This window comes from Dermacentor silvarum, unplaced genomic scaffold (assembly GCF_013339745.2).
Source record: "Dermacentor silvarum isolate Dsil-2018 unplaced genomic scaffold, BIME_Dsil_1.4 Seq654, whole genome shotgun sequence".
NCBI classification, from domain to species: Eukaryota; Metazoa; Arthropoda; class Arachnida; order Ixodida; family Ixodidae; genus Dermacentor; species Dermacentor silvarum.
In genome coordinates this window covers 1-60,001 of record NW_023606582.1, presented here as the reverse complement: position 1 = coordinate 60,001, position 60,001 = coordinate 1, and the positions used below count along the sequence as shown (strand labels likewise).

Below are 60,001 nucleotides of genomic sequence, written 5' to 3'. Positions count from 1 at the left end.
CTTTGCGGAGAAATGCATTGGCGTTCCAGTTAGGTTCTTAACAAAACGTCGCTTTTTGCATTGAAGCACAATATTAACTCACCAAATTAACCCCGCACCTCCACCACTTAAAATGGGGGTGTTGGTCTTCAAGCAGGCCTGGATGTGGCGTTATAGAAGGCTATCCGAAAGGCAGGTCTGGTTACCCCGGCGAGCGCGAGCTAGAGCGTCAACAACAACCACACTCATATCGTCGTCTTCTTTTCCCAGACATCGAAGCGCGGCCAATCGCCTTCAGTACAATATATATATATATATATATATGGAAACGTTACTCGACCAACCATTACAGTGTGTTGCGGCAGAGATTGCAAAAGAATGTGCACTTTCATCAAAATATCCTCTTACGGCTTACAATTTCATTAATCGCCTCGCTAGGCACATAGGGGCGAAAGTGTCTTTCTTTACGAAAGCACAACTGAACACTTTACGCCTAACATTCTTGCAAAGCTTTATATTTTACTACGAATAGGTGTTATGAGGTTCATTACGATCGTACGTCATGCTTCAGTTCAGGCTTGGCTCAACTTCGGGTTAAAACAAAGGTGAAAATTTGCAACTGAGCAGGTAGACGGCTTTAAGCCGCGCACGTTCTAATCACTACGTCACAGCCAACCTGCGCCGAGCGAAGAAAAGATACTTGAGATGCCAAATTATCTTCTCATGCCGTAACATGTCCAGAATGAGCAACACACATAGTGTCGTAAAACTGGTTGATCAATCCGTGGGGTTTGATGCCCCAAAGCAGCAATATATGGTTGTGAGAGATGTCATGAGGGGGCTTTAAAAAGACACTACAATAATAATAATAATGACATGCTGAAACAATATCGATGGTCACGTACGACAACCTAAATTTAAGTGCTCTGCGTAAACCGTGTAACTTAATGATAGGTTTACCCGCCATGGTTGCTTAGTGGCTAAGGTTTTGGGCTGCTAAGCACGAGGTCGCGGGATCAAATCCCGGCCACGGCGACCGCTTTTCGATGGGGGTGAAATGCAAAAACGCTGGTGTACTTAGATTTATGTGCACGTTAAAGAACCCCAGGTGGTCCAAATTATTCCGGAGTCCCCCACTACGGCGTGCCTCATAATCAGATCGTGGTTTTGGCACGTAAAACCCCATAATCTATCTATCTATCGAATGTTAGGTTTTAAACATCTGGGGCGGAATTCACTCAGCTGCACTATTCGTACGCAATTTCTTAGCCAAAACGTTCTTAAGCAAAGGGTGCAACCGAAGTGGCAGCGCACTTAACACACGGCGTCGTATGAGAGGGAGGTGGAAGCAAAGCTTGGATTAAACGACAAGAAAAGAAAGAAACGCGGTCCAGTGATTGTATAATCGCACATCATGCATCTGTATTCGAGACTATGCTAATTTCTCACGGCACATTACTGCATACCACTTTTACAGCGTAAGCTGTTATGGGCTAATTCCAATAGCCGTTTCGGTTCGCGATGATGATGCCGCCGGTTTTTGGCCGTAACCGCTATCACCAGAAATGCGAAAAAAAGTGCTCGCTCTCCGCCGGGATCGAACCCAGGCCCTTTGCGTGGGAGTCCGATACTTTACCACTCAGCCTGCGTGGCTCGCTTGCGTGGCTCAATGGTAAAATATTCCCTTCACGCGCGCAGGCGCAGACGACCCGAGCCTCCACCAGTATGGTGGCGCCATCTGGTTAAAAGTGCCTGCAACCGCCGCGCGCGCAGGCGCAGACAATGAGATGCGATTGAGACGAGGCGCGCAATCAATGCTATCCCGATGTTAGATGTGCGCCACGTATTCTGGGTACCTCTCCGGTACACGTTTTGACGTCTCCTCGCAAGGTACGAACCGCTGCTGAAGAAGCGAATCGTAGAGCTATGTGCGCGGCTACAACCAGGCGTCATCGGGCTCAGCAGACTGCTGTGCAGAGAGCATTACAAGCCGCAGCTCGCCGTCGACGCCGGGTGGACAGTTCAGATCGTTCTCGTAAAAATCAAGGCGAAGACACTTTGGCGCGAAGACCCTTGTTGGTCGTGGTGCCAAAATTAGAGCTACTCTTGCGCCGCTCAACCAGCTTACGCTGTGACTGTGCTGCGTGTACCGCGCAGGCCTGTGACTTTTTGATGGCTTCCTTTTACCGGGCGTCTGCTACGGCGCCGACAAGCGCAACGACGCTTGCCCGTTCACCACACCGCCATCGAAAAAAATTACAGGGAAAGTGTCACGCATTCTTCTCCAATTTCTGCTAGAGACAGGACTGGTGACATATTTGGCGCAGATAGAGACGCTCAGGCAGAGCAATTGCCGGCCAGGTCTGCCAGAATAACACCGCCTGTAGTAACATCACCACCACTACCCCATTACAAAGTGACTAAATGTCTTTATTTCGATACTAATTAGGGAAGTGAAAAACATGACAGCTGCATAATAAATGCGTGGCGCGACAATGGTGCCGTCTGTGCGCGTGACCCATAAAAGACGCAACGATATCAAAGTAAGGTGCGTGGGTAGTACAGTTGCGAAGATATAAGCGATTATAGTATTACATGTTTTAGTTACAGGTGGTTTTAGCAAGCGACCCCCTATGCTGACCGACCTGAAAGACGTTTCGCGTCAAAAGATACGCTTTGCGTATTGGCGGACTTCTGCAATTACAACATGTCCCTTCAAGTCTTTCAATAAACGGTAGTTAATTAGGGAGAGGTTGCCCATTAGTAATTGTGTTGCCGATTATTTCGGCGCAAATTCTTATGTCCACTATTTCTTAGAAGCTCGTTCAGCAACCATTATAATTTTGTGTCAATGATTACTCAACGAGCTTCATAGCTATATCATTTTATGTTGAATTTCCCGTTCTCTTTATCTAGAACCGACGCTACAAGTAAAATTCATTTCATGGCTAAAGCTATGACACACAAATATTGCTTTTATAAGAAATGTTTTCATAATAGAGACCTGCATGTGTGCAATATTCTCCTACATCGCCCAAATTTAAAAGAAGGTAAAGAAGCATCGCAAAACTTAGACCTATGTAAAGCGAAGGCGAGCACTAAGAGGCTGAGAGATACAATTTCTTTAGACATATACATTAGTTCTATGAAGCCACCATAATCATTGCAGTAAGCTACAGGAAACCTCGCAGTGCTCTTATGTTATATATACATTTTTTTGTGTGTGTGACTGAATGCAATTATTGATCACTACATTCTGCAAGGCAACAATGAAAACCTGCGAGAGGAAAATACTGCCCATAAGATCCACCCACGCTGGGGCTATTCGTCGCAATACCAGGCGGCAATGGAATGGACAATGCTGGCATGTCGCAGTCGATGTCGAGAAGTCCGTCTTAGGCCTGTAAGACAATCTGAAATTCAAGCTCACTAACCTTAGCGAAGTTGTCAATTTTCCAACGAAAACACTCTTTTACCTTTCTTTCCTTCCTTCCTTCTTTCTTTCTTTCTTTCTTACTTCTACTTCCTTTCGCTGTCACAAAGTCAGATTTTTTCATTCCACTAAATTCCGTAATGTTTCGGTGCCACCTACATTGAACTGCGCTCAAGTCGCAGCAAATGAATGCAAATATTGTTGTTTTTCTGGAGCCCTGTTTTGCAGCGATTCCCTTCATTTTTTTTTCTTTTTTTTCACGTTCCTTCATCACTTTAAACGCCGCCGTGCCACCGTTATCGTAGGGCCGATACCTCAGAGATAAGGGCAGATACAGAACACATCCTGTACTCATGTAACACTGCCATTACCTCATCCTTATTTCCCTTACCCTCCCCCTCGTTCCTGGAGTGCTTGGCTTCACTCGGACTTCACTCGGATCAAAAGCGGGCCTTAGCGGAGCAAGCGCTCTTCTTTACTGGGCCTTAGTGCTGGCCTAAAGTAGTTTCTTTTTCCTCGTCCTCCCGTGACTGATAGTGAACTGGTCGTTCCTCTGGTTGAGCTTTCTGCCCTTCCTCTTTTTGCTCTATCTCCCATCTTATGCCAGCACTGCTCTGCAGTCGGACAGACCAGTTATCACGTGGTACTTATAACTCGTATTTCCTTCACAGCGTGAAAACAAAAAAGTGGAGGGGAGGGCACTGCCCTAAAGACACTGTGTAGTATTATAGTATAGCACGACGTATAGTATAGCTGGCATCGCTGCTCACCTTGTTTGCACCACGTGGTCCGCTTATGGAGACAGCCAACTTCATTTCCATGGAGTTTTGAGTGAACAGCCGTGCACTGCGTTCGAGAGCGCATTCATGTACGTTAATGACTTTGCACTGAAGAGATGGTGGCGGAGCTGCGTGATTTGTTCCCAGGAGGAGGAGGAGGAGGAAGAGGAAAGAAAGGAAGAAGGCAAAGTTGTTAACCAGAAATATGTCTTGTTGGCTACCCTACGCTGTGGGACGGGAAAGGCGGAATAGAAAGATGAGAAAGACTTGTGCGCAAGGCTATACTTTGAGAATATCGCGGATATCTGGCCAGTGGCAGCCTCATAGTGTCGAGATCACGTGCTTGCTCCAGTACAGCTCTTCGTTGCGTCACTTGTTACTGTACTCTCCTCGGCCCCCTAGTACCCAATTGGGTACGTTGCATTTATTCCTTTTCAGGATTAGCTCAGCTGCAATTAAGTAAAATATCAAACTTCGATTTAAAGTCTGAAGCCTGTGGAACTGTATGACAGGGGGTGAAGCACATTATTGCTGTAAGCGGCATCAATAAGACAACGTTCCACGCAATGTTAGATCTTCATCTGTGTCTTTTGGCCAATATAAACGGTTTTCATGATAGAAATTATAAGCATACGGTTACTTTCTCCATTTACATGAAGATGCTGCCTCCAGCATCTAACCGGGGTATTCAAATGAGAAATTGTGTTTGCACGTTCATAATATACCAATCGCTGATAAGAACCCGCTTGAAAAATTATCGTGCCCCTAAGTGGGCTTCGGGGCTGAGGAGGGTACGACAGCATCATTTTTAACAATACAATGTTGTTTGCATGAACTGTTCACGGGGGCAACACAGTGCCAAGGGGAAAGTTCCCAAACCGGAGAGAATTTCTTTTTTCGATTTTCTACGTCAATCGCATTTCTTTCTTTCTTGTGTCGCCACAATCATTAAAATACAACTCACCCAGCTTAATATCGCGAAAGGGACTTGCAGGACAAGCCTGTGCAGGCCATAACTGTTTGGGCCCAGCGCCGTAGTCGTATGCCACATCGTTAGTTTATTCTTTAAGGGTGTGTCTAGATTAAACCTTCCTGCATTTTCTTTTTACTTTCTTTTGATTACCTTCCTTTTCATACTGAACACAGCTACATAAGCGGCCCCCACCCGCTGTATTTGCACATCTTAGATGATTACAGAAAAGCTGCAAGGGACGGTCGCTAGAAAAACGTGCGTCCCAGTGTCGCTTTCAGCCGATCTCGCACACGTGCGGCTCGTGCGGAGAGATGCTCTCTTTCACACCGCCAGCTTTCTTTTATTCCCTCCCCCGTTCATTTTAAGTACAACCTGGTAGTCTCAATAAACCTAATTACAGGTATCTCTCTCTCTCCTTCATAGTCACTTACTCGATTAGGTTTGGTATAAGTTCATGTGCCCGTATACCACCACGAAATCAGCTGGGTGACTAGCGAGTGGCATACGGCTCAGCTTTGTAACTGAATGCGGAAATGTCGCACATTATGCGCTGCGCGCCGCGCGTTCGCGCTCGATGCGGCGAGGCGTGCTTATTGAATAGCGTCCCGGCAACAAAGCGCGCAGTCTACCGCAAAATCGTTGTAGCGCGAGAGAGTGGCGGCTTGCTGCACCAGTGGAGCCCTTGGCTCGGCGGCCGGCTGCAGTGCCTAGCGACGCATGCGCCCGCGCTGCGTGCGCGCCTGCTGTGCACGGGCCCGAACAAGCGCGCTGCTGCTGCTGCGTAGACGCGAAGCGACCCGGCTGCAGTTACGCGCATTTCATTTTGCAACCTTTTCGGCAGCTGGACGTTTCACTCTACCGCGCAGTTGCGTGTTCAATTGCACCGCGACTGTCTGAAGTTGGCAGCCGTGTTGGTGACACTTAGGCTACACGCTTGCATCCCCGAGCGACAATCGGCTCTGTATCTTTTCTTTTGCATGACAGCGGGCGAGAGAGGCAAGCAGTGGTGCGTACGAGAACTCTGCTGCTCACAGCCCCCATTCGATCAGGCCTTTTATTCGCTGTGCCACTATTGTTACGCATGTACGCCGCTCTGCTCAGCCGAACGTATAGTTTTCACCCCCGTCCTTTCTTTCGCCGCGGTGGTTGAGTGGATATATGGCCTTCTCCTGCTGGGCACGAGGACACGGGTTCGGTTGCTGACCGCGGCTGCCGCGTTTCGATGGGGGCGCATTGCAAACAAGCTCGTCTACTTTGATTTAGACGCTCGTTAAAGCATTCCATGTGGGAGAAGTTTATCAGGGGCCGTCCAATATTATGCCATTATTATCCATAAAGCCCGCTCGTTGATTTGGGCATTAAACCCCACAATCCGATTCGTGCATTCGTTCTCATGTGGTGCACGCCATTCGACTGCCAGTTATATTGCAATTAGTGAGGGCAGTTAAGTGGTGTCTGTTTAAGGCCGACTCCAACGAAATCTTACTTTGGCTAAATCGGTTATGAAGGAGTAGCATACACTATTAAAGTAATCGTGGCAAGGCTGCATGACTGGTAGTTTTCATTTCCCTATTAACAGCCTTGCAGCTTAGTGAACCGCGCGTGAATCTGGTGCTTAGCGGTTAAGCGGAGGTGACGTAAATCCCCGCACGTCGCCTCCGGGATTTTCTGCGCTTCGCTGTCGCCGCCTTATTTCGGAGGTCATGCCGAGGAAGTCATGCCCAGTACTCGTTCTCAATCTTAGAGGTATTGTGTCATTTCCGAGGAGCAGAAATTGTGGATATTCCTCTTCGCCCTCCCCCCCCCCCTTTTTTTTTTCAGATTTTTGTGGCGGACCCGTTCGTATTTCAAGCGTAAAATTTTGCATGGAGTCTGTTCTATATCTACATTATCTCAAACTAGGCTTTTTATGCGGTCCAAAATTTTTTTTCAATTTTTCTTAGGCACTCGAGCTTGTTCCTACCTGCGACATGCCTGCTTCGTTACATAAAATCCTCCTTATAATTCACGCATCTCGAAATTGCTTTCTTTAATTAGCAAGAGCATATTTTGTAAGTATAACTGACCCTTAGCAAGCGGTAGCCATAGCTCACAGCACACTTCACCGACACAGCGTCATTTCCACCAACGCATAGACCCTTTAGTAAAGTCAGTCTTGGTCAGTCTGGTTACCCTTACGCGTGACCTGTCGGCCATATTCTTGGCAGTGCGGAAGTGAAAGCGGTGAAAGCGGCGTGCCACCGCTAGTATCATCACCGTTGTCTGCGAGTGATAATGAATGCTTCGGTGTTCTGCTTTCCTTTACATTCAGGAATGTGAAGCGAAAATGTGCTGTGGTCCAAAAACTTAGCTTTCGTCCCGGGCTGCTTTTTGGAAAGACGCCTCTACGCGTACTTTGCGTGCGTGAGTGAGTGAGTGTGGGCCGTTTTGCGACGCAGCTGAACGAAGTCAAGTTGTTATGCGAGTCGTATACTGACCCAGCGTCTGTTCGCTTCGCATGCCCGTCGAACAGGTGTGGTGTCCTAAATGTTTTTTGCTTTCTAATTGCGTAAATTGTAGTTGCTATCCAGCTTTAGGTGTGCGGCGAAGCAGCGCGCGCGTTAGTACTGCTTTTGCATGGTCGTTCGTGTCGTCGAACGTGTTCACTGTCCCCTTGCATGCGCGCGCGCGTGTTTTGCAGCAGTGCGGCGCTCCCCGACTTGTCACAGGATGCGCGATTGGCGATTCTTACCACCCCTCCATAAATTGAAGGATAACTGGCGTTTTGTTGCACCCTAAGAAGGACCAGTTAAAGCATCATACGTAGAAAGAAAGAGTGTTCTTAATGAAATATGCATACTACGGTGAATTAGGTTGTTCATGCTAACGTACCACATAAAGCTTTGCCAAGAACCGTAAGCTCATCATATTCGAAGGCTTACTGTGCATGTGGAGTGTTCCGATAAGCAGCCTGAAATGTATGGTAATCGCATCGGTGCTTTTCTTTTTTCACCGCAGGTGACGTAATCGTCAAATGTTTGTGCTTTCAAAGTAAGAGAAAGACCTCAAAGCTTTATGAAGTTCATCTGAGGTTTAAATAACGTGAGTGAGTGGCATTCTCAATGTGCCAGTCTGCTGCTGGTACAAGTGGTGGTTGCAGCCATACTATATTATAGCTGCAATAAAGCTGATTCTACTTTCAAAGAGCAACATTTACAAGGAATCACCACCTGAAATATCATGTGCGGAGCTTCCACAGCGGTGCCGGCGACAAGTCAAACGTGGAGACGTTGCAAACGGCAGCTAGTTTGGCTGACGAGTACTGTTCCCGCAGAATGGAAAGTTCGGAAGAACTGCGAAAGAAACTGCCGGGAGCATTCAAGAAGTTTCAGAAAGGAGCGAAAGAAGCGAACCACGCGAAACCAGACAATGTTCACTCCCAAGTGCAAGCGGTCAACTCGAGTGAACCAAAAAGTTCCAAGTTTGAAGAAAAACGGCCGTTAGTCTGTCACAAATGCCAACAACCAGGCCATATCGCAGTAGGGTGCCGACAAGCAAGTGTGTCCGTCAATTTGCTAACTGAAGAGAGCGATTTACTCTTGCCTTACACCTATGACATGACGGTGAACGGCATCAGTTGCAAAGTTCTACGTGACACAGGAGCAACATTTGATATCGTCCACCCGTCGTTTGTCAAGCCCGAGGACTTTACCGGATCGTGTGTCTGGGTGCGTCAGGCACTAGAACCCGACACTAAGTGCTTGCCGGTAGCCAAAGTTGAAATGACGGGCGCCTTCGGCAAATTTCAAACTGAAGCTGCTGTTTCAGACAAGCTCCCTCAAAAGATTCCTTCCATTTTTTCCAACAGATCAATGAGGGACTTGCAAAACGCTGGAATGGAACTTCATGCTAACCCTGTAATGGTCGTCACGAGGTCCCACACAAGAGCGCAAACTACTAACGCTACTCGTGCCACCGAAGTTCCAAAGCAAAGTGATCCGTCACATGTTGCCGCAACGAGCGAAACCGTACCAGTCGCACAAGCCGTTGATAACAGCCGGCCGGTCGCGTCCGGAGACGGAACGATAAGCCCAGTCAGTGAAAATTTTCAACTTCTTGCGAAGGTAGACAAAAGCGTTATCAAAACGGATCAAGCGAACGACGAGTCGCTGCAAACGTGTTGGGAAAGATCAAGACGGCAGCAAAATGGACCAGTATCGTTCACTGTTCAAGACTGCCTCTTGTACCGAAACTTCAAAAACAAGAAAGGCCGCTCTTTCGAACAGCTTGTAGTTCCCCAGAAGTATCGTGCTGCACTTATTGATTTGGTTCACAGCAATAGCTGGGCTGGCCATTTAGGAATAAACAAAACTAAGAGCAGACTGTTGACCGACTACTACTGGCCTATGTGCTTCAAGGACTCTGAGCTATATGTACGTTCCTGTAACGTTTGCCAAAGGACCGGACGGCCAAACGAAAAGCTCAAGGCACCTTTGGTCCGAGTGCCTTTGATTGGGGAACCTTTTCGCAGATTGGTAGTCGACATTGTTGGTCCATTACCAGTAACAGCGACGGGCAACAAATACTTGATAACACTCATTAGCCCTGCTACAAAGTTCCCGGAAGCAGTGGTGTTACCGGAATTAAGCTCCACAGCAGTTGCAAACGCGCTACTCGGCGTCTTTGCCAGAATCGGATTTCCCAGTGAAATCCAATGCGACCAAGGTTCTGTGTTTACAAGCGCGCTTACCACGACATTCTTGCAGAAATGTGGCATATCCATTCACCACAGCTCTGTCTACCTCCCGCAAAGCAATTCAGTCGAAAAGCTTCATTCAGTAATGAAGCGGATTCTACGCGCGCTCTGCTTCGGGAAGGGCACCGACTGGGATGCGGCTGTTCCCGCAATGCTCTTTGCTCTGCGCTCCGTCACTCATGAAGCAACTGGATTCACCCCGGCGGAACTTGTTTACGGCCGAGCGCTTCGCTCCCCGCTGACCTTGCTAAAAGAAAAGTGGGAAGACAAATTTGTAGACAAATTCGTTGTCGAGTACGTGCTGACCTTGTTGAAGCGCCTACGTGAATCGCCAGAATTGGCACAGATCAACATGGCGGAAGCACAGCAACGCGCAAAAGTGTACTACGACAGATCTGCACGCACTCGAACCTTCAAGGAAGGCGACAAAGTGCTCATTTTGAAGTCGTCGAAGGCAAATAAATTGGAAGTAGCATGGGACGGGCCGGTCACGGTTCAGCAAAAGCTTTCCGACACCAATTACTTGGTAACGACGCCCGGTAAACGCAACGACGTGACAATCTACCACTGCAATTTGATGAAGCCGTTTATCGAACGCACGGAGACGTTGAGCATCGTCCTAAACGAACCGGAGGAAATAAACATTCCAGTCCCTCAAGTGCCGACCCCTTGCTCTTCCCCGTCGACAGAAGAAATACTCGAATCTGTCGCTAAACAAGCTTCTTTAACAATCAAGCAAAGAAATGAGTTAAAAGAGCTTGTACACAACTTCAGCGATTTGTTTAGTCCTTATCCTAGTAGGACAAACCTTGTGGAACACGACATTGAGCTGACATCTGACCAACCCTTCCGTACAAGGATGCACAGATTTTCGCCACGTCATGAGAAGCGGTTAAACGATTCTGTTCAGAACATGTTGACACTGGGTCTAATTGTGCCAGGGGAAAGCGAATACGTATCACCGATGTTTATCGTAGAAAGTCCTGGCAAGGAACCCCGACCCTGCATTGACTATCGTAAGCTAAATGAGATAACAAAAACGAAGACGTTTCCCATTCCTAATGTTGAGGCCTTGATCGAGAAAGTTTCCGCGGCACAGTACATTTCTACGTTAGATATGGTACGCGGCTTCTGGCAAGTGCCACTCGCGGAGAACGCCAGTAAGCTCGCCACTTTCATGGCTCCGACAGGCACATATCGCCCGCTGGTGCTCACTTTTGGCCTTAAGAACGCACCGTTCGTATTTTCAAAACTAATGAATCAAGTGCTCACAGGCACCGAGTCTTTCGCTGTGCCCTACCTCGATGACATCGCTGTTTTCTCGAGCACTTGGCAACATCATTTGGAACATCTGCAGCAGGTATTCCTTCGAATTCGTGAAGCAGGCCTGACTCTCAAACTGAGCAAGTGTTGTCTTGCAAGCACTGAAGTCCACTACTTGGGACATGTTGTTGGCCAAGGGAAGCGACGTCCTTCCGAACTAAAAGTTGAGGCAATCACTACCTTTCCTTTGCCAAAAACAAAGACTAACTTGCGTTCCTTTTTGGGTTTAGCGGACTACTACAGAAGCTACATTCCAAACTTCGCACATATCGCTAGTCCTCTTACAGACGCTTTGCGCAAGACCGAGCCTACTATCGTGCATTGGAATACGGCGCGTAAGGACGCATTTGCTGCTATTAAACAGATTCTTGTCAGCGAACCGGTTCTCGCGGCACCAGATTACTCTCTTCCTTTCTTAGTTCAGTGTGACGCCAGTGACCGCGGAATGGGCGTTGTTTTAAGCCAGGTGAACGACAAAGGCGAAGAGCACCCCGTTGTCTATGCAAGTCGAAAGCTAACGTCACGCGAGCAAGCCTACAGCACAACAGAAAAAGAATGCGCTTGCTTGGTGTGGTCTCTCGAAAAGCTCTCGTGTTATCTGAAAGGCTCTTCCTTTGTTTTTGAAACCGATCACTCCCCCTTAGTGTGGTTGAATCAAATGTCAAACAAAAATGGTCGTTTGATGAGGTGGAGTCTAGCACTTCAACAGTTTGATTTCCTAGTGCGGCACAAGAAAGGCAAACGCCATGCAAATGCTGACTGCCTTAGCCGCATTCCCTAGTGATGTTGTTGTTTTGCTCGTGTGCCTGCAAGTCGTCGCAAGCCTTTTCATTCTAGTGTTCGGTTTTCATGTGTTCTGCTCCCAGTGAATTCAACTGCCGGGCTTTCCTAAGCTTGGGCGCGAGGTTGCTTCTGACGTTGTTACTGCATTTCTTCCGCTCGTTCACTAAGCCACTTCAGATCCTGTCATGCCAGCTGACTGGATGAACCCTGCGCCTGACGTCTGCGGCCCGCTCCCTGTTGCAGCTTTTCGACACTCGGCGAGCAGTGCTTGTTACGAACGTCGCCTCCTCCTGGGCATCCCAGCCCCTCTCCACGGGCTCGTTGTTCGAGCCTGAAGACGCACAATGCCTTCATCTTTTCTCCGATGTCTACCTGAACTTGCCCGCCTGTGCCACCATGCACCTCGGCGTCTTCACCCATTCCAAGCGCAAGGACCATGTGATCGTGCAAAACGCGCCAGTGCTGTGCTTGGACAATCTTGTTTCTAACGTTGCATGGCTACCTGTTCGCCCCTACAGTTCTTCAAGAAGCGTCATCCTCTTGAACGCCTTCCGAAATGGGTAGCTTTGGCCGAGCTGTAACATTCGCGCTGCTGGTCGCACCCTACGTTGGGGCCTGCAGATAAGATTGCCCCGCTTGCAGCGATATATTTTTATTTTTGTCACACCCTGATTGGCTACGTAGCGCACAAAAAGCGCGTCACTGAAAGAATAAACGGGATTGTCTTCCTGGCACTGCGTGGGTCGTCTGTTCCTTGGGCCGGTCGTCCTGCCGCCCTCGGCGTCGAGCCGCCGAATACGTAACACCACGTAGCAGCCCGCTTGCCCCTTAGTCCGTCATTTGTGGACTGGAGGAGCGTGCGTCAGGGTGGGCTTGTTGAGCCTATAAACCGAAAGTTGTATTATGCAAGACGAAGCCACGGCACATTCAGTGATCTGACTGCCAGAATAAGAACTATGGGGTCCAAACTGTCAGAACCCTGTCCATCTGCATTTAGCAGACATCTATAAAGGTGCCAAATTGTTAAAGGGACGTGATGGTTGGGACCAACACCGGAACGAAATCATCTTCAGTATTTGCGGCCACTTGTACCACATGGGTATCAAGCATTTATGTAACCTGAAATTTTGTGTGTAAACACAATCACGTCCGCTGTGGCAGCCCTCATCCAGGAATTATCCTACTTACCAAGCATCCGTTCTTGAGGCACGTGTCCAGTAGTATGAAAGCTAGCATCAACTCTTTCAACCTATTGAATTTTTATCGTGAAGGAAGGCGGTCTACACTAAAATTCAAACGAGTTGTGAGATACTGTGGAGCCTATTGTGGGGTATTGTAGCTTTCTTAGACGCTTGATGTTATTTGATAAGCACTCAAATCTGGACTACTTGGTGATTCACATCTCCCATCAAATGCAGTTGTCTTACCCTGGCTAGAACCTCGGCCCTCGTGCTCAGCCATAGGACGCTTTAGTTGCTGTGGTGCTATACAGGAGTGCATGATTTTGAACTGTAGAATTCATAGCTGCAATCCTATACTGCATTAGAAATAATGCAATTTCAAGATGTGGTTGTCGTGTGCACAGGAGGAAATAAATGAACATGTCTCCTCACCACGCCCGTCCCTATTCTTATTTCAGAAGCTTGAAATATTTTGCGACGAAGCTGTGTCACTCGAACAAAACACAAGAAACCAGGCCAAAAGTGATACGTGGAGGCAAGCTCGGTGGATTCGTGCGGCGGCTTCATCATTTGGGGTAGTTGTTCAACGACCTACATGGACAGAGAAAGGTCTGCACAACTTCGTCTCGGAGAAAGACTTGTCACGTGTACGAGCACTCCAGTGAGCGGGGATATTGCTTGTAATGGACATTTCATTTTTTATCTAGAAGACGTAGCATGACTTCCATCTTGTATGTGACTTGTACATGTTTTGCAGAATTAGTATATTTAATGTCTGCTTGAGGGGAAACATTTTCTCCCACTTTTGCTTACGTTCTTTAAAAAAATTCATATATGGAATTTGCAATGAAAGGCAGCTGTGTACCGCTATATCTCAACTATGAGAAAAAAGAGCTCGCGACGTGGAAGCATTCCAAGGTTTCCTGCTGGTTGACCCCTCAAGTCCCTGGTTGGGCGTATCACCATACCGCTTCATTTTTGAGCCAGCAGAAGTACAAGCACACGGGTTAGTTGAAGTGAAGTTCCCATACAGCTTAAGTGCCCATACACACTTGAAGTGCCCATACAGCTTAAGGCGAAAATCTCCCGATGAAATGGAATACTCGCACTGCACAAAGAAAGACTGACGGTGTTTTCAGGCTGGACCATAATCATGCTTGTTGATGTGAAAGCATCAAATGGCCATTGAGCGAGAAAGCCGGGGTCTGTAGCAGCGAAACGGCACCTAAATTCCCATTGGCTGCGACGCCACATCACGAGCGCGCCTCGACGGAGCTATACGGGTTCTCTACAGCGAGGCGAGGCGAGGTGCGGGGGCCGCGGTCTCGCTCTCGGAAGCCGGCGCGCAGTCAGTATCTGTCTCTCTCTCACCCCCGCTGAGCTTAGGTTGCTGCGCGCGCCTGCCGGCCTTGGTGGCCGCTGCTGCTTCCTCGGTCTCTCGTCGCGTAGGACGTCGGTAGTATGCGGAGTCCTTGATTTCTCAGCAATATTGTCCAAATGATTCCTGTCTACAGCCAACATGCTAACGTACAAACTGTAAAAAAAAAGGAGTCACCCACGCCAATTTACCAACCTCGATAACATAACCCGCAGCAAAACTTCAAAACATTACTCGCAGCGCAAAACTCGAAGCACTGTGTAAGACCTAAGCTGGACAGTTTCCTATTTTCCGTTCTGTTGCCACACTTGGCTCCCATACAAATGCAAAGCAATGAAGGTAGAGTGAGGCTTTACAATGTGATATAGAATAATTGCAATAATAGAAGTGATGAACAAGGTTCTGCTTTTTAAATTACCCATTAGGTACGAGTTATAGTTAGGCCATCTATAAAGCTGAAAATATGAAGAAAAAAAAACATAATTCAGAGTTTTATTTTTTCAGACTTTAAAACTATTAGTCACAGAGCTTTCAAATTTCGCAAAATAAAAAAGAAATCGACAATTCTAGGGTACACATTAGAACTAGAACTATGTAGATACCACCAAAACCTAAAGAGAAATTTTTTTATACTGCGATCGACGTGCTTCTTATTTATTTACGAAATTCACATTAGCTTGTGGTTATTCATTCTAGATCCCAAGTTGACCCGCCGTGGTTGCTCAGTGGCTATGGTGTTGGGCTGCTGAGCACGAGGTCGCGGGATCGAATCCCAGCCACGGCGGCCGCATTTCGATGGAGGCGAAATGCGAAAACACCCGTGTACTTAGATTTAGGTACACGTTAAAGAACCCCAGGTGGTCAAAATTTCCGGAGTCCCCCGCTACGGCGTGCCTCATAATCAGAACTGGTTTTGGCACGTAAAACCCCATAAATAAAATAGATCCAAAGTTGTAGGAGATGATCATTAGAATGTTCACAAAATTTAATTCAATTACACCCGACAGTTTCTTAGAAAAAGGTACAAAAGCATCTGAAGATCACGTTCCGAAAAATGCAAATGAAGTGCCATTGAACTGCTTGATTTCTCAAAATATATCAGTATTATAGACATTTTCATGGTCAACGTTGCTGTAGCCTTTTTGATTGCTTCTGTTCTCTTTATTTGCTGTTTTTCTTCACCGGAAATGTTTGAAGTCGCGTTCTTTACCCGCAGTGCATCCATCGATAGAGTGCGCATGGAAACACACAGAAGCCCGGAAGCCTAGGTGCTTTAGCTTGCTTGCACTGTAGCGGTTGCCATAAACCTTGCGTATTCGTGTTCTACCCGTCAGCGATACCGAAAAAGGCACGAAATAGGCCCTTACGCGATATACTCCCCAAAGAGCGCGCGCCAAAATAAACGACAAATAAAAAGTGCACAAGAACTACAGATACATCCCTAATGACTATTATGCACTACATAAAAGAAAAGTCGCAAAAGTGAAACCTCTGTCGAACCCAAGTTGTTTTTATGCGATGAAAGCTTCATACGAAATCGAGGCTCGATGACGGGACATTGCACTTCATTGGTGGTAATGAGGTGCAATGAGGTGCATTACATTGAGGTGCATGTTGCACCTTATTGCACCTCATTGAACCTGAATAACTTAGTGTAACCTTATACTTGTATTATTGCTACTATTATTATTGCGTTACCCTTCTAATAATATTGTGCCTATTACTACTGCGATAGCAATTATATGGACACTCCGACGCTGCTCCACAAGTGTTCCGTTCTGATCTCGTCTAAAACCTCCAAGCCACACCCAGAGGCACCGGCAAGAGTCACCAACTCCGCTGCGCCTTTTCGGTGCGAACTAGAGCACTGCACGGGCCGATTTTTGCGGCCCGGGCCCGGCCCGGGCCCGTTTTTACATTGGGTGGCCCACCCGAGCCCGATCAAAACTTTTATGGCGAGACCCGGGCCCGGCCCGGGCCCGGAAATAATCTACGTTACCCGCCCGGCCCGGCCCGCTACCCTTTACCTTAAGCCCGAGCCCGGCCCGAGCCCGACTCGAAACTGGCCCGAACCCGGCCCGAGACTGAAAAATACATGTTTTTCAGAGTTGAGAAGCCCGAGAATAACTCGCAGAAAGCCCGAGCCCGGCCCGGGCCCGCGTCAAAAAACCTGAGCCCGGCCCGGGCCCGGGTCAAAAAGCACACGCCGTGCCCGAGCCCGGCCCGAGCCCGTGAAAAAACTGCTCTACCCGGCCCGGCCCGGCCCACGGGCCGGGCCGGGCCCGGGTTTTCGGGTAAGCCCGAGCCCGTGCAGTGCTCTAGTGCGAACGCGGGCAAAACGCCGATGGCGTCGACAACAGTTCTGCGCGTTGCTGGTGCTGCTGCATGTCCAAGTTTATACAGCTGATAAAATTACTATCCTTACTCCGTATAACTCTCTACTAATTTGCTATCGCAATTGATGCTTCGCCTTTCGGGTGAAACTGCGACATTTTTTATTGTATTATTACAGTTATATAATTAATCATGTTGCGGCAAATTATTATTATCGTTGTGCTTTTCTGATGTCTTGCACGGCGATGTTGAACGAAAAATGCTTTGTGCCATAATTATATTTATGTACATTTGTGTTCTGTGGCCCCACTCTGTAATGCCGACAGGCCCTGAGGGTAAAAACAAATTAAAATGAAAATGAAATGAAATTCCCACTGTCCAGTTGACGCAATAACTAAAATAAGTGAATTTAGTATTTAAAAAGCCCTGAGTACTCAAATGTTACATATGTAGAGCCCATGCAAGGGTTTTTGATAGTCTTGCTGGAGTTCTCGGTTGTGGATAGTTCAGCAAATAAATTGCTAAGTAATTACCCTACTAAATAATGCTTACTCAGTTATCATTTCACAGTTTTTTTTTTCGTACCAATATGCTCTCCATGGTATTCACGCTTTGTGTGGTTAAACGTAAACAAGTAGCAAATCGTTTTAGGACCAGATCCACCCGCATTTAAAGGGTGACATCAGTAGTACAGGCCACTACTGGGTGGGCGCCTTCTATAAATTGCCTATGTTCTATGGTCTTTCTCACGCCATGCAAAGCAAGTACCACTGTGACGTGCATGATGGTGAGTGAAACATGTTCGAAATGTGGTGAATAAAAACATTTGCTGGACAGCATCTAAGAATTTTTAATGAAATGACTCACTGCTTGGTGCATACAATTTATCTGAGGTACACGCACTTCACCGAACTTGCACAGGAGCATTCAATGCTATCATAAATCTAGGTCATCAGGTGGTTTGATAAGGGGAGACTGAAAATTTGTGAGCAGTGCGCACACAACCCGCATTTCATTGATTCTGGGTCCCATGGAGGTCCCATGGATGGTTTGTCAAATATGTGGAAGTTCTTGATGCGTTGTATACGACGCTTAACCTGTATACGCAGTGAGGGAATTTCTTCAGTTTCTGCTACTTCACAGTCAGTGAACTGCGCTCTTGGTAAAAAAGGAGTAGTAATCAGCTCAACATTAAACTCATTAAGCATTTCTTTTATTCGGAAGACCTTGTCAGCCAGGACAACATCCCCTTCATCAAACGAAATTTTCAAGAAACCACTTTTGAGAACACACTAATTCTCACAAATGGAGTCTGGAAACGGTGAGACACATTGGTGACTAAACCATCAGGTGAGATAGCAATTAGCCCCTTAAGTGTATTTGCACACTTGTATGATGAAAATGTGGCAGACTGCAATGCCAGTGAGCTTGCTGACTGGCATTTGATCTCTGTTACATCAATTGTCACAAGTGTTGCTGAATAATTTCTTTGGAATGCAAGGGGCATTTCCTCCTCTACATGTGCATTTGGCATCCACATGGGAATCCGGGTTAGTTTAACAAAAGAAAAGTTTATCCAAGTAATGCAAGTTCTTGAGGCAGTTGCCATTGACATGCACAACCTGTCCGCAAGGTCTTTTTCAAAGAGACCCAGCTGCAACCATACGAGGAAAAGAAAGAACTTATTATCCACGGTGAGGCTCCTTGGCCTGCCTATCCTGCTGGAATCATGCTCTTGTTGCACGAGGCCCTAATCTTTTCTCGTTGCGGGCCAGAGTTCAAAGCTTTCAAAACACTTTGAAACACGACATATGATGGGAGGCAAGTGTAAAACCGCATGCCATCGGTTGCTGTGTTCGAAGCGCTCAATTGAAAAATGCCTGACAAATTTTTTCTCCAGTTTCTTTGTGTTCTCATTTGACAGCTTTAGCTCTTGACTAAGATCGAGTATTGCAAAATGCAGCTTGTATGCTTTTTCTGTCTAACTGAAGCGCCATTTTAGTGCATTTCAGTTTTCCTTTTGTCGCCTTCAGTTATTCAGTTGTTTTTGAAAGCAATTGGTGACGACTTTTCATTGCTTCCTCATGAGCCCTAGCTTCTCCCTAGGCAATCTAAGCCACAAGAGCTTGGCTGCAAGTCTGAAGAAATGTCTACCATGTAAGCAGCACTAGAGGTGCTTCAGCGTAAAACGTTAACCCCAGCATCAGCATCCCCCAGTGTTCTATCATGCCACACCACAGGTATGTTGACAGTTGTCTGTTCAGGCGTGCCTATGTTAGTCTGCACTTGCGGAGAAGAGTTCTGGTCATGACGCGCTTTTGGTGGTTTTCTTTGCGGTCTTGGGTGTATCGATGTTGGTAAGTCAAATCTACTTGCCGCACCATTTCATTTTAGGTGCCTCATACCGGAGGCATAGGTCGAAAAAAATCGTCATCGGTAAAAGGCCTAGAGCCCTTTCGTGTGTTTGTTTATGCTGAATTGTTTGCCTTGATTTCTTAGTAAGGCTGCTTGCCATTTCCTCTTGGGAATCCCATGAAAGAAGCCTGCGAATATGAATACGCTAAAGGGACCAAGTGTGCAAAAATCTCAAAAATAATTTACGTTTTCAAACCCCTGCACTCTGCCAAAAACGTATGCTGACAAACCTGCTTATCATAGGCAAAAGAAATGCAGATGTCTGTGAAAAAAATCGTTGCTATGCTATATAAGTTTGTGCAGTTAGAATACGACCCTTATCATACCGATTTCCAAGAACAGAGTTCGTAGTTCTGCTTTGTTATGCTGTTGTAAGCATGTAGTTGTGGTCAATACTTACGAGACAGGCTTATACACAAGACTGGTTACTTCACAAGAAAAATTGTAACTTTGAATGCAGCATACAACTTCTCACTCAGGTGCGTTTCTGGAATCGCAACATGCAGAATACCCGCGTTTTTATTCTAATTTATAAAAACGATTTCGGGCTGACCACTGCTTAGTTTTCCCTCAAGTTTAGCAGCAAGGGCACATTGCTTAATCTACATCGTTTAATAAGACACTTGTCATCATAGGCGTATCTACCGGGGGGCAGAGGGGGCACTTGCCTCCCCCCCCCCCCCCCTTGTATCATACTTTCGAATGCGGGCACTGTCAGCTCCACAATGGAAAAGCCAACAAAACGACAGCTGATACTACGTTGTCTTTCAGACTAGCGCCCAGGTAAGTATCGTTTTTTTATAGGTATTCCCTGCTTAGGCAGCGAGGAATGTCTTTCAGGCTTCACCGTCATGCACTGTAGTAGATGACGCTCGGCCGGCCGCACTAAGCAGGGTGCGGTTTATCGGAGTGCGAGCCGCCTGCGGGACGCGCCTTGCACGCCTGCATTACAGAGGAAGCTATCGCCGGGTGGTCCAAAACAAGTTGTGCTTTCTGCCACTTGCATCACCCCGTGTTTGTTGCAACCGTTTAACCTAACGATTTTGTTCAATTGATTTATTTATTTATTATAAATACTTTCAAGGCCCGAAGGCACTACAGAAAGGAGTGGTATGATTACAAACGTATGCAGTGAAATAACAGATAATGAGTTACAAGGCATTTTCCAGGGCGATCTTGAAACGTTCTGCATCTGCAGTGGCAGCAATGGAGGAGGGAAGGTGGTTCCATTCAGTGCTTGTTCTTGGGACGAAAGAATCATAATATAAGTTAGTGCGACACAATGGCAAGCTTACTTTGAAAAGGTGATCGGTTCTAGCTGAAATGTAGCAAGGCGGTGAAAATAGAGCGATTTTCAACACTTGATTGTAGTGATAAATTTTATGAAAAAGATTCAGGCGGCAGCACTTGCGACGGAGGGAAAGGTCCGGTAAATTTAATGTTCTGTTCATGGACGTGACGCTAGAATGACGGGAGTAGTTTGACAGGATAAAACGCGCGGCGTGATTTTGAACTGCTTCAAGGGTAATTATGAGGGATGTTTGACTAGGGTCCCATATGGAGCATGCGTACGCTACTTTTGAGCGGACGAGAATTTTGTAAAGCATTAACTTAACGGGAGATACGACAGTGGAAAAACTAGGACGCAAGTAACCAAGCATGCGGCTCGCATTGCTGGTCACATATTCAATATGAATATCCCAGGACAGATTAGACGTGATATGAACGCCGAGATATTTATAACAGTCAGTGGGGGGTAAAGAAACATTGTTAAGGAAGTAGGTAGGCATACTTTGAGTAGAAGAACGCCTAGATATACGCATGCTTTTACATTTAGTTGGGTTGAGTGTCATGAGCTAATTAGTGCACCAAACGAAGACGCTGTCCAGGTCACATTGAAGTTTAAGCGAATCTGTATTGTTAGTGATCTTTCGGTAGATTACACAGTCATCTGCGAATAGCCGGATAGTTGAAGTTGATACGCAGGAAGAAAGGTCGTTGATGTAAATTAAAAAGAGCAAAGGACCGAGAACGGACCCTTGCGGGACGCCAGATGTACTCCAGTAGGGACAGAAGAGACGTTATTAGTTATCACGTACTGGGTGCGGTTAGACAGGAATTGTTTTATCCATGTTAAGACATTGGGATCTATATTAAGCTGACTAAGTTTAAAGATGAGCAGGGCATGCCAAACCGAATCAAAAGCCTTCGCGAAATCAATGAATATACAATCTGTTTCAAATCCCAGGTCTGCATTAATGAACAAGTCGTTAGTAAAAGATAGCAGTTGCGTTTCGCACGAAAATGTTTTTCGGAACCCGTGTTGGGATTAGTGAAAAAACTATTGGACTCAAGGAAATCTATAAGGTGTGAGTATATTATGTGCTCTAATATTTTGACAGGAATGCACGTTCACGAGATGGGACGGTAATTATCAGGAGAATGTACCTTACCTGACTTATGCACGGCAACCACCTTCCCTACCTTCCAGTCCCAGGGCAGCGCCTGCATTTGTAATGACTGTTGAAAAGGTTTCGATAGAATCAGTGTTGTCCCTCCGAGTCATGCTTGGCTTACCTCGTGAGGCGCAATCTGTTCCACTACTCACAGAAGCGCACCAGTTGCCCCTGAACTTGCAAGCAGACCAGAGAGCGCTACACCATATCGAGCGTTTGCACCGAGCATCAGACGGCCAAGCACTGATTAATCGGCTGATTCAGCGCCCGTTCTATCGGATGGTGAAAATGGCGACATTGTTTGTGGACATTACTCGCAGTTCGGGAGACACTACTTCATTCACAACTCCGAAGAAGCGCAACAAATGCTCCTTTCCCATTTATCTGTCAATTCCCGAAATACACATAAAGTCTAGCGAGCCTGTTTCGGCACTATTTCAATTGGCCCAGTCCCACCTATTTGAAAAGTTTGGAGGTTATATTAAAGTATTCACGGACGCATCTGTACACAGTGACGTCCAAGGCGCTTCTGCAGCTTTCTTCTGCCCTTCGACTGTCATCAGACGGATGTTTAAAATACTACATCCAACTTCATCAACAACTGCAGAACTGGCCGCGATTGATGTTGCTCTAAGTACGTACATGAAGAGTTAAAAGCATTGAAGGTCGTCATCCTTACAGACTCCCGTGCTGCCCTCAGCAGACGGAGACAAGATGCCAATACCGCAATTTTATGCAGTATTCAAGAAACTTCTGGCAAAATTACTTCCTGTGGGGTGTCCCTCATTGCCCAGTGGATACCCTCGCACGTGGGCATCTCTGGAAATGAAGAGGCTGATCGCCATATAAGTTAAGGGTTGGGTATGTGTTGGTGCGCGAACGCCTATATCGACAAGGACGTCAAGACAGTCCGTCGTGTACATTTTGTGGCTCCTGTGAGACACTTGAACATCTCGTTCTAGAGTGTCCCGCATTCGTTGAGCAGCGCGCATTGCTAATTAAAGAATATGGACTTATTGGACTGCAATGTGCGACCCTTGACAATTGCCTCTTTCCAAGAGGGTGCGCTTCCCGACGTGACCAGGCCCATCGAGCCCTGCTAACTTTTCTTAAAGACACTGGCTTGGCCTCCCGTTTATAGACATTATTTGTATTTTGTTTTGTTCTGTCTGTGTCTCCGTCATTTCTTCATTTCCTCTTTTCTTTCATGTTTTCATTTTCTCTATTCCCTCCTCCTGAAAGAGTAGGCAGGCATTGTGCCCCTCTCGGTGGCAGTTGTCAGCTTGCTCCCTCCCTATTTCCTTCGTGTCCTTGGGTTATATGTACAGGAACCAAATAATAATATAATAGAATCAGTGATGAATTTTGGTACACTTCAGCATTTTCGATGAGATGAAATCAGGACCTGCAGATGACGAAACCTTTAAGTTATCAATCAATCTCTCAACACCAACCGCATTGATCGCGATAGGGTCCATTGGTAGAAAAGAAAAGCTTGGGAATAGTGGAAATACAGTAGGGACAGCTTTCTGAAAATGTGTAGCAAATTTAGAGTTTAGCACTTCGCAGCACTTATTTGAAGCTACCGGCGTGCCGGACTGAACTAACTGAAGAAGCGTATGTTTCGTGCCATTAATTATGCTCCAAAACTTGCGAGGATTAGAAGACAATAACGACGGAAGTGTTGTTTCGAAAAATGTCTTTTTGGTATTTAATGCTACAGTACAGTACTCTCGATTTACGTTGATGTAAGGTGTCCAACGATCAGTTTTGCGCGACAGTTTTGCACGCCTGAATACCCGCTTCTTTTTGTTGCGCAATCGTTTCAAGGAATTATTGAACCATGGCGAACGGGAATTCGATGGAACTTTTCTTTTTGGCACAAACTGGTCAGCCAGGGACAACAGCTTGCAATGGTTTTGTAGAGCAACCAGTGGTCTTCAACTGATCGCTGCTCGAAACCAGACAAGTAATAGTCCACAAAGACCTGTAATTCCCGGTTTATAGCATCGATGTCTACTTTGCTGTAATCCTGGATAACCTTAAGTTGTGCTTTCTGCCACTTGCATCACCCCGTGTTTGTCGCAACCGTTTAACCTAACCATTTTATTCAATTATATGGACACTCCTAGCGGATTTCTGCCGTCAGCATCGCCGTCGTCGTCGCCATTGTCGTCGCCGTGAGGTTCCTTATAAAGTCCAAGGGCGATAAAATCGTCGCCGCGCGCCGTATGCTGTATGTGAGCGAGAAAGCACGCCAGGGAAGCGCTTTCAGGGAGAGCGAACGCACGGCGGAGAGCAAACGCGACGTCTTCCGTTGCGCGAAAGGCCGTGGGGGTATGGGAGGGAGGGGGGGTGATGCCGTGCTGCGGCACGAACTGCGTATCTTGCGACCGGGCGACTGACGACTAATCTCGCACGCGAAAAGAGGGAAGCGGGAAGGAGGGTGTGCGGCTTCTACTCTACCAGCAACTGCGTATTTGTACTTTGCGCGGCTGCGGGTGGTCGCCCGCACCATATCTTGAAAGCAATCTGCACACGGCTCCTACCTTTGTATGTGCTGTGCATTCGCCGCTCAGGTTCCGTTGAAGCGATAGCCCGCATGAACCTTCGCTCGCTGCGGCCATCGCGCTTGCTCATGCCAGCGTTTTGACAGCGGTTGTGTGTGGTCATCGAGTGTGATCTATTCTTGTTTGCTTGTGCGCGCTGACACCATGCTCGTTAATTCAGTTAGTGGGCGCATGTGTCCAAGTTTATACAGCCGATAAAACTACGATCCTTACTCTGTATAGCTCTCTACTAATTTGTTATCGCAATTGATGCTTAGCCTTTCGGGTGAAACTGCGACTTTTTTGAAAACAAGATCAGCGTTGCTTTTTATAATTTCACCGTATGTAATTAGTGTTGCCATTTTAGCGACATTAATGAACAATTCGAGACATTTTAGCGACTTCAAGTTAGGAAAGTTGCTTCAGATATGGCCTTTAGCACGCAGTTCGTTCGAAAACTACATGCAAGTGGCAGGAACTCGCGGTATGATGCATAGGCTCCATGTCCATGATGAAGCAGCGGTTGCCTTCAGATTGTAAGTCTTCACATTGTAATTGTGCTTCACGGCACAGTGTTCAATCACGGACTTCATATTGTGCTCACAATATTGCCGTTTTTTTATTATTCTTTGCAAAACCAACTTGAATGGGCTGAATTGCTGCGGGGTCTGCGAAATCACTAAATGCATTTGATAAGTGGACGTTCGCAAGCGTAGCAATAAATTCTTTTACAAAACCAATTACCAACCAATAAATTCTATTCTCACATTTAAAAAACATCAGGTGAATAAGACAGATCGACTGTGTGAAAAGGCGTACATATCGGAGTGGCTGAGCTCGTTCACGCGCATCTCAACAAATCGCTTACGTTTATTTATTTATTTATTTATTTATTTATTTATTTATTTATTTATTTATTTATTTATTTATTTATTTATTTATTTATTTATTTATTTATTTATTTATTTATTTATTTATTTAGCAAGTACCTACAGCGCCCTCTAGAGGCATTGTTGTAGGGGTTTACTAAACAAAAATGCATAAATGACATCATGCAATACAATATGCAATACAAATGAAACAGTTTAACAGCATCCGATATATGGTACGAATACATAGGCAGGACATTGCCCTTGACATCAAGAACAGCGGTCGAAAAAAAAAAAACAGCCACCATGTCAACACATGCTCTTTTAAAAGTTCAGGAAAGACTGTGAGTGGGGAGGTAACAATCCGCCCCGGGAGGCTATTCCACTCATGTATTGTTCTCGCAAAAAAATGCATTTCCAAAAGCGTTTGTTCGGCACATATATTCGCGTACTTTTAAAGGATGGTCCCTTCGTGATGAAATGTAGCTAGGTGACTTTATGTAGTTATGTTTATTGATCCCTGTTTTGTCGTGTAATGTGTTATAGAAGAGACATAATCTGAGATATTTACGCCTTGATGAAAGTAGGTTTCTTGCGGCTTTTAGACTAGTTATCACTTCACGGCGGCTTTCAGGTAGATCAAGGGCGGAAGCGAAGTACTTGACTTGTATATGGCTGGGGGTAATTGTCATAACCCTGTTAACAACATGCGGCGAAGAATTTAATTCTTCTATCACGAATGTCTAGTACCAGCAAAATTGAAGGATAATGTAGAATAAGTGCCTTTTCGTGCTAGAAAAACTATGTTATTCGTGTTCTTTTGAATCGTGCTGTATTTGCAATCTTACAAGCTGAAAGTAAACGCAGAATTTAAGCTGTCATCATCCGTCATGTAAATATATTAGTAAGATACCAACACGGGTTTAGAGAAGGTTATCCTGCGTATCGATTTTCCAGTAGCAGTTAATAATAGTGACCAAACTGACGCAATCTTTATGGATCGCAGCAAAGCATTAAACAATGTTTCTCACCATATGTTGCTCTATAAATTAAATCAAGTCCTCAAAAAAAAAAAAAAAGAAACGTACACACTTGATAACCTGCAGTTGTCAGCCTACCTAAGAAACCGGCAGCATTATGTTGCGTACAAAGAGCACTCCTCACGACTTTCAGTAGACTCTGGAATCCCACAGGTATTCGTGCTTGGGCACATTTTTGCGTAGTATATGCGTAGTATATGTATATGCGGTAGTAACAGATATTTCAATTAAAATTAACGTGTACGCTGATCATTGTGTTATTTACTAGAAGATCAAAAGTGCTTCTGATCAACACCAGCTGAATTAAGACTTCTACAAGAATATTGAATGGTGTCAATTTTGGCAAATGGAAATCAAATTCCAAAAGACCTTTTATGACCCTTACTCAAAAAAAAAACGTTTGAAATTTAGCTATTGTGCAAATAATCTGCTTCTTGCTGAAACAACTTACTTCAGTTACTTAGGACATTGGATCAATAATGCCTTCATTGGTGAAAGCATATTGACTACATTACAATTAACCCAAGCGAGAAACTGTTCTTTCTCCAAAGAGCTTTGGAAATATTAGCTCCTGAGGTTCGTTTGCCAGCCTATGAAACTGTTGTCTCACCACTGGTAGACTGTGCTACTATGCTGCTGTAATCTGGGACCATTTTACTAAAACTGGACACATATACAGATGACCAAGGCAGGCCAGACCCCGAAGTATCTATCGTTCTAAACGGGCAGTCTACACCACGGTCTCTCCATTAAAAAAAAAAAAGTCGCTGCCAATTTAGCGGTAAATACGAGAGAAATGCGTTAGCAGTACGTCGCACCTCGTTGAGGTCCCCGATCCATGATTTAAAACGCATTCACTAGTTTTCAATTGAGACCACAGTTAATTTCCCCGATGCTTTTCTTGGCTTCATTGTCTGTTGACTTTATATGGTGATGATTCTATTAACACGGTGATCATTTTTAAGTTTCATGGAATTTTTAAAAATCGCCTGTGGCAGATAGGATAATTTTTTGTCCTTGAGCTAGGTTATTCGAAAAGGCAGACGTTACTAGCACGACAAATCAAAACACATATTCAAGTAATTTTAAAAATCACTAATTATCTCCTAAGTAATTACTTTACGTCGCATATTGCAATTGACGAATTGTAGCCGGTGAGCTTGCAAGACGCATCCACTTGAAATTAATTTTCCGGATGACACCAGTTTCGAGATATTATTTCACAAAGTGTGGGACAAAAAACATGTTCGTTCCAGTTACTTTTGTGCTTCAATTCATAAAATGTTTAGCGTTTTGCTAAAAAAGTAAGTTGAACAACAGTGCATTTACGCGGCGAGTTTGATGGCGCATAACGCCAACGTGGTGTCTGTCATTCTGGAAATTCATTTCAAGTGGATACGCCTTGCAATATCTCACCAGCCTATAACTCGTAAATTGCGATATGGGCCATAAAGTAATACTGAAGAAGGTAATTAGTGAATTTTCGTTAAATAGTTGAATATGTGTTTCGCTTTCTTGGGCAAGTAATGTCCACCTCGCTGAATAAACCTAGCTCAAGGACTAAAATTATGTTATATGCAACAGAAGATTTTTAAAAATTTCGTAAAACTGAAAAATGATCACCCCTATGATATAGACCTCTATCATGACACCGACTTCCCACACTTCATATACACTTTTTAACAGAGAAGCTGTTTAATCCAGCCGTAATTTGTGGTGCGTATCAAGCAACTACCAAGCAAAAAAATAAACTTTCTCGCCGAGGTGGGCTTCGAACCCACGTACCCAAGGTCCCAAAGCGAGCGTCCTAACCAATACGCTATACATCCATGCTTCCAGAACGTCCATTTATGCGAACCATACGATTGCGTTTGAGCGTCGTCGTCTTCGTCCACAGCTGGCGCGTTCGTACGCTTGTGCTCTGCGAGGTGAAGAGGAGCGAGAGAGAGACGCATTTACGGAGCGGGTCTCCTGGAACGGGGAACGCGCGGTGGCGCCGACCAGTGCGGACGTCTCCGCGCCGGCTCCGCATTTTTTTGCTATTTTCGATCTTTTATGGGGTTTTCAACCCAGTTTTCTGCTCTGTGTTTGTGCACAAGGTGGTTTTACGTTCGTGGATACCCAATTTCTGGACTTTGGGTGCGTATTTGCCATTTTTCGACTGTTTTCTGATCGGAACGCCACAGGAGAGGACGTTGAGCTTAGCGGCGTCGCCGCTTCGCCGCCGGCAGTTAGGCCTAGCGACGAGTAGGGCGCTTGATCGCCGCTTTACCGAGGAGATGCCTGTCGAAGTGGAAGGCGAAACGATCGAACAAGAGGAATTCAATGATGCGGGCCGGAATTTCGTGCGCGGCAAGTCATCAAAGCAAGGAACCGCCGGGCGCGAACCCGACGCTGGTTCTAGAAGATATGGTGGCGGTTTTGGCGCGCCTTCCAAACGCAGCCGTTCGAGGCTGAAAAAGCGAATTATTGCGTCCTCTTGCATGCCCGACTTGCCGGAAGATCACCGACGGATCGTCATACGACCGCGGGATGGTTTGGATCTCAGAAAAGCAGGGCATTGCAAGGTTTCTGAGGCAATCATGGCCGCTGCGAAGATCACTTACGACGCTGCGGGGGAGGACGTTGTCTGCCCCAACGTTACACAGAATATCGTCGTGGTTAGTACGCCGCTGGAGAAACACGCGCAGAATTACGTGTGCATCAAGCAAATCAAGGTTGGAGAGAAAGTATACAGCGTCAACACCTACTACTCTGCGGGTGACGGCTACTGCAAGGGTGTCATTCGGAACGTGGACCGGGAAATCACCGAGAAGGAACTCAACACTATGATAGTGCATTCTAGGAATCCGACAGCCATGCAAGCCAAGCGCATAAAGGACTCTGGCACCGTGGTCATCGTCATTGAAGGCTGTGAAGTTCCGAATTACATCAATTTTGGAGGTGTTCGTCTCAAGTGCTACCTGTATAGGCGACAGGAGGATGTGTGCTACATATGCGCAAAAGTAGGTCATCGAGCCGATGTATGTCCGACGCCGGAGAAGAAAATATTCATGGATGCGGGGTGGAAAATCCCACAGACTCACACGAGTGTAAAGCGAAGTGCAAGCTATGCGGAAAGGGTCACCCGACGGGGGATCGAACTTGTACACAGCGTTATCAGACTCCTTTCCTCGTGCGGCAGCGACGAAGAGAACGGATTCAAGAGTCAAGTCGGGAACGACAACCTCCCGGGAGATTTCAAGATTTTCCTCCCATCGAGGAGCGGGGAGACCAACGGCGGAGCCAGTGCGCTACTCCTCGCTCGGAGTCGGCTGGCCCTGGGTCACGATCCACCTCAGGGCCTGGTCATCTCCCGCCGCAAGCAACATGGGCGCAGAAGGCTGGTGGTGTGAAAACACAGCAGCTAAGTGGGGGTAGTCCTACAGGGCAGCCGGGCAGTGAGGAACTTAAACAGATCAGAGAGGAGAATTCTCTTCTAAAAGAGATGGTAATGGCACTTAAAGAGGAGATAGGAACGCTCAGGAAAGCTTTGGAGGCAACTAATAAGCCGGCTCCTGTTGCTATGGAGACTTCGGAAGGACCGGTAGGTCGTAAACGCAAAGCGTTGGGTGATGTAGCGGTTTCAGGCAAGGACGGTTTCGAATCGTTTCGAGAGACCATGGAAAAGTCATTATTTGAGATCACGAGCATACTCCAAAAGCTTCGAGTACATGTAGGCGAGCTCAAGAAGCATAGCGCTGATCACGGTAAGCGACTTAGAACATTGGAGGCTAGGGCCGATAAGGTCCGAGTTATTACACTAAATGAGGAAGGCCGGACGCCACTTCTTCCTTCGCCACAGTCTAAGGTTGGGGCAGACGGAAACTCAAAATCTGGCAGTAAAAACGGCGGGGCGAAATAAGCAGCACCCGGCACTCCGCGTGTGGCAGTGGAACTGCTGGTGGTTTCAAAGAAAAAAGGCGGCGTTGTGCCAGTTTATTAGAGCTAGAGAAGACAAGCTGCATGTCCCTGTTGCTGCAGGAGATAGAGGGGATTACCCTGTCTGGGTATGAGACTTTCTGCCAGAGACAGGATGACGGCAGGGGGATAGCGGTATCCGTTTCAAAGCAAATTTCGGCTCTTGTACATCACGATCTCGACAAGCGATTTAAATCGGAATATCAGTGCACTGAACTTCTCCCGGGGAGGCGAGTGCTCAAGGGGTTGCTAATTTTACATGTTTACAGTTCCCCGAAACGTTCGCAGGACCGTTTTTGCGCACTTATTTCAAAGGCTATGAGGCTCGCCAACCGCGGTGGCATTCCGCTTTTGGTGTGTGGAGATTTCAACGCACCACACACTGCGTGGGGGTATCCAAAAACTACTAGGAAGGGTGACTCACTTTACAAGAGCACACATGACTTGGGCATGGTTATGTTGACTGATCCCCGTTATCCGTCGCGAACTGGCAACTCAGTTTGTAGGCACACCACACCTGACTTAACTTTTACAAATTTTCAGGATCACTGCGAGTGGACTAATTTATGTGAAGACTTAGGTAGCGACCATTATATACTCGAAACTACGCTCTTGGCAACTGTCGCTGGCAGCAGGAAACACATTATGATAGACTGGGATATTTTCCGCGATATTCGTAAAGATGGGGGCTGCTGGGAGAATTTTGCGGATTGGAAACAAAACTTATCCAGGGACGTTAAGAGGGCCACAGAGGTCGTAGAGACGCCGCCAGAGATCGGGAGCATGGATAGCAAACTTGCCCACCTCTTTGAGGCCAGAAATGGCCTTAAGGAGCGCTGGAAACAGAATAAGCTCAATAGGCGGTTAAGGCGAAGGGTCGCTGAAATTCACAACAGGGAGATCGAGACTTACTCGTGCAGCTCGAGAGAAGCGCGAGGGGAGGAGACGTGCAACATGGTAGATGGGCAAATGCGTGTTGGGGGGAAATGGAACTTACTTAAACATCTGATGGGACCCGAAAAAAGCAAGAGTAGTGAGCACAGGGTGGTTGACCGTATAGTCAGCGCGGCCTCTCAGAGACAGCTCAGAAAAGGAAGTTTGCAACATGCTTGCAGGCAAATATTTGCCGTTTAGAAGAGTGGATCCCCCCCCTCCCCTTCGCGGCCCCTCCTCTATAGCGGGCGGACGCAATCCAAGCTGGTGAGAATATTACCACAGCTGAAGGTCGAACGGCGCTAATGGATCTCAATGGCAGGTCGGCACCCGGGACTGACCAGGTAACTAACACGACACTGAGAAACCTTGATGATGCTCCGATTGACTTTCTCACCGACCTTTTTAACCACCACTGGGCCAATGGCACTTTCCCCGAGGAATGGAGACATGCGGAGGTGGTCCTCATCCCTAAGCCGTGCAAAAAGCCGAGCCTTGACAGCCTCCGCCCCATCTCACTTACATCTTGTGTTGGAAAGGTCTATGAGCACGTTGTCAATAACAGATTATCTGCGTTTATCGAAGACGAGGGTCTCCTCCCTCCGAATATGGTGGGTTTCCGTCCGCATCTCTCAACGCAGGATGCGATGCTTCTGCTTAAATCTCATATCTTTGACGATAGCACTCGCGATGCCAGGGCTATACTTGCTCTCGATCTGGCTAAGGCATTTGACCACATATCGCATACCCACATATTGGAATCCATAAACGACATGAACCTGGGTGCGCGGCTTTATCATTTTGCTGCGGCTTTTCTCACTGAGCGAACAGCCACTCTTAGGTTGGGGGAGCTGAAGTCAGCTACGAATTAGGTTCGCATGGAACCCCTCAGGGGGCAGTCGTCTCCCCGCTTCTTTTCAATAATGGCATGGGTCGCCTTCCTCGGGAACTGGACGAACTCGAGGGATTGGAAAGTGCACTCTACGCAGATGACATCACGGTTTGGGTCCGCGGTCGTAGTATTTCTCCCTTTCAGCAGCGAGCCAATTATGTAAAGACGCAACATAATGAACATGGCGTGGTGCCGTAGGGCACCTTGAGGACAGATTGTAGGAGGCGGTCAACATGGTCGAAAGGAACATCAGTCGTATGTCCTTAAAGCTTTCAAGTAGTAAATCGGAGCTATTAATATACAAGCCCACCAGAAAGGGACGGCGACCCAAGGACTGGGTCCCCCCGGAGGAGGTGGATGTCACATTATTGAGTGCTAGTGGGGATACAATTCCCAAGGTTACCTGTATCCGAATATTGGGTATGTTCATCTCAGCGAACGGACATGACACGGAAACTCTACGTAGATTAGAGCAACATACTGCTGCTACGCTTCGCCTCATTATCAGAGTTTCTAACAGGAGAGGAGGCATGAGGGAGGGCAATCTTCTTCGACGATGATGATGATGACTCTTTCATGCCTTTCTCATGAGCCATGTTCATTATGTTGCGTCTTTACGTAATTGGCTCGCTGCTGAAAGGGAGAAGTTGAATGTACTGATCCGTAAAACTGTTAAAAGGGCGCTGGGCCTTCCAATCCGAACTATCACGGAGGGGCTGTTAGCATTAGGAATAGACCTCTCCTGGGGTACGTCACACAGAACGAATGACGTCATGTCACATGACCCTTACGCGCACGTGGGTGGTTGTAGTTTACGGCTGGTTGGCAAAACATTTCAGTGCTCCGTGTGTAGTGGGTCTGCGCGAGCGCAACTTTACGCTGGTGTTGCTTTGTTTTGCGGCCGTCTATCTACCACGTTTAGCATGGTGGTTAGTTGTTGCGCTGTTGGATGCACCAAGAGCGCGGCGAAAGGCAGCGGCGTCGGTTTTTTTCGTTTTCCGAAAGAAAACACTCGTCGCAAGGCATGGGTGCAAGCTGTGCGCCGAGAAAAATGGCAGCCCTCGGACAGCAGCAGGATTTGCGGCCTACATTTCATCACTGGTAAGTGAGATTCTCTTGTTACGTAGAGCTTTTAGGCACGCTACTGTTACATTCGTGCAACTGTTACAGTGCCCTGCATTTATATCTTATCAACTCAGGCGCTCCGTCTCCATTCCCGAACCACCCGGACTGGGCACCTAACGTTTTTGCCTTCAAGAAGGCTAACCGCGAAGCTGAAGAAAAGAAATGCGACAGATACGAACGGACGTTGAAGCGGAAACGTTGTTCGGGTAAGTGGCGGTTGCGAAGTCGTACAGTTGCGGCGAGCTGCAGGCCGGCAATGCTCACATTTCGCGTGCCCTCTGCTGAAGTATGCGGCGGGTTATCACTCAGCCCTAAAGGAATGCATTCTCTCACGCTACATAAAATAACGCGGCATTTTTCCCCCATTTATGAAATCTAAAGTTTGTTATTCGCGGGACCTATGAGACATCGAAAGACTGGCATCATCAAATATTCGCGACATGTGCGGCTCCTCGCAGGCATGACGGCGTGTGGTGTTTATAACATCCCCAGTCTCGCAACTGCATACATATCGTTTGCTGCGGTGGTCAAGCGATCTAGATGTTTCTGTCTTGGCAACGTGACAGCTTATGATGATTTAATGACGCGCAAGAATTCGACATTACAGCGCTGTCAAAAGTGTTTCCTGTCAATGATAGAACGTTAGGTACGCCCTGTTGGCAATGGTTCAAAGACTCCGTTACCGCCAAAGGTTATCCATCGATTCAGCTCACTGATGCACTTTTGCAGCTTCTAACCACGGATCAGCGGCCCACACAGGATGCGTTGTAGCAGCCTATGCTGCTTATGCCAGCCGAGACAAGGCGAACGCTGAAGCAGGTAAGTTAATTGCTTTCTATTCAGAAATGCTAGCCATAGTTTTCAGAAAACTGAGGACAAGCCACACGGAGTCAGTCACATTGGTTCAATTTTGTGTTTTCTCATTTTGGGAAATGCTTATACTGCTACTGCATAACGAAGGTACATGCAACTCAAAGAAAATTATCGCATACGTTTTTTTGTCATCGGAAGCAGAAGGTGAGAACAAGACAGAAATAGATGAAAGCATGTAGCAGTAGTTGTTTCAAATTTGTTATGTGTAGCCATGACAAATGTCACGCAGATCTCGCCTAACTGCTCTTTGCCTTCTATGTGTGAGACGCGTGTATGCAGCTTTTCGCAGATCAGGGAAGTGTCACTCGATTATCTGCGATTCACTAGAGAATGCTGCAACATTTCTGCTGGGGAAGAAATATTGCATTGCTGCAGCAACGTCCACTTACTGTAGTAGAAGCAGTCGAGTGCGGTAGGCATGCTGGAACGAGTTAACTCAATTTTCCTGCATTTAACCGAGATTTTTGCCTTGAGCACTGGCCCAGCTTTCACACATGGCACTTTGTTGCCTCGGGTCCTGATGACAAGCGAGACAGCTGTTTTTAATTTGTGTTCCTGTCTCATTTTTAACGTGTGTTGCAGTGTTTGTACTGCTGCTGCACAGCGCAGCTTCTTGCAGCTCGTTTGAACTTATTGCATCACAATTCTTTTTGGCAGAATCCGATGGAGATGCTGTCGCATCAACATTGTTTTTGGGAGACATCGAACCGGATCCAACTGGTAAGCCATATATTGTTTTTCATCAAAGCCTTTAGCTATGTGTAGCCATGACAAATGTCACGCAGACCTGACATGACTGCTCTTTGCCTTCTATGTGTGTGACGCGTGTGGTTTGACTTCACAGATGCAGCTTTTCGCAGATCAGGGAAGTGTCACTCCGATTATCTGCGATTCACTAGAGAATGCTGCAACATTTCTGCTGGGGAAGACATATTGCATTGCTGCAGCAACGTCCACTTACTCTAGTAGAAGCAGTCGAGTGCGGTAGGCGTGCTGGAACGAGTTAACTCAATTTTCCTGCGTTTAACCGAGATTTTTGCCTTGAGCACTGGCCCAGCTTTCACACATGGCACTTTGTTGCCTCAGGTGCCAATCCAGACAGCTCCATATACAAAATTGTTATCTGTAGGTTTCACTAGGCAAACAAATGTCCTACTGCAAGTCTTGCCACTTGTAAAATTTGTGTGCTTTTTTCAGTTTTAGGACATCTGATATTGTGCTTATGATGCTGCTAGATAACACAGCTTATTGGAGCTGAATGAGGTATCAATTCATTTATTGCTTGTTTGTTCATCAGATGGAGAGGACGAGATGGAACCAGACAGCACTGGTAAGCAGTAGTTGCTTTACATTAGACGACTTTGCTATGTACATGACAAATGCCACGCAGGCCTCATATAACTGCTCTTTGCATTGTATATGTATATTATTTGGGTGGTTGTACTGCACAAGAGCTTGTTTTCGCAGATCAGCTATATGTCACCCAATATTATTTATTTTGTAGTCCGTGAAGGTGTAGGCTTTCTGCAATGATGACATAGCATTCTTGCAGCAAAATCCGACTACTGTACTAAAAGCAACTGTGTGCAACTCCCCTACATTTGACTTAGTTTTTCCTCACAATTGAAGTGACTATGCATGCTTGCCCTTCATACTGGCATCTTTTACATCTGTCATTCGCGCACTAATATTTTTTAGTGGAATTCATTGTGCATCTTTCCAGCCTTGCAATTACGTTAACACTTTGTGCTTGTGTGCTGCTGGTTGCACCCTGGTGCCACATTACACCTGCAGTGCATGATTCCAGTAAAATATGCTTACAAATAGCTTGAGTTGCATCACAGCAACATTGAAATGCTTGGCCACTTGTTAGCAACTGGGTTATCTTTCTCAGCGGTATAACCAAGTTTCATTTGACTATTTAATTTGTCATTTCAATTCATAGCCTTCAAAAATCCTGATAAGCATTGCAACTTTTCTATTCATTGAAAAGCTTGTGCGCTCCAAATTTTGAGACATATGTTTCGATGCGACTGCAAGTACTCCCTCCCCTTTCTCACATGAAGTACCGGCGCAATAAACGCTGGTTGGTAGAAAGCATGTTGCTCAGGTTTCAAGAAAATGTGTTTCAGAGCCTTTTTAAATTACTTGACTTAACACTATAGTGTGTTGCTGACTTGTAGTGAGCTATGATGTCATGCTCAGTCATTGTGTAGAAATGTGCATTTCTTTTACGATTATTGGTTTGATAACCTTTCTATGCTTGTAGCATATATACAGCGTGTTTGTTACCTCTTTGTATGTCTGGAATATCATGCATTGTTATAGCACATTTGTAACCATGAAGGAAAGTCAAAAAACCAAATCACTGTACAGTTTTATTTCAGGCAAGAACATGTGCAGTGAAACACAATTAAGTGTCTCGTTGCCTTCGGCACATATAACACAGAGCATACACAATGCCAACACTGGTAAAAATTACCAAAACCGGCATACACAATGCTGGTTTTGAGCCGGAAAACATAGCCCATTTTCCAGGTCTTTCAGACTCAATGAATTCCAGTGCACGACGCAGAGCCGTTAGTTCTGCCGCTGTGAGGTCGTGAGATGCGATGTCTTGAACCGCAGTGTTATTTCTCGCGTTGGTATAGCCACCGCACCACCAGAACTGGACGACGTAGTCGATCCATCGGTATAGATGTGCACGTAAGCCAAAACATATCTTAAGGGATTGGGCTTGAATGCTCTGAATCGTACGCAAGTTAGTCTTGCAGGTGTTGGATATTGCAAGCAGGCTGTACCGCAGGAATCCAACGAACAACACCACGTACAGCTGTAACATACCGTGTATAGATACTCCCCAACTTTTTCCTGCAAGGAACAACAGGTGACAGATAGCAGTCAGCCGCTTTTTCACGTAATTCACGTGTGAAGTCCAAGACAGGTCTCTGTCAATTACGACACCCAAGAACCTGCGACTTCTGCTGTACGGTATAAGTTGTCCGTTAATTGATATGCCGTAAGCGGACATCGGCTTCCTGGTGAATGTGGCATTGCGCACTTTGCACATGAAATTTCAAGTCCTTGTTGACGAAGGTAGCAAGATGTCATTGTGGCTGCCTTCTGAAGCCGAGCGCGAAGCTGAAGTCGTGTTACACCTGATGCCCAAATGCAGATGTCGTCCGCATAGATGGAAAGTCGTACGGTGCTTAGCAGGTTGTCAACTAATCCAATGAGGCTTAGATTGAAACGTGTTGGGCTAAGCACTCCGCCTTGAGGCACTTCTCGGCTACCGTAATGCTCAGATGTCGGGCCGTTTTCTGTGTGCACCATAGAATGATCTCTGTAAGTAGCTGCACACCCACATATATATCTTACAACCAAGTCCTACTGCTTCTAACGCACTAAGGATGGCTTCATGGATGACATTATCGTAACAAGATCACTGTTCTCGCAATCCTACTTCTCACTGTTCTTTATCACACACAGCTGCGCAGGTCACATTGATGTCAAATGCCCCCATGCAAATAACCTGCAAATAACTGCACTAACCATGCTAACCAAGCAGCTTGCGCCACTTTATTTCTCAAAGCTGTTTCTCATCAGCAACATAGAGCATATTGACAGTCTCCAATGGCTACTGATTGTGAACTTGTTTTTTCAGACGATGAGGCATCAAACGACTTGCCAGAGAGCATGCAATTGTTACAAGCACAGTTGCCTGCACCATCACACCACATGGGTGGATTTTCAAGAAACCTGCAGGCTCGCATGCAAGAGAAGTACCTGGAGAAATGTCGAGCATATAATGCATTGCAGGAGCGCTATTTAATCATGGAAAATGAACTTCGAGACCTTCGAGCAAAAAGAAGTTCAGAAGCGAACGGTGCTGCTGCTGCATGGGGTTATGCTGCCATAGCCGGGCACTCTGAAAAGGTTGCATACTACACAGGCCTGCCAAATAAGGAGACATTTGCATGGGTTGTGTCTGTATATAGAACTGCTTGCCCTTCTGTGGAAACGATGAGCCATGAAGACCAGGTTTTGCTCGTGCTGATGAGGCTACGCCTTGATATTCACCTGTGCTTTCTGGCGGATCTCTTTAAGATAAATAAAAATTATGTGTCAACAATATTTGAAAGTGCCCTCACAACACTAGTGAGTGAGCTAAAAGGGCTCGTTGTGTGGCCAGACGATGTGGCATTTCACGCGTGGCAACCGAAAATATTTCAATGCCAGAGGTTTCGTCACGTTCGAGTAATTATTGACAGCACAGAGATTCGCCTTGAAAGGGCAAGTGCCTCAACGGCACAGAGCACAACCTGGTCCCAGTACAAGAACTCCAACACCATAAAGGTACTGGTGGGGATCACACCTAATGGGCTAATCTCGTATATTTCGGAGTGCTGGGGCGGCAAAATTAGTGATAAGCAGCTTGTTCTCCAGACAGATTTCACCAAGTACCTCGACTATGGCGATGAAGTCATGGCAGACCGGGGCTTTAATGTCACAGAAGAACTGGCAGTGCTAGGCGTTAAGGTTATGATCCCAGCCTACACTAAAGGGAAAAAACCAGCTTTCCCAAGCTGAAGTGACAGCATCGAGGGAAATTTCTTGCCGGCGCATCAGAGTCGAACAAGTAATTGGGCGCATGAAGAGATTCCACATACTAAAAAACACTGTGCCTTACTTTATGAAGGATTATTTAGATGATGTTGTGCTGTTGATTGCAGCACTTACAAATCTGATGCCACGGTTTAGTTAGTATCTTATGTCAGCCCCACCAGTAGATCAGGGTCAGAAAAGAGGACGGCGATAACCACAGCTATTGGTTTACGTCGACTGGATAGCACTTGCCTTACTCAAGGAAACCTTCAGTAACTCTAGAAACAGTGCCCAAGGACAAAATATCAGTGTACTGGTCGAGAACAAGTAATTGGCCTTTTTCATTTTCCTTTGCTGCCCTCTGCCGCTGGAAACATTTTGGAAAGGTACCATAGCTTTTGTCTGTTTTGTGTAGCTGTGCCTATGTTGAGTGTGCTTCAATTGTGCGTCTCACGAATAGCACTTATGATTTATGGCTTCTCCGAGGCAGCATGCTGTTCCTGGAAGCCACGCAGCACTCGCCGACTACTGGGTGAGAATTTCAGGCCTGATTGCACTGTTGTGTTAACAGTGCACCCGATAAAAGTACACCGAGTTCCGTCTGTTGACACGGCTGTCTTGGAATTTGTTGACGATTTCTGCAGTTGCAGCTCGCTTTTTGTATTCCTCTACACATTCTTTAGACATTTCATATATTTGAAGAGCCTTTGAGTGCAACCTTCTATATTAAATTTATCTAAGCAGTGCATTTGTTTACATCGACATCTATAGCCACAGATCGTTGTTAGCTTCAGATATTGTGGATCACTGATATGAAATAGTGTCAAAATGTAGCAAACCATATATCTGTGCAAATGAGCCACATTGGTCTACCCTGAGACGAGTCAATATGTGCAGTCGAGCCCCTTAAACAACGGCGACTGTGAACCAGATACATATATATTAGATTGTTATACCCGATTCTCACTTTTCTTTCATCATAGTTAAACTTTGAGCGTTTCATTTATTAGAGAAAACTATGCTCACACAAGAGCTCTTTGATAGGTCGTGTAGTTCTCTTGCAAAAATGTGGGTGCCATCGCCGACAGTGTAGGCAACTGAGCGAGGAGTTTGTTTCTGCTGCTGTACTGTGTGCACCGTGTCTTGTTTACCGTTTCATGTAGCGGTAAACAGTGCATCTTTGGAACTAATAAATGTGTCTGCATAACATACAGACCCACCTATCTATGCAGCGAATGCGATTGGCAGCCTTCGGGAACGGTGACTCAGCACAGCGCTGTCCGAAGAGTATTTGATTTCAAATCGCTAAGGCCAGAACTAAACTATAAAAACAGTTCCCTTTATCCTAACTGCTTACTTTTCAGTTCATGTGTGCCGGTAGCGGGTGCACAAACTAGACTCCACTAGGCCTAACCTTCACTGAGCAATATCAACATTGGCTGCCTGTCGTTTCATGTACATGTTGTTCTTCAATAAAGTTTCATGCTTGCAGCCTGATGGTGCCGCGTGTGCTTCAATCTGGATCACCACCTTTTGCATTGAGCCCCTGCAGAGTAGTGTAGGCTCCAGGTTGAGTTTCCACCAGCACAACTGGTTTTTCCTTAGCGGTGCCAACTGCTGGTTGAACCCCATTGGCATGCCATTAGCCGATTTCCCAAGCTGAATCGCAAGCACTCCAGAGCATTAATGATTAACAGGCAAATGAATTCATCCCTCAGACTCCAAGCATCACATATTGTTGTCATGATTTACCTGTGATGCTGTGTTCATAGGCTATCGGTATATATGCTTCATGGATTATTTGCAACAGCGCTATGAAAATGTCAAGTTTATGTAGCCTTTAAATTCCAAGTTTGTACTTTGCTTATTGCCATTTTGTTTCTATTTTTGCGTACAGTATGTTTTACAAAGACATCGCCACACTTGGCGCTATTTTGTCTCTCAAGCTAGTGGCCGAGAACTGCAGCAACATGTTTTTGGTATGCACTGATTGTAGACAATAGTGGCACAATGCCAACAGGCACATTTTCACTTTAGGCACAGTAGTGATCCACAGTTTACATTGCACTTGATGCTGCTAGCATGAGCATTATGAACATGCACATTCCAATTTTTACTCAACTGTGGATGTTTCCATACATGCGTCTGAGAAGAGCACAAACTGCATTGCACCAATGCTCATCAAATGAAAATTGCTGTGCTAACATGCTGCGAAGTATTTACTTCTATCACTAACGCCGAGGACCAGACATGGAGGGTTAATGTAGAGAAAGTGCACCTGTGGTAGCAGATGACAGCACAACACACGGATTTGTTAATAGCATCCTAATTGTTTTTGAAGTTGTTAATGTGTATGCTAAGCTGGATTAACTGATGGCATGCTGTAAGGAACACAAGTTCTTAAATTTGTGGAAATACAACAGTTTCTTTCGTGGGAACTATTCATTGATTCTATTCCCCATCAAAATTTTACAATGTAGTAGACACTTTGTAAACACTTTTGAAAGTGAAAAAACAGGGGAAGCATGCAATTTTTCCTGTTGGCATGTAAACACAATCTAGCTGTGCTTTGCAATGATAATTTTGATGCTCACTGTGCTCAAAACTCTGATTGTTTTTCTTCTATTTCTCTTAAATTTACATTGTAATCATGCTGGTGAACACTTTTGATTTATTAGAGGGAAACAGACGGGTGCGTGAATCTCATGCCTGCCAGCAATATTTTGGGTGGCCCTGACAAGGGCCTTTTCTCTTCATAACGGCTGAGCTGCCGAAGCAGTTGCCACATTCTTGTAATTCAGCCTCCTATGTATCTCAGCCCCTTGAATGTTATCTTCTGGTTTGGAAATTGAGATGCTTGCAGGATCTTGACCCAGCTGAATGTAACTTTTCAGAGCTTGTGTTCATTTTGGACATCGGAAATCCATCTGGCAATCCACTTCTGCAGGGAGCTACACATTTTGCGTGCTCTTCCTTGACAGCAGCTGAGGAAGCACGGCCTGCCTCAAGAATGTTTTTAGCACTGACATGTGTTTTGCAAGGAAATCACGGTCCCTTAATATGCGCAGAACGATGAATCCTTTCTTCGACCAACACACAAAATCGCAATAATTGACATTTGCAGAAGCCATTTCAGCTTGAACCTGAAACATATATTCATGACTATCTTTCAGGCGACGATTTTCATCTAGGTAGAAACCTTTCTCACTGATTTCATTGATGGGCACGTCTCTGTACTTATATGGGCATTTAATTTCGAGAACTCCACGGCCACAGCAACTGCACTCAACAATGCCATCTGGACTGGCTGCAATAAACTGAAATTCCTCGCAAATAAACAGGCCGGCGTCTCTACATTTAAAATCCATGTGATGTTGCCTCTGGTACTGAACATACTGCTGCCTTGCAGTCTCCTCGTGCTCTATTCCATGTTTCATAGCAACAGTCTTTCTGTGACGAGTTTCATAGAGCACTAGAGGAGACTGGGCAATATTGCCAGCTAGGCGTGCTGCAGAACTCTCGCTCTTACATTTAACAACTTTGCTGAAGACTGATCCCGTTATCCGCCCACATCTTTGTTGAAACCAGAGTAGGCACTTCCGTTGCACTCTCGTTTTCTCTTCTATTTGTGCGACATCGCTGTGGCTCATCCGCATCTTCAATAATGAATCAATTTTCTCTTCTCTGGCAGATTGATTCAGGGTTTCCCATGTCTTGTCATACATTTCGTACAAGCTTTCTGGCAGTTCTGTAGCAATCTCGCCTTCATCAGCGCTGTCTGTTTCTTCACCAAGTGTGGCATACTTTGAGAATGCTGTAAACACAGCTGCATTCGGAAGAACAGAATAAAGGGAGTCAAGAATTCCTGGAAACTTTGCCTTTGGGGCTTGTGCAGCACTGCGCTTCCTATTCACTCCCTTGGAAACCTTGCCGTGCCGGTGTTTGACAATGTTCAAGTCTCGAACCCGTGTAGGCTCCACCTGGGCAATTAATTGTACAAGAAATGTTACATCACTGCTGCTATAAACTTGGCAAATGAAATGACTGCAGAGAAGTATAACAAAGGTAAAGACGGCTAAATAAGTAACAGCAGTGCTAATACTACAAGGGCACTGAAACGGATGCTCAAACTTACAAGAAATGTTACTTCACAACGACAGTGTATACATCTGTATTTTACCACACAATGCATAACCCTAAAAAGAAACAGACACCAAGTCTCTCGTTGATTACAAGGCAGATACCAAACACTGTCTGTGCCAAACCTGACCATAGTGTCACCTCCAAAAATATCTTGCTATATTACTTTTATATATTACAGGAGCTTCCTGGAACAGTTTAACATGCAGTAGTAAAAAATACATGATGTAATGTGCTCAGCATGTTGGTGCTGTGGTATGCTAGATCGCTAGCCTAGGGAATTAGTCCCTGCAACAGGTACTGCCATGGCACTTTATTCACACCGCACAGCCCGCCTGCCGTGTGCATTATTTGCGTATTCTAAGAACGTATTACAAGGAAACTGTAGTATTAACCAGTAGTGAAAATATGTTAGCGCTTGCGAGGTACATTTTAATGATGGATAGAATAGCCAAGCAACAGATTTGGCATGCTACTACTCAAGTTTAATATATAACAAGATCAAATGACGAGAGAAAAGAAAATGCACATGCATCCACTCGCACAAAAGCTCGTGAAAGGGCAACAGTGAGCACCATGGTATCAACAAAAGAGTTTTATGGTACTGGCACTATCAATAAGCAAAATGTTATCGAACTCTCCTTCTGGCTGCACCACTGAGATGGATAGAGTGTTATTAAAGGTGCCATAAAGCTCCACTTCCCACGGCATTGATTCCACAATGCTCACTGCTGCCCCCTTCCTAAACTTTTTGTTATCTAATAAACGTGTAGCAGCATGCCAAACCTTTTGCTCAGCCACCCTATCCACCTGTCACTTAAATGTACCTCACCAGCGCTCGCATATTTTCACTACTGGTTGATACTACGGCTTCATTGTAATACATTCTTGGAATACGCAAATTATGCACACGGCAGGTAGGCTATGCGGTGCGAAGAAAGTACCATGGCTGTGCATGTTGCAAGGCCCTAGGCTCTCCATCTGGCATAATGCACCGAGCACATTAACTCACAGGTCCTAAATGCCAAATATATCTTTTTGTTCACTACTGTATTTACATGTGGGAATGTGCTGCGAGAAAACAGTCCTACATATAATTTCTTCAAGATGCATTATTGAAACTGTAGGGAAATAGGAATTTCTGCTTTTTCTTGGGGATCTGACACCAACTGTTTCGTCTGGATTGACAATCGTGTGACAATCTGAATTTTGTGGGGAAAGATTATATTAAGGATTTATATGCGAATTTAGTTTTATTACATGCACTTTGTATGGTGAAAAAATGCACATATGTGCCATTAAAAACTTCTGCTAGTGCACGTGTGCATAACATTGCTGATAAAAAAGGAATATAGGAAACTTTAAAAATCTAAAAAAATGAAAGAAACTGGTATAAACCCGTAAAAAATGACCGGTATATAAGACGGGGGTCGACATTTTGCCACAATATTTTGAAAAAAAGTACGACCAATATTCGTGTTTTTACGGTACTTATTTTATCACATACAAACATAAAGGCCGATTTTGTTTAAAATTCCTTCCAGACTGAAAAAAAATAATAGAAACGAAAACAACAAAGTGGCTTACACTCTCTCGAAACTTGTTGTTCCACTCGCAAAGCTGGGATGTTGTGGACCTCGCAAACCCAGACGAAACGAGCAGCTCCACCTTAAAAAGCAGTGCTGCCACATGTGCGCAGACTTCTCCAAGTCTGCAAGGAAACAACAAATTGTGCATTCATAGCAATTTTTACAAAGAAAACCATGACCACTTGTCTAAAGGAAAATAGGAAATTCGAATTGGGCTCCACAGAAGAAAATTTCAGAATTATCACTGCAGGCTTTTCGAATTGCTTCACTAACGGTTTAGAATCGATGTTACAGCAAGGCATCCGTGCAATGCCCTACACTTTTCAGATAGGCAAGCCAAAACAAACGCGCAGTTGACGTATGTGCCAGCACACAGTCGCTGCTTTCCTATCGATGGCGCGAGCGCACATGTGCCGCAATATGATAGCGATCGTTTGATTATTTTCGCTGTCGACACTGCTCAAACCACACTGAGCTACAACGTAATCCAACAAGCATAGTTGCCGGTCATAACACATGCACTATAATTTATGTTGCTTGATTCGCTGGACCTGAACCTCCAGCTTGCTGGAAAGCTCCATCGATGCGAACGCGATAGGCCAACACGGCGCTGTACGCGTTGCAGATGCAAACTTATCGAGATGACAGGAATGAATGCTCATAACTGAGCGTAAATAGCAAGCAAGATATGTTCATAAAAAAGCCAACTCACCCAGCCATGCACGTACAATGCGCCGTGTGGACGCTGCCGTCTCCACAAACAAGAGCCCATGTCTCGTAGGGCTTGGCGGTCGTCCTCTGCGACGGCGTCACTTCTGCTTTCAGGAAACAGCACTCCATGCTCAAGTCGGAAATAAGTACTTTGTGCACGTGTCCTTCCATGGCAAGGCCGTACGCTTTCAGCGATCGGTAGGACCTCATCGCCTCGGCACTGTACGGGCCAGGCGTGTGAACGAGGTACACGTATATGTCCCCAAACCGAACGTTTGGCCAACACTTCGGGTCATTATTCCACACCGAAATGGTGTACGGGTCAGGATACTGGTTGCCACGAACTTCCAGCTTTTCGGCTTAACGCTGGCGCGCAATTTCGGGCAGCGACTGCACATACTCCGACAGCTCCATGTGTTCTCCGCGTAGAAGCCTAACCGAAATGGAGTCTCTTGCCAACCAGAGAGAAACTTGGTGGGCGCGATGATGTCGATGCCGATGCACCGCCCAGGCACAGTGACGTCACATTGTTTGCAAACAGGGAGAGGCCTATTCGACCCGTTTCTATAGGACTCACGTGAACGTCCACTATTACTACTGTGTAAATCATTGTCTATACATATTGCACGCACGCGTTGCTGTTGATGTGTTCATTAAATGATGACGTCATGTGCTAATAGGCCACCGAAGGGCCTGTTATCCAAATCATCAAAAATAAACATGGTTTGCTTCCCGCACACTGTTGCTGACACTTAAAAACTAAAAAGAGAGCATGGGAAAGTGCACACGTTCGTAGATGATTAAACGCAGTTGTTCCCCACCTCACCAATTAGCGCAGTTGAGACTTCCAATACCCTCAGCAAGAGTCGCCAGGCAATCTAAAGTGTAAAGGTTTTTGCACCAGTCGATCCACAACCGCCATGTTTGTGTTATTTTCTTGACTAAATTCTCAGTAAGATATAGTGACAATTTCTTTCATATTTCTAATAGAGTTTCATAGCTATATCGCGGAAGCACTTGCTTCTGTAATATCTATTGACCTTCAGGGTCCGAATTGACTCGACAAGATGTGTGTCCTTTTCATAGTAGGTTTTAAAATTCACGGCATAAGCCTCCACACACTCTTTCTAAATACGCTTGTCCCAACGACACGTTTAACTATTCATTTGCTCTGGGCATGATGAGTGGAACCAAAGTGATCCGCGAATTACAAACACTGAGTCCTTGGGTAGGTTCATCAAAATGGACGTTGTCACTGTTATCAATGAATAACACTGTTTCTTATTAGATCGTCTCCTTGTTACTCATTCATCTTAGCATGCATAAGTAAAATTTTATTATTCTTGCATGTTGTACACATGAATGTGATTAAAACGGCAAATCAATTCTGCGGGAGTCCGCTAGAGGGAGGTGGTAGGTGGTAAACAAAATGGAAAAATTGTCATCTACCCGAATTTTCGTATGAAAATTACAATTACGTCCTGGTGCTTTACGCGCGAAAACCATAATCTGGGTCCAGATTCACAAAGCTTTTACTTCGCAAGTGCTGTTTGCCATTGGCAGGCCTCCTTAGATAATATTTCTTGCTTCACTTCACTTTATTACCTTAAAAACCCCATTGGAGGGGTATTCCATAAGGATTGGCTGAAATGCTTTCTTACAAACCATTCTAGTGTAAGAACCTTTTATGAATTCGAGCCCTGATTGTAAGGCACGCCGTGGTGGTGGGCTCCGGAGGAATGTTGACCCCCTGGGGTTCTTTAACATGCATCACACGCACGGTATACGGGCACCTTTGCATTTCGCTTCCCATAGAAATGCGACCGACGCGGCTGGAATTCGATCTCACGCACTCAGGGTTAGCAGCGTAAAACTGGAACTGCATGGCGCGTTTTTCGCGAGCGAGAAACGCGACGCGCGGCGAACGCCCGCGCGTTGCCGCTGACGCGCGAGCACCCGCAAAAAAAAAAAAAAAAAAGAAAAAAAAAAGGAGCGGCGCTTTCGCGCTGCGTTTTCCAGGTTGCCAGACGACATAACTCCCAACGATACGAATTGTCTCTGTTACCGCATATATCGTACGCCCTTAAAATTACAGAACACTACATTAAACATAATATTCGTGTAATTAGACAGCGACATTTTTCCAAAGTTTATTTATCAAGCTTCATTTCAAACAGTAAGATAGTGTGCGAAACTGCGACTATGTACACCCGTGAGCAAAAGTATAAGGACCCCAGGGTCGCCGAAAAAACTGAATTTCTTCGTAAATAACAAGCATAAACCGGAATGAATGGGTACACTGAAAAGTCCGCAATACCAAGTTTGGACTGCAGTCTTCAAGTTGCGTTCACAGACAGAGGAAAAAAAAACGGCTCTATCGCGCAACCCCTGGTCCGTATACTTTTGCTCACGGGTGTACATTCCATATACTGAGCGGCCGCTGCTTGTTTACAACTTCACGTAGAAAATGCAGTGTTGGCAGCTTACTACCGAGCAGAGGAGGCGATTGATACTATTTAGGGCCTCGTTAAAACTTGTTTTGTCCATTTTGGGAGAACACTATGCGCGAACAATCACTTGTAGCATGTGTTTCCTTCGCTGCGTGTGCCAGTTCTGCCGAGAAAAAAAAATAAAGTTGAGCCAAAGAGGTTCCGCCGAGAGATGCGCGGAGAGCAGGGCTAAAGTGTTCTTTCTAGAACACTTTAGCAGGGCCATGTGGTGGCAAAAAAAAAAAAAGCCACGTGACTGCGCTCCGAACTCCGATTGGTGGACGCGCACGCGACGCGCCGCGCGAGGCGTTTTTTTCTACTACGAGTATAGAAGCGCACGGCGACGCGATTTCGTGATGGATCCTGCTGGGCACGCGGCAGAATGACGCGCGCGTCCCACCATCCGCGCGTCAATCGCGCCTGGAATCGCGCCATGCGGTTCCGGCTTAATCATTTCTATGCCTATCCAACGAGGAAACCCATTGGTCTGACTGTAACGTAAGAGACGGTAAAACCAATCGCTACAAAAAAGTTAGAACATGTAAAACAACAGAATAAATTCGCAAGGAGAAAAGTCACAGGCCTGCGCGGCATACGCAGCGCAGGCCTGTCACAGCGTAAGCTGGTGGAGCGGCTCAAGAGTAGCTCCGATTTCGGCACCACGCACAACAGGGTCTTCGCGGCAGTCTCTTCGCCTCGATTTTGACGAGAACGATCTGAACTGTTGGCCCGGCGTCGACGGGAGCTGCGGCTTGTAATGCTCTCTGCACAGCAGTCTGATGAGCCCGATGATACCTGGTTGTAGCCGCGCACGTAGCTCTACGTTTGCAGGCGCCTTAGGTAGTTGGCGCCACCATACTGGCAGAGGCTCGGGATCGCGTTGATTGCGCGCCTCGTCTGAATTGCATCTCGTCGTCTGCGCCTGAGCGCCTGCCTAGGGCGCGTTTATAGGGAATTTTTTCCGCTACCTAATAGCAAACGCTTGCTTGGCTCAGGATATTGCTTCCGGCCACCGAGCGTGACAGACGTATGATGACGGGCTCCGTAGGAGCGGCTTCAGCGGCCATGTCTGGCCGCAGTAACAGGGCTACTGAAGAGGAAAGTACACTCGGCCACAGAATATTGCGGGACACGCGAGCGCGTGGCGGAACGGTTCTCCTCGCCTAATGCCGCCCCAGCCCTGGCGTCGAGACCGACGCTTGCGCGTCCCTCCATGACTGCAAGCGTGCATGTTTCTGCGCTTCTTCCTTGCGCGCCGGTGATATCGGAGTGCAGCCGCGAGGAGCCCTATTTGTGATTCGCACTGTCGCGGCTTCGACGGTAAAACTGTGAAGGGTGAGTTGGCGCGCGCCTCACTGGTCGCTTTTTGTCGAGTCACGAGCGCGGATGCATATTGCCGGTCGCGAACGCAACAAGTCTTTTTTTTTCTGCACTGCGCCTTTTCGTGGCCAATGATAGTTCCTTATTTCTTTTCACGACCGGGACGTTGTCCCACAGAAGAGCGAGGCAGAAAAGGCGTTCTATTGAAAGAGCAAGGTAAGATAAAATGAACTTTTTGTTTCCGTAATATCAACTAAGTTTTGCCCGTCGAAGCTACCACAGCGCCAATCGCAAGACCCTCGCGGCTGCACTCGGATATCGCCGGTGCGCAAGGAAGAAGCGCAGAAACATGCACGCTCGCAGCAACGGAGGGACGCGCATGCGCGCTAGTGTCGGTCTCGACACCAGGGGTGCGGCGCCAGTAGGCGAGGAGGACCGTTTCGCCACGTGCTCGCGTGCCCCGCAATATTTTGTGGCCGAGTGTACCTACCCGGTTGTTTTGCCAGGACTGCCTACCAGGGCGTTTCGTTGTAAATTCCGTTTTTTTTTGCCCGCCAATATCAGGGCCCGCCCGTATCGGGTCGAGGATTTCAGGGACGTGTTAGATCAGCATGAGCTGCTCGCCGATGTTTTCGCCCTGGGGCCGTATCGGATGAGCCACGTCTGGGTCGTTACTCTTAGGGATTCCGAAGCAGTAACGAAGATTGTCAGCGTCGGTGAACTGCTTGTGAAAGGAAACCGCTGCCTGGTGATTAATCCAGCTAACCAGGACGTGCGACTCAAGCTTCACTGGCTGTTCCACAACGTGCCGGACGAAGACGTACGCGCCGCCTTTGCGCCATACGGAAAAGTCACCGAAGTTTCCCGGGAGCGTTGGCGTGTGCGGGGTATGTCAGAGAAGGGCTCTACAACGAGGCTCGTCACACTTAAGTTGAAAGCTGCCGTGAAACTCGACGACTTGCCGCACCAGCTCAACGTTAGCGGTGAGTTGGCGCTCGTCGTTGTACCAGGCAGGCCTCCGTTATGCCTTCGCTGTCGTAATACCGGCCACATCCGTAAAGATTGTCGGGTCCCACGTTGCGGAGCCTGCCGACGGTTCGGCCACGAAGAGGGCCAATGTGCCCGCACTTATGCGAGCATCGCTGGCCCCGGGACTAGTGAAGACTTTTCTGAGCTGCTAATGGACGAGGCGGACACGGAGGATGCAACCCTTGAAACTGGGCAACCAGTGACTCGGGATGGGCCTACGTTGACGCCGCTGACGAGGCACAGTGCGACGACGTCCACTGCAGTATCGGCGGGCGTACAAGTGCAACGTGAGGGTTAACCGGAATCCGACGGCACGCTAGAGGATAGACGAAAGCTACGGCCGAATCTCCCGACAACTTGGAGCCTAAGAACCCCGAGACCATGCATTTCAGCCAGGAGGAGGCCGCCCTGACAGCTGGGAAGCGCTCCCACGAGGCGTTCGTCGGTAAAAAGCCAGAGCCAGGTGGTGGCAGTGACGAGCCGTCACCAAAACCCCCAGGTATTCGGCGCTCGACTTTAAGACTGCGGCCCAACTTAGCGACCGAGACATGGCAGGCGGGGAAGCCGCTTCCGTATGATGATGGCACAAGGGCCCGTTATGGCCAAAGAGCGCCATGTCAGTGTTTGTGAGTGTGCAGTGTAGCGATGAATTTTGAGAAGTAGATGTGCCGTGGCTGTAAAGGGGCCTAAAATTAATCGCTGTAAAGTGCGTAAAATATACATGTACTAAAATCATGGGAATGACTTATGATGTGTGCTATGAAATGAAAAATGCATTGAGTAATAATGACACGATATTTAAAATATTTAAGATTCAGTAACTGGCAAGAAGCACTACTGCCTAAACAGAGCCCTTGAACCACAAAGGGCTGGAGGCATGGGCTATAAAAAACTACTATCACAGCGGCACCCTCTAGAAAGTGGATGCGCTACAAATGTATTGGGCTAATAACATGTAAAACAACTTCATTCAAGAAACAGAGGACTGCTTTGGTGTTAAAAAGTGGTTCTTCACCAAGAAACATAATTGGATGAAGAGGGACATGATATCGGTACGCTTGTGGAAAATTTTTTCTCTCTGTTTCGGCTTCCCGACACTCCAGGAGGACGTGGAGGACGGTAAGCCTCTCACCACATCTACCACAGGCTGGTGGTTCATCGCCAGTCAGCAAAAAACTGTGGGTGCCATATGTATGTCCTATTTTTAGACGACAGAACAGGACATCAGTTCGTCGTGTTTTCGTTACAGAGGGCCAGAAACCTAACTGTGGTTTTATCAAGTGAAGCTTATTACTTGTTTCAGCGTCCCACAAGCGCTGCCAGTGGTCTCGCAGTTTCCTTCGCAAAAAAGGCTTCAGATCTGTGGAAGGAATAGCAGCGGCAGAATTAATAGCTTGCGATGTAGTTGATGTGGCCAACTGGTCTGCAAGCACATTACCCTCAATGCCTCTATGACCAGGCACCCAGCATATAATCACATGCTGGTTAGATATACACGCTTTACATAGAATGGAATAGAGCTAGCTCATTAAGTACAGGGTTTTTGTGTTTACAGAGTGACTTCAAGGCTTTCACGACACTTTGGGAGTCTGTAAATATGATAGTCTTTTGAAGTTTTGATTTCATTATAGAATTCACAGCCGACAATAGTGCATAGGCCTCAGCCGTGAAGATACTTGTCTTCGGGTGCAGCACACCGGATTCCGAAAAGGATGGACCAACGGCTGCATAAGATACCCCGGCATGTGACTTGGAAGCATCTGTGTAAAACTCTGTACACGAGTATTTAGATTGGAGTTCTAAGAAATGCATTCTAATGTGTGCCTCTGGCGCGTGTTTAATGACCTCTACAAACGATGTGTCACACTCTGAGTTGCCACTGCCACGGCGGCAGCAGTTTCGCTGAAGCCATAGGACATTGTTCAAGCAGCGGAACACCCATTTCCTTACTGAGGTTCCTCACACGCAAAGAGAACGGCTTTCTCGCTGCAGGTCGATTACGGAAGAGAGTGGCAGCGATCACGTCATTTATAATTGAATAAGAAGGATGTTCAATGTTTGCTTGTACTTTCAGAAAATACGTGAAACTGTTGTATGTCCGCTGCAGATGAAGCGACCACTGATTCGACTCTACGTACAGACTCTGGATTGGACTTGTCCTGAAAGCACCGGTCGCGAGACGGATACCCAGGTGGTGGACGGGGTCTAGGATTTTTAATGCACTTGGCGTTGCTGAATTATAAATTACAACTCCGTAATCAAGGCGTGAGCGGACAAGACTGTTATACAAGTTAAGCAAACACTTTCGATCACTGCCCCAAGTTGTGCGCGAAAGCAGTTTTAAAAGGTTCATTGTCTTCAAGCATTTTGCCCTCAGATACTTAAGATGAGGAATAACCGTCAGCCTCGAATCTAAAATGATTCCTAGAAACTTGTGCTCGCTGCTCACGGAGAGCGCATCTCCTTTGATTTCAATACTTGGGACAGGTGTTACGCCTCCCTTGTTTGTAAAGAGTATGCAAGTGCTCTTCGGGGCGTTTACTTTAAAACCATTCTCATCTGCCCATTTGGACAATCTGTTTATACCAAGCTGCACTTGTCGCTCGCAGAGGGCATTATTATAAGGCTTGAAGCCTATCTGCACATCGTCGACATAAACAGAATAAAACATTGTGCGTGGGATTACTGTATGCAGCGAATTCATTTTTACAATTAACAGTGTGCAGCTGAGTAAACCCCCCTGCGGCACACCCGTCTCTTGGGTGAATGACCTAGACAAAGCTCTGCCTACCCGTACGTGAAATGTGCGATCAGAGAGGTAACTTTCGATTGTGTTTAGCATGGATACCGATCGCCGAAAGATCTCGGAAAATTCCGAAGCGCCATGTCGTGTCATAAGCTTTCTCTCTAAGTCTAGAAATATTGACAGACAGAACTGCTTATGTGTGAAAGCATCCCTGATATATGCCTCAATGCGCACAAGGTGATCTGTTGTGGACACACCTTCTCGAAAACCACGCTGGAAGGTGTCAAGTATTTTGTTATTTTCTAGGAGCCATATTAGGCGTCAGTTTATGATATTTTCGAAGAGCTTGCACAGACAGCTTGTTAGAGCTATTGGTCTGTAACTACTGGCTAGAGATGGGTCCTTGCCTTGTTTTAGTATGGGGATAACAATAGCTTCTTTCCAAGCAGATGGAACGTATCCAGCCGCCCACAAGGCATTGAAAAGAGATAGAAGTGTATTTAGTGTTTCTGAGTGTAAGTGCTTGATCATTTCATAGATGATCCGATCACTACCGGGCGCCGAGTTGCAAAAATTCAAAGATGCGCGAAGTTCTGCTTAACTGAATGGGCGATTGTACGCTTCATTTCTTCCACATTTACGCTCAAGGTGTTGTCATTCTGCGTGTTCTTCGAATTGCAGGAAAGTGCGTGTGGAGTTGGGTGCACTCGAGATTTCTTCAAAGTGCTCACCTAGAAAATCTGCCTGATTTCCCAGGCTGTCTCCTTGGGTATTTACTAGCGGTAGAGGGTGAGACTCTCGGCCTTTTAGTTTAATTACCCGATTCCAGACCTTTCTCTCATCAGTGTATGAATTAATGATGGATATATACTTCTCCCAACTATCTCTTTTAGCTCGTCGACGTGTTCTTCTGCCCTGCGACTTTCCTTGTTTAAAATTAATGAGATTTTCGGCTGTTGGGCAGTCACGTAGCAGCCCGAAAGCTTTGTTTTGTTTTTTCCTTGCCTTTTGACATTCGGGCATTCCACCACGGAATGCGGCGTTTATTAGACAGTACATTCGTTTGTTGGATGCATTTTGTGGCAGCGTCTATTATAAAACCTGTTAGGTAATCCACATCATTATCAATATTGATACCAGCAATGTCCTTCCTCTCTAAACGTGTAAATTATTTGAATAGTTCCCAGTTCGCCGAGTCAGCCTTCCATCGAGAAAGATGTGGGGCGCATTGATCCTGTGTTGTAAGGTTTAGAACTATCGGGAAGTGGTCACTTCCATAAGGGTTCTTAATAACGCTCCACTCGAGGTACGGCAGGAGAGTACTGAATACTATGCTTAGGTCAATAGAGGAGTAGGTGTTGTGTGTAACGCTATAGTACGTCGGCTCCTTCTTATTGAGTAAGCATGCACCAGATGAATAGAGGAAGTTTTCTATTAGGCGTCCTCTTCCTTCACAACGGGAGTCTCCCCACAAAGTGTTATGCGCGTTTAGATCCCCGACAACAATGTATGGCCAGGGATGTTCATCTACATAATTTTGAAATTCAGTTTTGTGAAGTTGATAGTTGGGAGGAATGTATACAGAGCTGATAGTAACTAGCTTATTAAACAAAACCGCTTGCACAGCAACTGCCTCTAGGGGCGTACGGAGTTCTAATTCGCGGCAGGCTACACCTCTATCGGCTATAATAGCCACACCACCAGATGACGCGCGTGCATCACGATCTTTACGAAAAATGGAATATTGTGTAAGAAATTTGTTTGTGTATGTTTGAGGTGTGTTTCCTGAACACGCAGCACCCTGGGACTATACTTGCGAATGAGTTCTTTAACATCATCAAGATTGTGAAGAAGACCCCTGACGTTCCATTGAACTATTTGTGTCCCCATATTTAAAAAGGAAATTTGTGCTGTGTGCTTAGGTGTTCAATACCTTAGATTAAAGAGCCCTTCTCAGGCCCCGTAATGCGCAGTTTCTCTTTTTTTGGAGCGGTCGAGAGACGCCCGCCGCTCCATAGGCGCTGGATGCGCTGCTTGGCTGGAAGTTGTGTCCATCGCCTCTTGCGGGGCGCTAGACACGCGCTCTTGCAAGCGGTTGGTGTGACGTGAAAGCGTCATCTCGAGGGACGAGGCCCTGGAGGGCACCAGCCGGTAGGTTGATGGTCCCTTGTTTTGAGATGGCGGAGCAGCGCTAGCCGCAGCCGCCGAGGGGGCGAATGGCGTCACCGCCGGCTCACTCTGTGTGGGCCGGACAGCCGCCGGGTGCCGCTGTGGCGCTGCCCCCTGACGCACCACCTCGGCAAAACTGACTTTAGGCCTGTATGACACCCGCCTGCGAGCCTCTTTGAAAGTTATATTTTCCTTTACTTTGATCGTGATTATTTCTTTTTCTTTTTTCCGAGACGGGCATGACCGCGAGTATGCGGCATGCTCGCCATCACAGTTGACGCAGTGTAGAGTGTTTTCACATGTTTCAGAGACATGGACACCGGTACTACATTTAGCACATGTCTGTCGGCCTCAGCAGTTCTGGGAACTGTGGCCGAAACGCTGGCACTTGAAGCAACGAAGAGGGTTTGGTACGTAGGCTCTGACCCATAGCTTTACATAGCCTGCCTCGATTGTCTCGGGCAGGATGCTTGAGCCAAAAGTAAGTACTATATGCTTGGTTTTGATCTCTTTGCCGTCCCGTCTTAGCATGATTCGTTTAACAGTGATGGCGTTTTGCTCGCTCCAGCCTTCCAACAGTTCAGCTCCTGTCAGTGTCATGAGGTCATTGTCGGAGACAACACCACGGCTGGTGTTCATAGTTCGGTGCGGGGATATTGTCACATGGATCTCCCCGAATGACACTAGGTTCGGAAGCTTTTCGTGTTGTTTCACCTCGCGGAGTTCCAAAAGGAGGTCGCCGCTAGGCATTTTCGACGCTTTGTAGCCTGCTCCAAGAGCTTCGGTCAGACTTTTCGAAACGAGAAAGGGTGAAATCATTCTCACCGTCTTTTCGGGTTTATCAGAATGGATAACATGAAATCGGGGGAAGTTTTGCAATCTGTTGCCATGAAATTGAAAAATATCTTCGGTGCACCCTCGTTTGTGAGAGCGATCAGTGAGTCGGAGGAATGACGAAAAAGCCATAGGGTAACAATGATTTCGCTAACTATGCCAGCCGCCCACCACCGAGCCCAACAAGGGGACGCTACAAGACCCGAAGGAGATGCAGATGCCAGTTGTACATAGCCACTATAACCTAATATAATACACCCAAGGGTAGATAAACCATACCAGGTTAACCTTTGCTGCCTGGAAATTTGGAAGTAAAACGAAGTGAAGAGAGGATAGGAGAGATGGAAAGTGAGAGAGAAAGACGAAGGTTGGAAGGAGAGAGAGAGACTGGAAAAGGCAACTACCGATTTCCCCCGGGTGGGTCAGTCCGGGGGTGCCGTCTACGTGAAGCCGAGGCCAAAGAGGTGTGTTGCCTCCGCCGCGGGGCCGTAAAGGTCCAAACACCCGGCTTCGGCTCAACCTCCAGGATCCCCTTTTCCCGGGACACGGCTAAGCCGCGCACGGTTAGATGCGGGAGGGTCCAACCCCCATGTGCTCGGGTACGTGGTGTCGCAACATACCAAACGCCTGCTTACGCAGACGCCCCTGCGGGGAGCCCCCTCCATAGTCTTGAAATGTGTTTGTGTGCGTGTGTGCGTGTGAGTGTGCATGCACGTGTGTGTTTCTTACTCGGTTGTGGCGGCAAGTATCCACCAGACAGTGTGCGCGAGTCTGGAACTGCCGGCAATGGACTGCCTGCCAGTTTTCCCGATGCCTGCACACGGACCCGAGGAATGGCGATGCCGTACAGTGCTCCCTGTGAGTTCAACAAATGTTGCGGGATCAAGTATGGTGTGCACTGTATGTCATAGGTCCCTTTTACTAGCGCATGGCGATGGAACTTGACGTAGCATTACGCGTAGCGACTTTGAATGTAAGGGGCCTTGGCGCTGGAAGGCGGCAATGTCAACTTAATTGTCTTCTCGCTGACAACGCGCTGGATATCGTAGCCGTGCAGGAGACGAAGATCGATAGCGCGGAATTTACTGAGCGTATCGTGACCACCTTTCGTGCATACTTGATACTTCAATGTCTGTGTTTGCCATTCTGTTGGCACATCGGGTGGGTGTGTCATTTTTCACCGCAATTGTTTAGGCATTATAGTGGAGTCAATTATTTCTTGTCCAAGTGGCCGCCTTCTCGTGGTTGATTTTCCTTTTTCAAAGTTATGTTGCCGCATTATACGTGTGTATTCACCAACTGTTGACTCTGAACGCCAGGATTTTTTTAACCGTTTAGAGTCTTACATTGTTTGTGCCAAACTGCTGTTGCTCGTGGGCGATTTCAACTGTGTGTGGGCCGCTACCGATCGAATGAAGTATCCGCCTGTACGTGATAGGAGCGCGCAATTGTTAAACGATCTGGTTCACGACAATAGATTAGAGGATATTAGCAGCATATTCACCTATGGGAACCGACCGCAATACACACACTTTCAACGTCAGAGCCATGCCAGACTGGACAGGATTTACGCATCCGTTGAACTTGTACCCCTTTGCACAGGTTACAAAGTTGAACCTGTGGCTTTTAGCGATCATTGCCTGGTGATCGCAAGTTTTGGTGTGAAAGAAAGGAGTACGCGCTTCAACTGGACCCTCTGGAATTTCAATGCTAAACTCTTGGAGGACGAGGGATTCGTAAAGGACTTCGCAGATGAAATGCAGAAGCTGCTCGAGGAGTGGCCTAGTCTTTTTGCCGTTCAGTGGGAAGACTTCAAGGAGTGGCTAAAAAGTAAAGCCATAGAAAAGAGCTGCTCCTACCGACACAAAGAAAAACAAGAAGAAAAAAACAGCGCGCGAGCAACTGCAGTTTTTTATAAGCATGGAGAGCACCGAGCCTGGGAAGTATGCGACAGATATAAGGGATGTAAAAAGCCAGCTTGAAAGATTAGACACTGATAGGTATAAAGCAGCAGTTATACGCGCAAGAGCGCAGAAACTGTGGGCCGGTGAAACAGCAACGAAGCGAGCGTTAACAGATGAAAAACGGTACGCTTACAAAAAAAAGTCAGGCAGATAGGAAACGGTGATGAAATTTCAAGCGACGATAATGTAATCTAGGCGCTATTTAAAGAGTACTTCAGCGACCTTCTTGGCCATGCGAGAGAGATGGGTGATGCTTTCTGTTCTGATTTTTTGTCTGTCCTGCCAAAACTTGAAGACGATGTAAAGGAGCGTCCTGAGATGCCCATAACAGAAAACGAAATTGAAGCTGCAATAGAAGACCCACAGACTGGTAAAGCTCCAGGACCTGATGGACTATGTGCCAAGTTTTACAGGACCCTTTAACCACCCTAGACTAGATGCCCATAGTCGCTCAGTTACTGCTACGAGTGTTGACTGAGGCGTATGAACGAAAACAAGTCCCACTGTCATTCACCACATCGCATATAGTGTTGATTCCTAAATCAGATGACCCAGAGAAGCGTTTGTTGGTGGGGTCCTATCGCCCGATAAGCCTCACCAACGTTGATTACAAAATATACATGAAGGTCCCAGCAAAGAGATTACAGGGCGTGATAACAAAATTGGTTGGACTGCATCAGACTTGCGGAATCAAGGGACGTAGCATTGCCACGAATGTACATGTCGCACGTACGGTATTGGAATGCTGTGATGCGCTGTGGGATCGGATTGCAATGATGCAACTAGATCTGGCAAAAGCCTTTGATCGCGTCTCACATGATATTATTTTTGCATACTAGAACACGCTAACGTAGGACGTGTGATCATAGAAGGCGTCAGAATGGCGTATCCAAACTGCACTACGCGCATTATTGTGAATGGTGACCTCTCAGACAAGCTGGTAGTGCGTTCGTCAGTAAGGCAGGGATGCCCACTGTCGCCCCTCCTGTTTGCGTCACAGAGCCGCTATATATGTTTGGCTATTATCAAAAGTGACTGCATCTCGGGCTTTCGTTTACAGTCAGCACATGTCAAAATCCTAGCTTATGTGGACGATATTGCAGTATTCTGTTCGAACAGAGACAGTATTACTGAAGTGATCACTATGATTGATAAATTTTGCAAGCAAACGGGGGTGTCTGATAAACTGGGATAAGAGCTTTGGTTTTTGGCATGGTGACTGGGAAACGATGCCCGATTATTTCGCCCGACTGCGATGGTCTTGTCTGCCAACACAGTATCTCGGCGTTCCCCTTCAGTGTTATCGAGATACAAGTGAATGTTGATATGAGCAAGTGTCAAGGGCGACGGAGAAAGCAGATGCATTGCAAAGGAGACAGTTATCAATGTTTTCGCGCGTCTCCGTGTGCAACCTTTTCCTTGTATCTAAAATATGGAACATGATGAATGTTCTGTATGCAACTCGGGCCAGCATTCAAAAGATGCACCGCGTTATTGCAGTTTTTATTTGGGCGTCAAACTGGGAGTCGTACCAACTTGTTTCTTTCTGTTAAGCAGGGAGGGCTTGGCCTTGTGCACTTATTTCTGCGCCAAGTTGTTTCGCGTTTTATATTTCTCCGAGATCAAAGGGATACTTTTCTGAGGACTGCTATCCAAGTGAGGTTGCAGAGACATCTCCCAGAAATCGTTGTTTCATCGTGTGAGAGTATGTATGACGCTATCAGTGCGTATATGCGAGAAGTTGTATTTTCTGTCCGGCTATTGCATGTGCGTTTTTGCATTGAGTACCTATGCAATGTTTCGAAACAAAAGCTGTATAGGAATCTCGTGGACACGATGTTGCCGATTCCTATTTATCGTCTACCACACAGTGGAAGCCCAGGGCAAGTTGTTTTGAAGCGAGTTAAAAGAATGCCGGTTAAACCATCCATGAAAACATTTTTCTTTAAATTACACTCTAACACACTTCCTGTTAAGACTTGGCTGCGTGAAAAGGGGATTTTCGTCCCATGGACGACTAACTGCCTGCTATGCAAGAAACTTGAGACTGTCGAGCATGTGTTTCTTGACGGCTGGGACCCAATTTTTCATTGGGATGTTCTCCAACGAGCAATAAAAAAAATTCCCCTGGACCCATATGGCCTCAGGTTCTTGCCCATTGCAAATGAAGCGGAAGTACCGTATGACCTAATCATGCTTTTGAGCTTCGATCCACAGTCTCTGGAAGACACGAATGCAAGTGCGACATGCCGATGTTAACGTCCGTTCGGCGCGCGAAAACTTTATTGAGAGTGTTGTGGCCCTAAGGCAAGTGTATCGTGCGCAAGCTGAACCACCCGAATGAATTTCTGTTCTCGATGATTTGGTTGTTTTAAGAAGATTACGTTAGCCAAAG

The 60,001-nt window shown here is 46.5% G+C and overlaps 2 protein-coding genes across 2 annotated transcripts; one reads left to right on the top strand and one right to left on the bottom strand.

Moving 5' to 3' along the window:
- The first annotated feature begins 32,776 nt into the window (after positions 1-32,776).
- LOC125941939 (uncharacterized) lies at positions 32,777-38,600 on the top strand. Its single transcript, XM_049659818.1, has 7 exons — positions 32,777-33,113; positions 33,212-33,343; positions 33,867-33,956; positions 34,668-34,730; positions 35,308-35,340; positions 37,675-37,914; positions 38,461-38,600. Exons 1-7 carry the CDS (start codon positions 32,786-32,788, stop codon positions 38,598-38,600), a joined length of 1,026 nt encoding a protein of 341 aa, XP_049515775.1. The 5' UTR covers positions 32,777-32,785.
- On the bottom strand, positions 37,809-44,924 carry LOC125941938 (uncharacterized). The gene is made up of 2 exons (XM_049659817.1): positions 44,343-44,924; positions 37,809-42,595 (listed from the first exon to the last, which is right to left on the bottom strand). The coding sequence occupies exons 1-2, from the start codon at positions 44,490-44,492 to the stop codon at positions 41,567-41,569; spliced, it is 1,179 nt and encodes a 392-aa protein (XP_049515774.1). The 5' UTR covers positions 44,493-44,924; the 3' UTR covers positions 37,809-41,566.
- Between the last annotated feature and the right edge of the window lie 15,077 nt (positions 44,925-60,001).

What these genes read in the sequence shown, in the direction of transcription:
- LOC125941939 (XM_049659818.1), top strand. Translation starts at nt 32,786, where the DNA reads ATGTCACATGACCCTTACGCGCACGTGGGTGGTTGTAGTTTACGGCTG. An exon ending in CAAGGCGAACGCTGAAGCAG is followed by an intron (nt 33,957 to 34,667) that starts GTAAGTTAATTG and finishes TCTTTTTGGCAG; the next exon opens with AATCCGATGGAGATGCTGTC. An exon ending in CATCGAACCGGATCCAACTG is followed by an intron (nt 34,731 to 35,307) that starts GTAAGCCATATA and finishes TTTGTTCATCAG; the next exon opens with ATGGAGAGGACGAGATGGAA.
- LOC125941938 (XM_049659817.1), bottom strand. Translation starts at nt 44,492, where the DNA reads ATGCACAATTTGTTGTTTCCTTGCAGACTTGGAGAAGTCTGCGCACAT. An exon ending in ACAACAAGTTTCGAGAGAGT is followed by an intron (nt 42,596 to 44,342) that starts GTAAGCCACTTT and finishes TTAATTGCCCAG; the next exon opens with GTGGAGCCTACACGGGTTCG.